The sequence below is a fragment of the Artemia sp. Qi Xiang Cuo genome, chromosome 6 (assembly GCF_049724085.1).
Source record: "Artemia sp. Qi Xiang Cuo chromosome 6, ASM4972408v1, whole genome shotgun sequence".
Taxonomy (NCBI): domain Eukaryota; kingdom Metazoa; phylum Arthropoda; class Branchiopoda; order Anostraca; family Artemiidae; genus Artemia; species Artemia sp. Qi Xiang Cuo.
The window spans coordinates 69,569,777-69,641,865 of record NC_142799.1 but is presented as its reverse complement, the minus strand read 5'-3'; the positions used below and the strand labels follow the sequence as shown (position 1 = coordinate 69,641,865).

The following is a 72,089-nucleotide window of genomic DNA, read 5'->3' as shown; positions in this document are numbered from 1 at the left end:
CGCCGTAAATATTCTTCATAGGTCATCAGGTTCCTGGGAGCGTTTCCAATGGATAATATACGAACTAGAGGGCTACCTTAGAAATCTAGATACGAACATATAAAATAAGACTGTAAAAATAGAAAAGTAATGGGTTTATTAAACTTACATGATTAAACATACGGCTTCAAACTTCAGTAAGCAAAGGCAAATACGATACAGTGTTTACATCAGGAATGCTCATAACATAAACTGAAGCAATGCAATGCCCATAACATAATCCTCGAAAAACACTTCCTCTCTACCATATAACACGAAGTTTGCTTCTGAGCAATAAACACTAATTTTCTGATTGGTTCATCTCCACACTGAGGGCCCGTCTCTTTACCCTTATGCTGACAAAATCAAACATTATGCGGCCAAAACTGCCCAATAGTTTTTTCCGCGATATTCTGATCATTAAACATACGCATTCCTGAGAGTACTTCTAAAACTACCAAACTAATGTTTTAAACAATGTCCCACTATGTTTTTCAAAATACTTCAACGAAATTCCAATCTGTCTCATTAATCTGGTACATGCAAAAACCCGCAGTTTTTCACCTTTGAAATTTGTGAATAGCGTCTGGAATGTTCAAGAGCCTTTTGTTTCGTTGAACAATAGTTTTACAAAGTTCCATGAAGTACTTCCGAATTAATCATCTCTGGTTTTAAAGGGATATTTGGCTGATAAATAAATGAGAATTTTAAGGCAGATTTCCAAGCTTAATCAAGGGGGTTTGATTTGCATCGGAAGCGTATTAGAATGAAGTAAACTTTTCATATTTTAAAGTAAAACATTGTACATAAGTAAAACATTGTACATGGTACAAAAGATTGCAGTATGAAAAGACATCAAAAATGTAGTTTTTAGTGGAAAATTTATTCTCTCCTAGAAATAATTTATTTTAGTTACAAAAAACTTTTAACCCAATTAATTTACCTTTAAAATGAACCATTGAACAACTCTACGATGTTCCAGTACCAAGCTATCTGTGGAAAAGAAAAAAAGAAAAAAGAAAAAAAGGAAAAAATATGCCGTTTAGGCAGAATGTTGTAATAGCTGGCACTTTTCTTGATTTTCAAGCCAATATGTTTATCCTGCTGTTCAAGTCAAGGGACAGAAAGTTTCCTTTACAGGGGTTTCGGACAAGGCGGTTCTAATGGTGTACTTTTTGTTTTGATCTGACTCTTTTTTAGGAGTTAGGGGTTTTTATATTTCTGAATATTTGACGTGATCGTCTCTTGCTAGGTGGCTAGCTATCGCTGCAACCCGGATTGCTAGCTACCGCTGCAACCCGGATACTTGAACAATGAGTGAGAGGTTAGTGACTCAAGGTACACTTCCTATGGGCATGATTTGAGTATTGCATAGGGCCGGAAAAAATACAGTTGCAACCCTGATAACAAATAGGAAAATATTACAAACAGGAAAAAGCCTACGGCTTTTTCTTCTTTGAAATAGTAAGAGACGAGCAACCTGGATTGACAACCCAGATTTAGGAGTTATGGGTTTTAATATTTCTTTAAATTAGACATGATCGTCATTTACTACGTTGCTAGCTACTGCTGCAACCCGGTTGCCTGTGCAAGTTAGTATAGGCAGGAATTCGTTCTTTATAGGGACAGAAAGTGTCCTATATAGGGTTCTCGGACAAGACAGATCTGGTGGTGTACTTTTTGTTTTGTTCTGAGTCTATTTTTAGGAATGGGTTATTATATTTTATGACGGTTATTATATTTTACGATTTTATTTCATGACGTCATGGCGTTATGATATTATTTCATGACGTCTTCAGAAACAACAAAATAATGTCGTGTTTTTCCATTCACATCATAGGTCTAATATAAAACTATGATGAAACTCATTATTTATCTAGTAGGGTTTCAGACAAGGTAGTTCTAATTATGTACTTTTGCTTTGATCTGACTCTATGTTTAGGAGTTTTGGGTTTTTATATTTCTTAGCAATGGACTGATCGTCTCTTACTAGGTTGCTAGCTACTGCTGCAACCCAAATTATGAGAGGCAGCCTGGCTGAGTGTTCCAAGGCACTGGTGTTAGCCACCAGTCTCTTCGGAGGCGTGGGTTCAAATCTTACCGCTGGTATACGATTATGTTTGAAAGACTGCAGTGTGAAAAGACATCAAAAATGCAGTTTTTGGTGGAAAAATTTATTCTCTTTTAAAAATAATTTACTTTAGTTACTATAGATTTTTAACCCAATTAATTTCCTTTAAAATGAGCTATTGAACAACTCTCTACGATGTTCCAGTGCTAAGCTATCTGTGGAAAAGAAAGAAAAAAAATATCCCGTTTAGGGAGAATAACGTGGTTAAAGTCAATTTTCTTGATTTTGAAGCCAATATATTTCCCTTGCTGTTCAAGCCAAGGGACAGAAAGTTTACTATAAAGGGGTTTCGGACAAGGCGGTTCTAATGGTGTACTTTTTGTTTTGATCTGACTCCTTTGTTAGGAACTATGGGTTTTTATATTTCTTAACATTGGACGTGATCGTCTCTTACTAGGTTGCTAGCTATCGCTGCAACCCGGATAAATTGTAATTAATGTTCAATTTTTAAATTATAACTAGAAAAATTCCTGAAAACTTCAAAATTAGTTTTGGTTTTGTTAGGTTCCAGCAATTCGACACGTGATTTTATAAGTAGCGTAGACCAAATACAACTGTTTTCATCGATATATACTAGCAAAACGTTTTTTAAGTCCAATGAAGGTTTAACTGATGTGTCAAAAGTAAGGTTGCAAGTCGACGATTTTGTTTTTACCTTATTATAATTGGTATGATGAAATAATAATATGCAAATGGTTCTTAAATCAGGCTGTTTTATAGTCCCATATGGTGTAGCGGATAAGATAGCTGGCTTTCATCTAGCCGAGCCGGGTTCGATTCCCGGTATTGGAACATTTTTAACTCTATAATCTTCGAACATTAGAAGCTCTAAACGTTTTCTAATTGACTTATTTATACTTATTATATTTGATTGCTTCAAAATTCAAATATCTTTGAAAAGACTGCAGTATGAAAATACATCAAAATGCAATTTTTTTGACAAAATTGATTCTACTTTAAAAAGTATTTTATTTTTAATTACAAAAGTGACTAGATATTGCAATTTCCTTTAAAATGAGCTATTATACAGCTCTCTATGATTTTCCAGTGCCCAGCTAGTTGGGGAGGAAAATCAAGCGGAAAGAAAAAATATCCCATTTGTGGAGAATAACGTGGTTAAAGTCAATTTTCTTGATTTTCAAGCCAATATATTTTCTTTGTTATTAAAGCCAAAGAGTGATAAGTTTCCTTAATTGGGGTTTTGGACAAGGTGGTTCTAATGGTCTAATTTTTGTTTTGATCTGACTCTTTTCTCAGGAGTTAGGGGTTTTTATATTTCTTAACATTGGACGTGATCGTCTCTTACTAGGTTGCTAGCTACCGCTGCAACCCGGATTGCTAGCTACCGCTGCAACCCGGATGTAAACGTCTCTTACAAGGTTGCCAGCTACCGCTGCAACCCTGATGGACTACAGTTCGTTCCTTAATGTAAATTACACCGAACTGTTTGATTGGACTCTGAATTAGGAAAATATAACTTTTGATCTACAGTTGAATAAGCCCCCTCCATAGTTTTTACGACCATCTTTTCCATGAAAACCTTATATCTTAACGATGGGCCACTAGCATAACTTACACCACACCCCGGGGGCTGGAGGAGTTTTCAACCCCGGAGGTATAGTTATTTTGCCCTGTTTACTATTTTTAACAAAATATCTATTTCAAAAGTTTCCTTTATAGGGGTTTCGGACAAGGCGGTTCTAATGGTGTACTTTTTGTTTTGATCTGACTCTTTTTTTAGGAGTTGGGGGGTTTTATATTTCTTAACATTGGAGGTGATCGTCTCTTACTAGGTTGCTAGCTACCGCTGCAACCCGGGTTGCTAGCTACCGCTGCAACCCGGATTAAAATGCCACTGAACAACTCTCTACGATGCTCCAGTGCCAAGCTATTTGTGGAATTACTAACCTATACCATAATTAAGTGGCGTATAAAATTTCGTATAGGCAAGAGGTCGTTCTTTATTATAAAACTTAAAACTATTTCTGCAATCAAGAAAAGGAGATGTTAAAAGAGTATATATAAAACGTAATGCCTGGTTTAAGTAGAAAGAGCAGTGAAAACGACCCATGGCTAAAAAAAACTCAACGCAAGATTCATTTGTCTTTTTTTTAACACACAAAGGTTTGTCACAATTGCAATTATTTTTGTTTAATTTGCCAAATATTTCATATTCCAGAATCTTTTATGATTCATTTTTTGTGCTGTATGCAAAATTGAAAATATAAAGATATTTACAGTCAAAACCTTTCAGAAAATTTAAGCTATAGTATTTAATCTGTAATTTTAATTGACGTGATAGCCAGGGGATTGTTGTGTGCATCAATTCTCGTACAAAGTCCAAAACCAATGCAATGACCAGCATTGGTACAAAGCATCATATTTATTGGTCACTACAAAAAAGGGAGACGGTAAGCAAGACGGTATGGCCAAAGAGGAACAAAAAAATGTACCCTGGGACAATATCTAGGCTCTTGATAACCAATGAGCATTTTTTGAAAAAAAAAATTCTCTGCAGTCGAACTAGGAGCAAGATAGGAAGCTTATTCATTAGTTATTTTTAGTTAGAGAGCAAAAAAATAGATAAAAACATAACCAGTTGGTCAATGCACTTTATTCTTGGATACATTGGTCTTCAAGGAGTGCTGCAACGCCAAAAAAGTTTATGCTGGCTGCATGTCATCTACAGCTTGATGAGCTATGTAGACAAATTTGTCAATTTTGAATCTGCTAGTTCTGGCCTGATTTGAATGTGAATTAATCCAGACTGATGATTCGTTTTTTCCGGAAAATAAAATTCAAATTATGGGTGTGTGTGTTTTTTTTTTTAAATTGCTGAGATAAGATACTTACTGTAGCCTACTATGTACTTGAGAACAAATTCTTCTTGGAAAGAGGTTCAGGGGAATAGGTGTAAGTTTAATTTTTTAGAGGTACAATTTTTTTTCAATTAACTTTCTGTATATTACAAGTGTGCTAAGAAAGAGCTCCCAGTCAAGACAATTCGGGTTTTATCACAATAAGATTATATTTGATATTGCATTCCTGTATATATCTATTAAACTATCAGCAAATCAATTATAACAATGTTATTAAGTTTTAGTGCAAAACTTTCTCTTCATGAGTAGCCTCATTTAAAATTTACAATATTCACAGACATATTAAGACAGGTTTTCTGGACCAAGATTAGAGAAAATATCCCCCCCTTACATAATCATGTGCAAGCCGTTGCAAACAAACACAATTGTTTGCCCTACATTGTGCACAAAATGCATCATGCACAAGCAGTTGCAAACAAACACAATTATTTGCTCTACATTGTACACAGCTATGCACGTTTCTCCTCCATCCCAATCTACTCAAAGCCTCCCTCTTTATAACCTCCAAAGAAGTTCCTGTTTTCCTTAAATCTTTCCTTACAACATTGCCAACCCATTCGGGGACCTGCTATTTGTTTGGCCCTAAAGGGTTGGCCAACCAGGACAATCTGTCATCCTTTATCTGCAGAATGTGTCCTAGCCATCTCATCCTTTCTTGCATTATAGCCCTAGAAAGTGAGTTCGAACCTCATTTTCCGTACAGTTTACTTTCCAGATACAGTCAGTCCGTTGGGTATCCAAAACAATCTGCAGACAATTTCTCTGGAAAACATCTAGCAAATCCTCTTCTTTTTTTGGAGCACCCATGCTTCAGAACCATACTTGACCACTGTCATCACTTTAGCTCTTGATATTCTAATCTTAGTTTGCATAATTATCTTTCTATTCTTCCAAACTTTTTTCAGCTGTAAAAAAAAAACTCTGGGCCTTTGCTACTCTACTTTTGATATCTTCACTGCACCCACCATCTTTACTAATAATACTATCTGGGTAAGTGAAGCTATCCGCTTGATCAATCTTCTTATTACCCAACATCATTTCTTCACCTTCACTTATTCCTAGTCTTAGCAACACAGTCTTTTTGACACTAATTTTCAAACCTATTCTTGCACCCTGAACTCCCAAAATCTCTAAAAGTTCATTCATTTTCTTAATGTTTTCATCTAGGATACTTAACTAATCACCATAATCTACGTCTAAGTGAGTTTGACTTCCTTATTTGATTCCATGTTCTCCCATTGCCTTTTCTGTGCTCCTTAGGACAAAGTACATCAAAATGATCCATATAAATAAATGACTATACTGCTTATTTCAAATTGGCATTATAAACTAACCATTGATGGTAAATAAGTAGAAAAAAGAATCAAATCAAAAATATAGATGTAACATTTAACCTACATTTATCCACACATTAGAGAATGGGGAGTGCTATTCAGTTGACACTGTTAACACCCTTTCCAAATATACTAGGTGCTACCATTGTAAATCCAGTTGGGCCCTTAAAGAAGTTGTTTCATTTCATTTTAGTTTTTTTTTAATATTATATTCAATTCTTTTGCAGCAAACAGATGCGTTAAGATCAAAATAAGATAAGGAAAAAAAGAAACAAAACTACCATTCTATTCATCACTCCTGTTGTAATTACATAGAAGCCCCCTAAATAAGGCCAGCTATATAGACAATATACAAGGTTTGCTGTTTTTATAGGTTTGCATTTTTTTGGGGTGCTTATTTCACATCAACAGTTGGTTCATAATGCCAAATAAAAAATAAATATGAAAAAACAATCAGCTAACTTCTGCATACAGCCTATGACTGCTTATTTATTTTCATCTGATACAGTAAGCAGTCAATACTTGTTGTAATACAAAGAAAATACAATAAACACAAAAAAATACATTAAAAGTATGCCTATACAATAAACATAAAGAAAACATTGCTAATGCTAAAGAAAAGAAAAAAAAGCACTAAAACAGAGATAAAACATGAAAAATACTTCTACTCAAATAAACAACCTCTAGAAAAATGTATTGGGTAAGTGGTACATACTGAGCATAGGTACATAGTGAGCCACTAAGCTTAACTGCCATCTACTGAGTTGAAAAAGGACCCCCAAGCCATGTGATATAGCTTACAAGATGGCCAACTTTCTTGTCTGCTTTTGAAGATATGTTTCTATCTTCGTTTTTCACCAGCTCTCTTTAACCTTTTTGTTATACCCAGGGAAAAATATTTCTTGTATGCACTTCTTCATCTTTCTCTGCTACAGTTTATCCTAAAAGGTTGTTTTTTACCTTGTTTGAATCCTTATTTATCAGAGAGCATAAGCAGTGCCATCTTTTACCTATTCTTACAACCAGCTTCATGTAGTTTCACTTTTAAAGAACAGATGGCCTGTGGTACATACTGAGCCACTCAGAAGCAGTACATACTGGATCAGTGGCTCACTAAGTACCATAGGATTTTTGCTCAAGTTTCTTCTAGAAACTGATTTGCTAATCAATGAACTTTTGTTCTAGGAACTGATCTACAACCAGAAAGAAGTCTCAAAATGCCAAGAGTCCCAAGGGGCCAGATAGAACAGTGCAGACAGGATGCAGCAGGCTGAATTGGAAGAGAATGCTAGACTAGCTTTGAATAAGGTCTGTGAAGGTCTCAGTTTCCGAAAGTCTGGAAGTATGTTTCGAATTCCCAGATCAACGCTTCTGCGGATGACCAGAAGGTCTCAGGCAGTCTTGCCAGAAAGCATGGATTTGTCACCATGTTTTCTCCCAATGAAAAAGCTGCTTTTAGTCACTTACTTAATCACTATTTCAAACATGTGTTTCAGCCTTACTGAAATAGAGGCCAGGAAACTGGCATATCAGTTTGCATTAGCAAATAACAAAAAAAATGTCTCAGGCATGGGTTAACCATGAAAAAGCAGGTAAAGAATGGATGTGTGGTTTCAAATTTCGGAATACTACTTTATCTCTGAGGAAACCAGAAGCAACCAGCCTCAATCAAGCAACCACCTCCAATCCTCACAATGTGATGCAGTTTTTCAACAACCTGTGCATTGTGCTTGAAAAAAAAATGGTTTGATACAGCTGATATTTACAACATGGACAAAACAGGTGTGACGACAGTTCACAAGCTCCCAAAGGTCCTTGCCAAGAAAAGAAGAAAAACAGTAGGTAAAGTCACAGCAGAAAGCAGAAAGTGGAACTCTAGTGACAGTGATTGGAACAGTTGCTGCAACTGGAAATTTCTTCCCCCTGTACTTGGTCTTTCCCAGAAAGAAATTTCAGCCATATATGCTGAATGGAAGCCCTGCTGGATTGGCAGGAGGAGCAAACCCATCTGGATGGGTATCCCAAGAACTGTTTTGCAATATTTTGCCAAACATTTGCATGCTTCAACTGAGCAGAAAAAGCTGCTCATACTAGACAATCACAAATCCAATATCTTGGTACATGCACTGAAATTCGCCAAGAAGAATGGCGTAGTCCTACTGACTATTCCCCCACAGTCTATTTCTCCTTCAAGGCCTAGTATAACAGGGCAATGGATAATTGGATGTTGAGCAATCCTGGGAAAACTGTCTCTATCCATAATATTGCTGGAATAGTTGGTTCAGCCTTTCCACTCACGTTTACCCCTTCCAACATCCAGAGTGGGTTTGCTAGATTAGGCATTTGGCCTTACAACCCAGAAGTATTTGCAGAACAAGATTTCCTGTGCCCATATGTCACAGACAGACCCGACAGTGAGGAGAGCAGATCAAGCAGTACCACAAATCATAACACAGAAGCTGTGGACTCTCGCCCAGAGGCTAACAGCACAGGTGTGAGTACCAGCCCTCAAATTGGAAGAGCAAGCATGACTGACAATGTAAAACAGGCGCACATACCCTTATCTTCCATCGCCTTCAGTCCAGAACAGGTGGGACCTTTTGCTAAATCTGCTGCTAGGAAGCAGTCTCTCAGAGGTAGGAAGCAAGCTTCATCCAAAATCTTGACTGATACGCCTGTAAAGCAACAAATCAAATCAGAGGAAGTAGCAAGAGCCAGCAGAGAGGGGAAAGCTGCAAAGCTAAGAGGACTGCAAAAGAAAGCAGCAAAGCATAATCCACATGGATGTGATTCTCTGTGTACAGTTTCCAGTATTTCTTTTTTTCTGTCCCTGGCCTTCTTAATTTCTTTTGTAATATATGAGAAGGTTTTAGGTTTCCTTTTATAATTTACAGAAGAGCGATTTTCAATAGGTCTTTTATAGTAATAGTAATATTCTTTTCATAGTTGACCATGACTCTTCTACATCCTTACATTCAATAAATAGCCAATCACATTGGGCAAATTCATAACGAAATAGACTGTAATTAGTATACACAATTTTTTGTAAACTCTAATCTATGTAGGTACAGTCTAAAACTGCAACCTATGGCAATGTGATCACTTGCTCTGTATGGTGGTAGGGGATATGCAGGCCATATGGTCCTATAAACACCAGAAGAGTGATTTGGCTTTTCTCAACCAAACCTATTTCTTAGTCTATATTGCATGATTCATTTTGTTTCTTCTAAATCAGCAAGTAATATTTAGCAATATAAATTATATACAATTAAGATATAATATATTTTGCCCAAATACACTGGTAAACAGTAAAAACAAAAAAAAATAAAAACAACACCTTCTTAGAATAATTGAATGTCATATTAAGTTAACTTCCAAGGACTCAAAACTGTTTAGCATAAATTTTATAGCTCTCAATACCCTTTAGAAAGTATTGTTCAGGCAGGCTAGTTTAATAATTTAAACCTTTGTTTAAATTTTGGGTAAAATTCTACTTTAGCAACTTTTGGCTATATTGGAAAGGGGTTAGGTTAGAAAAAGAAACTTTCAGGGATGGGTCTACAGGCTAAAGTATGCCCCTGGAAGGTATTTTGAAGTACCTGCTTCTACTCCTTCTCCCTCTAGAGGGTCCTGACCTTTGAAAGTCTGTGTGTTATAAAGTGAAACCTTGCAAAATAAATCTTCTGCTTAAAGGAAGTACAACAAAATTGTTTTCAGCTTCATAACTTTGCTCAATCCCAATTTATAAGGTTTTAAAGATATGCAAACACATTTCTAAAATTTTGAAAAAAAAAACTTTGATATGGCTTAAAATTCTACTCAAATAACAGGAATTACATTTTCAGACCTAAATCCAGAGAAAAATAAACTGATAACTGAAAATTAAGGTAAAATGTTGTTTTGTCAAAATTTCGATAGGTATAAATACATTCTAAGACCACACTGGCTATACAAGGCTTAAGAAAATAAGAGAGGAAAGGAAATAATAAATGAGAAATAAAATAAAAAAGGCGAGAAATGAGTGGCAAAGACAAAGAACAAGCAAATATTTCGACAGGGACCTCTGCCAAGTTGTCCTCAGTGCTAAACAAAAAGAAAAAATCTAACGTTTTGAAGTTTACCTGACAAAAAGCAAACAGACACTGAATAAAAAACCAGGCAGAAATCAATGAAAAAAGGATTTACCAAAGAGATTGAGCAAGAATGTTTTATCTTAACTATAGTGAAGTTGCGTATGCAAGTTAGTATAGGGAAGAGTTCGATCTTTATTATAATTATACATCACTGTGAATATATGGAGGCATAATTGTCCTTTACTTAGTTTCAGCTTAAATTCGATGATCGAGCCTTTATGTACTACATCCAACGACTATGACGTCATTGATCAATATTGTATATACAAAATTAAGTTTTTCGTAAAAAATAATTAATTAAAAAAATTCAGTGCATAAGGCGCTAGATCTAGAGATTTCCTTTAAAATGAGCCATTGAACAACTCTCTACGATGTTCAAGTGCCAAGCTATCTGTGGAAGAGAAGAAAGAAAGAAAAAAATATCCCGTTTGTGGAGAATAACGTGGTTAAAGTCAATTTTCTTAATTTTCAAGCCAATATATTTTCTTTGTTATTCAAGCCAAAGGGCGGTAAGTTTCCTTTATAGGGGTTTCGGACAAGGCGGTTCTAATGGTGTACTTTTTGTTTTGATCGGACTATTTTTCTAGGAGTTAGGGTTTTTTATTTTTCTTAACGTTGGACCTGATCGTCTCTTACTAGGTTGCTAGCTACCGCTGCAACCCGGATTAAATTGGATCCTGACTTTGAATCTTGTGATCGGATTTCAAATCTCGGTTGTTTTATTTTAATGTAAATTTGTGTAGTACTATTTTTTTAACTTGCATGTAGCTTGCTTTGATTTAACCATTATTTAATCATTAGCTGAATGTTGAAATCACGTATCAAGTACCAAGAACCTAACAAAAAATTCAACTAATTTTAAAATTTTCAAGTATTTTTCTAGTCTAAATTAAAAGATTAAAACTATTTCTCAGATACCATAAGTATTTTTGCAGTTTATAACTTTACCGATTCTGAACTGAAAACGAAAATAAAATAAAAAATGATTTTTTCACTTCTTACTTCAAGTCACTCATTACGTCATATATGGTTATTTAGTAATATTTTATACTACTATATTTTATATTTCATGATTACAAAATGTAATTAGAGTTCGTTCTTTATTGTAATTTTGAGTTTTTATATTTCTTAGCATTGGACTGATCGTCTATTACTAGGTTGCTAGCTACTGCTGCAACCCAAATTCACATATATATTTATTTATGAGAGGCAGCCTGGCCGAGTGGTCCAAGGCACTGGTGTTAGCCACCAGTCTCTTCAGAGGCGTGGGTTCAATTCTTACCGCTGGTATACGATTATGTTTGAAAGACTGCAGTGTGAAAAGACATCAAAAATGCAGTTTTTGGTGGAAAAATTTATTCTCTTTTAAAAATAATTTATTTTAGTTACTATAGATTTTTAACCCAATTAATTTCCTTTAAAATGCGCTATTGAACAACCCTTTACGATGTTCCAGTGCCAAGCTATCTGTGGAAAAAAAAAAAGAAAAAAAAAAAGAAAAAAAGAAAAAAATATCCCGTTTAGGCAGAATGTTGTAGTAGCTGCCACTTTTCTTGATTTTCAAGCCAATATATTTCCCTTGCTGTTCAAGCCAAGGGACAGAAATTTTACTATGCAGGGGTTTCGGACAAGGCGGTTCTAATGGTGTACTTTTTGTTTTGATCTGACTCTTTTTTTTAAGAACTATGGGTTTTTATATTTCTTAACATTGGAGGTGATCGTCTCTTACTAGGTTGCTAGCTACCGCTGCAACCCGGATAACATTATGTAATTATGAATGTGAACATTTACAGTTCTGACGCTTCTTATATAGTAGTTATGACGTCACGGCGTAATGATTTTATTGACGTCATAGCGCAATGATATTATTTCATGACGTCTTCAGAAATAACAATATAATTTCGTGTTTTTCTATTAACGTCATAGCTCTAATATAAAACTATGACGACATTCAATATTTATCTAGTAGGGTTACAGACAAGGTAATTCTAATGATGTACTTTTGTTTTGATCTGACTCTAGTTTTAGGAGTTTTGTTATATTTCTTAGCATTGGACTGATCGTCTCTTACTAGATTGCTAGCTACTGCTGCACCCCGGATTCACATATATATTATTTATGAGAGGCAACCTGGCCGAGTGGTCCAAGGCACTGGTGTTAGCCACCAGTCTCTTCGGAGGCGTGGGTTCAAATCTTACCGCAGGTATACGATTATGTTTGAAAGACTGCAGTGTGAAAAGACATCGAAAATGCAGTTTTTGGTGGAAAAATTTATTCTCTTTTAGAAATAATTTATTTTAGTTACAAAAGGTTTTTAACCCAATTAATTTCCTTTAAAATGAGCTATTGAACAACCCTCTACGATGTTCCAGTGCCAAGCTATCTCTGGAAACAAAGAAAAAAAAAGAAAAAAATATCCCGTTTAGGAAGAATGTTGCAGTCGCTGCCACTTTTCTTGATTTTCAAGCCAATATATGTCCCTTTCTGTTCAAGCCAAGGGACAGAAAGTTTCCTATATAAGGGTTTCGGACAAGGCGGTTCTAATGGTGTACTTTTTGTTTTGATCTGACTCCTTTTTTAGGAACTATGGGTTTTTATATTTCTTAACATTGGACGTGATCGTCTCTTACTAGGTTGCTAGCTACCGCTGCAACCCGGATGTGAACATTTACAGTTCTGACGCTTCTTATATAGTAATTATGACGTCACAGCGTAATGATTTTATTGACGTCATAGCGCAATGATATTATTTCATGACGTCTTCAGAAACAACAATATAATTTCGTGTTTTTCTATTCACGTCAAAGCTCTAATATAAAACTATGACGACATTCAATATTTATCTAGTAGGGTTTCAGACAAGGTAATTCTAATAATGTACTTTTGTTTTGATCTGACTCTATTTTTAGGAGTTTTGTTATATTTCTTAGCATTGGACTGATCGTCTCTTACTAGATTGCTAGCTACTGCTGCAACCCGGATTCACATATATATTATTTATGAGAGGCAACCTGGCCGAGTGTTCCAAGGCACTGGTGTTAGCCACCAGTCTCTTCGGAGGCGTGGGTTCAAATCTAACCGCTGGTATACGATTATGTTTGAAAGACTGCAGTGTGAAAAGACATCGAAAATGCAGTTTTTGGTGGAAAAATTTATTCTCTTTTAAAAAAAATTTATTTTAGTTACAAAAGGTTTTTAACCCAATTAATTTCCTTTAAAATGAGCTATTGAACAATCCTCTACGATGTTCCAGTGCAAAGCTATCTCTGGAAACAAAGAAAAAAAGAAAAAAATATCCCGTTTAGGAAGAATGTTGTAGTAGCTGCCACTTTTCTTGATTCTCAAGCCAATATATTTCCCTTGCTGTTCAAGCCAAGGGGCAGAAAGTTTCCTACACAGGGGTTTCGGACAAGGCGGTTCTAATGGTGTACTTTTTGTTTTGATCTGACTCCTTTTTTAGGAACTATGGGTTTTTATATTTCTTAACATTGGACGTGATCGTCTCTTACTAGGTTGCTAGCTACCGCTGCAACCCGGATTACTTTTCGATACGCCTGGTCGGTTGAATACCTTTGTTTTGCTCTCTCAATTATTACTTCTCGATACACCTGGTCGGTTGAATACCTTTGCTTTTATCTTTTCAAGTTACTATCTCTGTTGTTTGTGTATTACTGTTTTTTCAACTTGCGTATATCTTGCTTTGATCTAACCATTATCTAATCAAGAATGAGAGAATTTACAGTTTTGACTTTTCTTATATACTAATTATGACGTCACGGCGTAATGATTTTATTTCATGACCTCATGGCGCAATGGTATTATTTCATGACGTCTTCAGAAACAACAATATAATTTCGTGTTTTTCTATTCACGTCATAGCTCTAATATAAAACTATGATGACATTCATTATTTATCTAGTAGGGTTTCAGACAAGGTAATTCTAATGATGTACTTTTGTTTTGATCTGACTCTATTTTTAGGAGTTTTGGATTTTTATATTTCTTAGCATTGGACTGATCGTCTCTTACTAGGTTGCTAGCTACTGCTGCAACCCAGATTCACATACATATTTATTTATGAGAGGCAGCCTGGCCGAGTGGTCCAAGGCACTGGTGTTAGCCACCAGTCTCTTTGGAGGCGTGGGTTCAAATCTTACCGCTGGTATACGATTATGTTTGAAATACTGCAGTGTGAAAAGACATCATAAATGCAGTTTTTGGTGGAAAAATTTATTCTCTTTTAGAAATAATTTATTTTAGTTACTATTGATTTTTAACCCAATTAATTTCCTTTAAAATGAGCTATTGAACAACCCTCTACGATGTTCCAGTGCCAAGCTATCTCTGGATACAAAAAAAGAAAAAAAGAAAAAAAATATCCCGTTTGTGGAGAATAACGTGGTTAAAGTCAATTTTCTTGATTTTCAAGCCAATATATTTCCCTTGCTGTTCAAGCCAAGGGACAGAAAGTTTCCTATACAGGGGTTTCGGACAAGGCGGTTCTAATGGTGTACTTTTTGTTTTGATCTGACTCCTTTGTTAGGAACTATGGGTTTTTATATTTCTTAACATTGGACGTAATCGTCTCTTACTAGGTTGCTAGCTACCGCTGCAACCCGGATTACGTTATATATGATTATTATTAGACAATCGGTAGAATATTCTTTCCTAATTATAACCACCGCAACCCATATTCAGTTATTATATCGATCCTTTATGTAATGATACTCACTGTCCCTTGTTCCATGCCTTTTGTTTGAGCTTTTTGGAGTTGCGTATGATCTGCCATAAGATAAGGCTTATTACAACAATAAACAGGACGAAAATAAACCGTCTTATTACAAAGGGAATATTCTCAAGTGCGCCAATTATGGAGTCATTTAAGTAGGTCCCCTCATGCTCAACCTTCATATAGCTTTTATTAGTCTGAACAGCTTCCATAGTTCGCATCAAAAATGCCAGCAAAAACATAAAATGAAATTCTTATTACAGCAAAACATTTTTTGATTCATTTCCTAAAGAAAAATAAATTCTGCTATCGTATCAAGTTGCAAATTGGGATGGTTGAATACCTTTGCTTTTTTCTTTTCAAGTTACTATCTCTGTTGTTTGTGTAGTACTGTTTTTTCAACTTGCGTATAGTTTGCTTTGATCTAACCAGTATCTAATCCAGAATGAGAAAATTTACATCTTTGTCGTTCTTAAGTAGTAATTATGACGTCACGGCGTAATGATTTTATTGACGTCATGGCGCAATGATATTATTTCATGACGTCATCAGATGCAACAATATAATTTCGTGTTTTTCTATTCACGTCATAGCTCTAATATAAAACTATGATGACATTCATTATTTATCTAGTAGGGTTTCAGACAAGGTAATTCTAATGATGTACTTTTGTTTTGATCTGACTCTATTTTTAGGAGTTTTGTTATATTTCTTAGCATTGGACTGATCGTCTCTTACTAGGTTGCTAGCTTCTGCTGCAACCCAAATTTACATATATATTTATTTATGAGAGGCAGCCTGGCCGAATGGTCCAAGGCACTGGTGTTAGCCACCAGTCTCTTCGGAGGCGTGGGTTCAAATCTTACTGCTGGTATACGATTATGTTTGAAAGACTGCAGTGTGAAAAGACATCGAAAATGCAGTTTTTGGTGGAAAAATTTATTCTCTTTTAGAAATAATTTATTTTAGTTACTATAGATTTTTAACCCAATTAATTTCCTTTAAAATGAGATATTGAACAACCCTCTACGATGTTCCAGTGCCAAGCTATCTCTGGATACAAAAAAAAAAGAGAAAAAAATATCCCGTTTGGGGAGAATAACGTGGTTAAAGTCAATTTTCTTGATTTTCAAGCCAATATATTTCCCTTGCTGTTGAAGCCAAGGGACAGAAAGTTTCCTATACAGGGGTTTCGGACAAGGCGGTTCTAATGGTGTACTTTTTGTTTTTATCTGACTCCTTTGTTAGGAACTATGTGTTTTTATATTTCTTAACATTGGACGTGATCGTCTCTTACTAGGTTGCTAGCTACCGCTGCAACCCGGATACCACTGCAACCCGGAAAAACTAAGTCTAATATGTCCCATGGTTTGTAATCCCCATTTATTTTCAAGTTAACATTGGCTAGATGTCGTCCTTTATTATATGCAACCCGGATCTCATACAATCAAGTAGCTAGCTAATTCCAATGTATGCAATTGTTTGTTATTCCAATGATCGTCTTTTGATGTAATAAAAAGCTTCCAAGGTTTGAACCGGCAACTGTGGAACAGTTTACAGATGTAATGGGGAATCTTATACATCACTGTGAATATATGTAGGCATAATTGTCCTTTACTTAGTTTCAGCTTAAATTCGATGATCGAGACTTTATGCACTAACTTACATCCAAAGACTATGACGTCATTGATCAATATTGTAAATAGAAAATTCAGTTTTTCGTAAAAAGTAGTTAATTAAAAAAATAAGTACAAATAGCGCTAGATCTAGAGATTTCCTTTAAAATGAGCCATTGAACAACTCTCTACGATGTTCCAGTGCCAAGCTATCTGTGGAAAAGAAAGAAAGAAAAAAATATCCCGTTTGTGGAGAATAACGTGGTTAACGTCAATTTTCTTGATTTTCAAGCCAATATATTTTCTTTGTTATTCAAGCCAAAGGGCGGTAATTTTCCATTTTATGGGTTTCGGACAAGGCGGTTCTAATTTTGTACTTTCTGTTTTGATCTGACTCTTTTTTTAGGAGTTAAGGGTTTTTATATTTCTTAACATTGGACGTGATCGTCTCTTACTAGGTTGCTAGCTACCGCTGCAACCCGGATCACTGTGAATATATGGAGGCATAATTGTTCTTTACTTAGTTTCAGCTTTAATTCGATGATCCAGACTTTATGTACTAACTACATCCAAAGACTATGACGTCATTGATTAATATTGTATATAAAAAATTAAGTTTTTCATAAAAAAAATTAATAAAAAAAAATTAAGTACAAATAGCGCTAGATCTAGAGATTTCCTTTAAAATGAGCCATTGAACAACTCTCTACGATGTTCCAGTGCCAAGCTATCTGTGGAAAAGAAAGAAAGAAAAAATTATCCCGTTTGGGGAGAATAACGTGGTAAAAGTCAATTTTCTTGATTTTCAAGCCAATATATTTTCTTTGATATTCAAGCCAAAGGGCGGTGAGTTTTATTTATAGAGGATTCGGACAAGGCGTTTCTTATGGTGTACTTTTTGTTTTGATATGGATCTTTTTTTTAGGAGTTGGGGGGTTTTATATTTCTTAACATTGGAGGTGATCGTCTCTTACTAGGTTGCTAGCTACCGCTGCAACCCGGATTTACTGTACACGGTTTTCGGACAAGGCGGTTCTAATGGTGTACTGTTTGTTTTGATCTGACTCCTATTTTAGGAGCTATGGGTTTTTATATTTCTTAACATTGGACGTGATCGTCTCTTACTAGGTTGCTAGCTACCGCTGCAACCCGGATTAACATTGGACGTGATCGTCTCTTACTAGGTTGCTAGTTACCGCTGCAACCCGGATTATTATTAAACCCGGATTGAAAAATTATTATCATATCTTATATGTAACTTTTATTTTATAAGTCTTCGATAGTCTAATGGTAAGCATGCCCAATTGTTACCTGGGAGAAGAGGGCTCGTTTCCCCGTCGGGGAGAACTTTTAATACGTTGAATTAAAAGCACTATCTTTTCAATTTAAAATTTAAAAAAGAAGCTTGTTTATTTACATTCTAGCTAAAATAATGAAGATAATATGAATGAACCACAGGGTTCAGTTTCTTTGGACTTTGTTTGTTTTTTAACTATAAATACAAACAGGAAAAAGCCTACGGCTTTTTTTTCTTTTAAATAGTAAGAGACGAAACTCAAACAATCAAGTAGCTAACTAAGTCCAATGTATGGAATGGTTTGTTATTTCAGTGATTTACTAACCTATACTATAGTTAAGTGGCCTATATAATTTAGTATAGGCAAGAGGTCGTTCTTTATTATAAATGAAAAAAAAACACTAGTACACAAAAAACAGAGACAGCATCTTGAAAAGAAAAAAGCAAAGGTATTCAACCAGCCAGGCGTATCGAGAAGCAAAAATTGAGAGAGCCAAACAAAAGAGCAAGGTGTGTTATCTTAATGATTAAGATTATAGACATGCAAAAATTCATAGTGACAATTAGCGTTATTATAATGATGAAGTTTAAAGACATGCAAAAATTGAGACAGCCAAACAAAAGACCAAGGAACGGCATGATAATGATAAAGATTACCGAAACAAACATAATAAAACAGTTGGTACGAGAATAGTGGGTAGATACTGGGGCGACAAAAGCTATAATAAAAAAATTAAAACCTCTACGAGGCTTTACCAAAGAACGCATAAGGACAAAGTTAAAAATTACATTCAGAAGTCCAAGAAGATGGCAAAAATTCATGCTGATATTATTAAATTGAGAAAAATTTTACGAATGTTTTACCAGGATTACGAAAAGTATTCAAAATTACAGATTAAAATTCTCTTTGAAAGAGCGGATGCTGCTGAAAAGTTGGCTAGAAATGCTCTGGCGAAACTTCATAGTAATATCCAAAAGAAATGTTGTCAGTTTAATGAAAAGCTTCCTAGCTATGGACTGGCAACATTGGATCAGTTTATAGATGTAATGGAAAATTCTAGACAACACAGTGAATATACGGAGGCGTACTTCTTAGAAAATTCGTATATTGATTTTGGAAGGATTGCTCTGATACCTTAAACATTTTTGCAGTTTGTATCTTTAGCGATTCTGAACTGAAAGCGAAAATAAAATAAAAATTGATTTTTTCGATTTTTAGGTCACATCGCTAATTACGTCATATATGGTTATTAGTAGAAAATCGGTAGAATATTCGTTCTTTATTATAAAAACTTCAAAAACGCATAAAAAACTTGTTAATATTCATTTTTGTACTTTTTATTTATATCCAATTTTGTTATATTTCTTTTATATTCGTTGCTATGAGTCGGACAAACATTTTTGGGGAGGGGAGTTCAAACCCGCTACACCCTCTGGATATGTCCTTGAATGTTATTTATTTCCTTTAAAATGAGCCATTGAACAAGTCTCTACGATGCTCCAAGGCCAAGCTATCTATGGAATATAAAGTTTAAATACAACTTTACTACGAACTGTTTGATTGCTTCAAAAATCAAATATCTTTGAAAACAAAGCAGTATGAAAAGACATCAAAAATACAGTTTTTAGTGGACAAATTTATCCTGTTTTGAAAATAATTTGTTTTAGTTACAAAAGATTTTTAACCCAACTAATTTCCTTTAAAATGAGCCATTGAACAACTCTTTACGATGTTCCAGTGCCAAGTTATCTGTGGAAAAGAAGAAAGGAAAAAAGATGCCGTTTGTGGAGAATAACATGGTTAAAGTCAATTTTCTTTATTTTCAAGCCAATATATTTTCTTTGTTATTCAAGCCAAAGGACGGTAAGTTTGTTATATAGAAGTTTTGGACAAGGCGGTTCTAATAGTGTTCTTCTTGTTTTGATCTGAATCTTTTTTTAGGAGTTATAGGTTTTTATATTTCTTAATTTTGGACTTGATCGTCTCTTACTAGGCTGCAAGCTACCGCTACAACCCGAATATACTATGGCCGACAGATCGTTCTTTATAATAATGCTGTCCAAGCCAAATGACAGAAAGTTTCCTATACAGGGGTTTCGGACAAGGCGGTTCTAAAGGTGTACTTTTTGTTTTGATCTGACTCCTTTTTTAGGAGCTATGGGTTTTTATATTTCTTAACATTGGACTTGATCGTCTCTTAATAGGTTGCTAGCTACCGCTGCAACCCGGAAAAGCCTACGGCTTTTTCTTTTGTGGAGTAGTAAGAGAAGACTCTTAAAGAATCAGGCAGCTAACTAAGTCCAATGTATGCAATAGTTTGTTTTTCCAACGATTGTCTTCTAATGTGACTACCATAGCAACCCGGAATATATTAAAGATTTGAGTTGGTATAAGCGAGGGTTCGTTCTTTATTATAATTCTAATGGTTTACTTTTTGTTTTGATCTGACTCTTTTTTTAGGAGTTAGGGGTTTTTATATTTCTTAACATTGGACGTGATCGTCTCTTACAAGGTTGCTAGCTACCGCTGCAACTCGGATTTTACTATGGGGAGTGATCGTCTCTTACTAGGCTGCTAGCTACCGCTGCAACCCGGATCTAGTAAATTTATCATTTACTATAGGCAACAATTCTAATAACATTAGAAATTATGTACATTACTTTATCATTAACTATAATTAAGTTGAGTATCTAATCTAGTATAGGCAAGAGTTCATTCTTTATTCTAAAAGTTTTAGTTACTATGTGGCCTTGTTTGTTCTTTACTAGGTTTCAGCTATATCCGATGAAATTTATGCTATAATATATCATAAAGCAATTAATTAGCTTTCTTACACGTATCTCATATGGTCTAGTGGCTTAGGATAGTTGGCTTTCAACAAATTAGCTTGGGTTCGAATCCCGGTGTGGGAATTATTTTTAAAACAAAATCAGGTTAAATTATTTAGCTATTTTGACAAGACATAGGTAACTAAGGTCAAGAGTTCGTTCTTTATTATAAATCCTCTGTTAGGAACTATGGGTTTTTATATTTCTTAACATTGGACGTGATCGTCTCTTACTAGGTTGCTAGCTACCGCTGCAACCCGGATAATGTCCAATGTATGCAAAGGAGTGTTATTTTAATGATCGTCTTGTAATGTAACTTTAATATGAAATATGCAGTTTTTCGCAAAAAACTGATGCTATTTTAAAAATAAATTGTTTTAATTACAAAAGATTTTTAACCCCGTTAATTTTCTTTAAAATGAGCCATTGAACAACTCTCTACTATGTTCCAGTGCCAAGCTATCTGTGGAATTACTAACCTATACTATAATAAAGCGGCGTATAAAATTTAGTATAGGCAAGAGGTCGTTCCTTATTATAAATTTCACAAAAGTTCATAGGAATATCCAAAAGAAATGTTGCATGTTTAGTGAAAAGCTTCCAAGGTATGGACCGGCAACTGTGGAACAGTTTACAGACGTAATGGGAAATCTTATACATCACTGTGAATATATTTCGATGATCGAGCCTTTATGTAATACTAACTACATCCAAGGACTATTACATCAATGATCAATATTGAATATAAAAAATTAAGTTTTTCGTAAAAAATAAATAATAAAAAAAAATTAAGTACAAATAACACTAGATCTAGAGATTTCCTTTAAAATGAGCCATTGTACAACTCTTTAAGATGTTCCAGTGCCAAGCTATCTGTGGAAAAAAAGAAAGAAGGAAAAAAATATCCTGTTTGTGGAGAATAACGTGGTTAAGGTCAATTTTCTTGATTCTCAAGCCAATATATTTTCTTTGTTATTCAAGCCAAAAGGCGGTAAGTTTCCTTTATAGGGGTTTCGGATAAGGCGGTTCTAATGGTGTACTTTTTGTTTCTGACTCTATTTTTAGGAGTTAGGGGTTTTTATATTTCATAACATTGGACGTGATCGTCTCTTACTAGGCTGCTAGCTACCGCTGCAACCCGGATTTTAATTACTATTGAGACGGATCGCTCTTACTATACAATTCGTTATTAGTATAGGCTAGTGATCGTTCTTTATTATAACTTTATTGTAAAATTCTTTCCGAAACTTTGTTGGACTTGTTCAGGACTCTCATGAGCATAAATCCTCGATATCCTTAAAACATAAACTCCATTGCATGATTACCATTAAACTTTGTCATTTTCTGATGGCAGTGATTGCAAGTCTTCATTTATTTGAAGTACCATTCTCTCCACGAAAACCTTCAAGTCAGACTTCCTACTCTCACAAGCTGCGATAACTTCTGAATGATTAGGTGAATTTTCAGAATCAGTGTCCATCACACATTTATTTGAAATAAGGCTGAAAGCAAAAACAAACATACCACAATGGCGAGCTGCAACCACTTCTGGTACAGTGGACATTCCTACAGCATTAATATTTGATGTATTTAATAGCATTTGGCATTCAGAAGGTATCTCATATGCTGGACCACCATTCATGCAATAAACACCTTCGTGAATATTTTCCTTCAAGCCAATTTCGCTACCAATTTTTAGTGCATATTCACGATATTTTTTATTGTACGCACCTTGCATTGAGGGGAATCTAGTGCCAAATTTGTTATCATTTGGACCGACCAATGGAGATCTTCCAGCTAACCCCGGCATGCTTATATGGTCTTTTATTATCATTATGTCGCCAATTTTGTGATTGGACATTAAACCACCAGCAGCATTGCTAATGATCAAACTCTTAACTCCCATTACGTGCAAGACTCGAACCGGTAAAGCGCACTTCCAAGTCGGGTATCCTTCATACGGATGAAATCTACCTTGCATACACACAACTGGGACATTTTTAAGCAGCCCTATTACCATTTGGCCCTTATGCCCTACAACGGTTGAAACAGGGAAATGGGGTATATTTTTGTAATGAATGGTGGTTTTATTTTCTAATAAGTTTCCAAGTTCACTTAACCCAGAGCCACAAATAATTCCTATCTGGCACCTGTACTTCGTTTTAGATAACAAAAAATCAGCAATAGCTTTGATCTCATCATAATTAAGAGGGGATTCTTCAACAAGAGGAGTTTGCCGTAGATGATTCCAAATATTGGTTGTCAAGTTTTTCAGCTGAGAAGAAAAGCTCATAAAAATCTCATTTGCATTGTCTGAATATTTTTTCATTGTTTCAAATAACGTTACTATTGCTTTATATTGAAACCACGCATCAAGTATCAAAAACCTATCAAAAATAAAAACTAATTTTAAAATTTTCTTATATTTTTCTAGTTTTAGTTAAAAAATTAGAATCATTGCTCAGACACCATAAATATTTTTGCACTTTACATAATAACTTTAGTCATCCATAAAATAAAATTATTCCATTTGAAATTTTCAGGAATTAATCTAGTTTCAATTAAACAATCAGTTTTTTGTTAAAACTCTAAAGAACCTAATGTATATAATATAACTATATCTACATGCTTTAGATTAAGTTAATAACATTGATTTGATCTTTGTAAGTAAGATGATGTTAATATAATTTGCTATTACAGTGTTGTACAGTGTTGTATCCATAAAGTAATGTATTTTTTAGGATTGGATGTGATCGTCTGTTACTAGGTTGCAAGCTACCGCTGCATCCCAGATCAAGTTGCGTATATAAGTTAGTATAGGCAAGTGTTCATTATATATTATTATAAAATTTTGTTTCATGGATTGCTAAAGTTATTATGTAAAATGCAAAAGTATATATGGTGTCTGAGCAAGGATTTTTATTCTTTAATTAAAACTAGAAAAATGCCTGAAAATTTCAAAATTAATTAGTATTTTCGATAGGTTCTTACTACTCAAAACGTGATAATCTAAGGAGGTGTGAGCAAACATAGCTATAAATATATTATGGTCTCAAGAAAATAAAGTAATTTAAGATAAACTTCATTAATCAAATATCTTATTTTATTCTACATGGGCTAGTGATTAGGATAACTGGCTCTCACCCAGTTGGCTGGAGTTTGATTCCCGGTACGGAAAAATTTTACAAATGATTACTTAAGGAATATAATTAAAATAATCATCTATATAATAATTCCTGTTATTACTTCAGTTATTATCGGCTACAGTTCATTCCTTAATGTAACATATTTAAAATAAGTATAAAAATCCAATTCTTTTGATGTATCTATTGATATTAAATTTCCGTTTTTTAGAGTTTCGGTTACTATTGAGACGAGTCGTTCTTACTATACAGTTCGCTACCACGAACTGTTTGATATATGATTACAAACAGGATAAAGCCAACGGCTTTTTCTTCTTTGAAATATTAAGAAACAAACCTCAAACAATAAAGTAGCTGACTAAGTTCAATGTATGCAATGGTTTGTTATTCCAATGATCGTCTTTTAATGTAAAATAAAGAAAGGCAAATAAACACGAATCCGTGATCTTTCTTCTGACAAAAAAAAACAAAATTACACGTTTTTGCAGATAGGAGCTTGAAACTTCTACAGTAGGGTTCTGTAATACGCAGAATCTGATGGTTTGATTTTCATTAAGTTTCTATGATTTTAGTTTTTTTCCCTTTTTTCGAAAATATAGGTAAATATTCTCAGGCTCGTAACTTTTGATGGGTATAACTAAACTTGATGAAACCAAAATATTCAAAATCAGCATAAAAATTCAATTCTTATGGACCTTTTCATTTTTATTATGAGATGTTATCGTCTGTTACTAGGTTGCTAGCTACCGCTGCAACCCGGATTGAATTTTTTAAAAATAAATATGTTTTGCATTATCTTATATATAATGATTCTTTATGACACTTTGGTTACTATGGACTACAGATGGTTCCTTAATGTAATCTCAATTATTACTTCTCGATACGCCTGGTCGGTTGAATACCTTTGTTTTGCACTCTCAATTATTACTTCTCGATACCCCTGGTCGGTTGAATACCTTTCCTTTTTTCTTTTCAAGATACTATCTCTGTTGTTTGTGTAGTACTGTTTTTTAAACTTGCGTGCAGCTTGCTTGATTGAAACCATTATGTAATTATGAATGAGAACATTCACAGTTCAGACACTTCTTATATAGCAATTATGACGTCACGGCGCAATGATTTTATTGACGTCAGAGCGCAGTGATATTATTTCATGACGTCTTCAGATCTGGCTGGTCTGGCTCACAGGTCTGGCTTTTGTGTGCTTATTTCCACCATCGTCTTATCGGATTTGTAGTTGAGTATGTACTTTCTTTTAGGTTTTGTTTTATACTAATCCGTCTTAATGTTATTTTTGCATGTTTGGGTTCTAAAGATATGAACAAAGTCATATCCAGGGGGGTAAGGGGTTTGACCTTCCCCCCAAATATTTGTTTGACTTGTAAAAACGCAAAAAAATGGATATGAACATTTTTTGTATATATTTTTGAGGTTTTATTGTGTACCCCCCCTGAACAATTTTGGTGTAAACCCCCCTCCCTCACAAAAAAATAAACAAAAAATGGATACGCCCCTCGTTATGAGCATTAGAATATCTTATTAAAAATCAAAATTGCAATGCAAACGAAAAGTAGACTCGGCAAAACAACAAATCAATTTCCTTTTACAGCCATTCCAATGATCGTATTCCTGTTCTGGGTTCCAAATGACCTTTCATGGACAGTACTGCCATTTCCTTATTCCGTCCTGCCATGGCTCCACATTTCTGCAACCATTAGTTCCTGGGTTGGCTCATCTGTCTACCATTTATTTATGTGCCATAATTCAGGAATTGTGACATACCGTAAACTGTTGCAAGTTGATATGATAGGAATCTGGGTCACCCAAACTTTTGGTAAGTTTTAATTTTTTCATATGCTTAAATTAAATATCTGACCTAAAAGTTATTAATTGGTACAAAAAAATAGGTTATATAATTGGTAATTAATGAAAAATAAATTACATTCATGTTTCGATACGAATTCGCAGAAAAGAGTCAAAGAGAAAAACTTAAGATATAAAAGAAGGGGAATAAAATATATGACATAAAAGTTAAAAATTGTGGGAAAATTGGAATAAAAACCCATTACATACATTTGATTTAGTTACCTATTTGATTGCTTAAGGCTAGTCTCTTACTATTTCAATTACAGTAAAGAACGAACTTCAGTCCATAGTAACTAAAACAAGATTATAATTAGCTTTGGTATAAAATACTGTCAGCAGTGGGATTCGATCCCATGCCTCCGAATTGAAGAGTGGCTAATCCGGGTTGCAGCGGTAGCTAGCAACCTAGTAAGAGACGATCACGTCCAATGTTAAGAAATATAAAAACCCATAGCTCCTAAAGCAGGAGTCAGATCAAAACAAAAAGTACACCATTAGAACCGCCTTGTCCGAAACCCCTGTATAGGAAACTTTCTGTCCCTTGGCTTGAACAGCAAGGGAAATATATTGGCTTGAAAATCGAGAAAATTGACTTTAACCACGTTATTCTCCCCAAACGAGATATTTTTTCTTTTTTTTTTCTTTTTTGTATCCAGAGATAGCTTGGCACTGGAACATCGTAGAGGGTTGTTCAATAGCTCATTTTAAAGGAAATTAATTGGGTTAAAAATCTATAGTAACTAAAATAAATTATTTCTAAAATAGAATAAATTTTTCCAATAAAAACTGTATTTTTGATGCAGTGACGTCATAATTACTATATAAGAAACGTCAAAACTGTAAATGGTCTCATTCATGAATACATAATGGTTAGATCAAAGCAAGCTACACACAAGTTAAAAAATCAGTACTAATATAATAAAGAACGACCTCTTGCCTATGCTTAATTTTATACACCATGTAATAAAGATCGAACTCTTCCCTATACTAACTTGTATAGGCAACTTCACTAAAGTGAAGATTACAGTATTTATATTATACATCATTATAAATTATAAAAGGTTCGAATGTTCGAAGATTATAGAGTTAAAAATTTTCCCACACCGGGAATCGAACCCGGTCCTCCTAAGTGAAAGTTAACTATCCTAGCAACTAGACCAAATGGGACCATAAAGAAGTATGATTTAAGAACCATATGCATATTATTATTTCACCATACCAATTAAATTTATAATAAAGGTCGAACTCTTTCCTATATTACATTAAAGAACGAACTTTAGTCCATAGTTATAATAAAGATCCGGGTTGCAGCGGTAGCTAGCAATCCGGGTTGCAGCGGTAGCTAGCAACCTAGTAAGAGACGATCATGTCCAATGTTAAGAAATATAAAAACCCATAGTTCCTAAAAAAGGAGTCAGATCAAATTCAAAAGTACACCATTAGAACCGCCTTGTCCGAAACCCCTGTATATTAAACTTTCTGTCCCTTGGCTTAAACAGCAAGGGAAATTATAATAAAGAACGACCTTTTACCTATACTAAATTTTATACGTCACTTAATTATAGTCTAGGTTAGTAATTCAACAGATACCATGGCACTGAAACATTGTAGAGAGTTGTTCAATGGCTCATTTTGAAGGAAATTAATGGGGGCTTGAAAATCAAGAAAAGTGGCAGCTACTACAACATTCTGCCTAAAATTATATTAAAAGACGATCACTGAAATAACAAACCATTCCTTACATTGGACTTAGTTAGCTACTTGATTGTTTGAGTTTTCTGGGTTGCAGCGGTAGCTAGCAACCTAGTAAGAGACGATCACCTCCAATGTAAAGAAATATAAAACCCCCCAACTCCTAAAAAAATATAATAAAGGTCAAACTCTTCCCTATACTAACTTGCATACGCAACTTCACTATAGTTAAGATTACAGTATTTATATTTTTACATTAAAAGACGATCACTGAAATAACAAACGATTCCATACATTGGACTTAGTTAGCTACTTGATTGTTTGAATTTCGTCTCTTATTATTTAAAAGAAGAAAAAGCCGTAGGCTTTTTCCTGTTTGTATTTATAGTTAAAAAACGAACTCAAGTCCAAAGAAACTGAACACAGTGGTTCATTCATATTATCTTCATTATTTTAGCTAGAATGTAAATAAACAAGTTTCTTTTTAAAATTTTAAATTGAAAAGATAGTGCTTTTAATTCAACATATTAAAAGTTCTCCCCGACGGGGAATTGAACCCCCTTCTCCCAGGTAACAAGTGGGCATACTTACCATTTGACTATCGAAGACTTATAAAATAAAAGTTACATATAAGATATGATAATAATTTTTAAATCCGGGTTACATAAAGGCTCGATCATCGAATTTTTACATTAAAGAACAAACTTTAGTCCATATTCGGGTTGCAGCGGTAGCTAGCAACCTAGTAAGAGACGATCACGTCCAATGTTAAGAAATATAAAAACCCATTATAATAAAGGACGATCATTAGAAAAGCACACCATTGCATATATTGGACTGAGTTAGTTTTTTATAATAAAGAACGAATATTTTACCGATTATCTACTAATAACCATATATGACGTAATAAGTGACATGACGCAATATCTAAAACCTATTGTGTACTAATAACCATATATGACTTAATTAGCGACGTGACGTAAAAATTGAAAAAAATAATTTTTATTTTATTTTCGTTTTTAGTTCAGAATCGCTAAAGTTATAAACTGCAAAAATATTTATGGTGTCTGAATAATAGTTTTAATCTTTTAATTTAGACTAGATCCGGGTTGCAGCGGTAGCTAGCAACCTAGTAAGAGACGATCACGTCCAATGTTAAGAAATATAAAAACCCATAGTTCCTAACCAAGGAGTCAGATCAAAACAAAAAGTACACCATTAGAACCGCCTTGTCCGAAACCCCTGTATAGGAAACTTTCTGTCCCTTGGCTTGAACAGCAAGGGAAATATATTGGCTTGAAAATCAAGAAAATTGACTTTAACCACGTTATTCTCCCCAAACGGGATATTTTTTTTCTCTTTTCTTTTTTTTTGTATCCAGAGATAGCTTGGCACTGGAACATCGTAGAGGGTTGTTCATTTATATTAAAGAACGAGCTATAGCCTATAATAATTGAACTACAAAGCACACCATTAGAGTAATCAATCAATCAATCAATATTTATTACCCACCACTAACAAAAAGTAGTACAAGTGGAGTACATAATAAAAAAAAAAAAAAAAAAAAAAAAAAAACTCAACAAACACTAGCAATTAAATTAAACTACGAAAAGAACTGTAAAAGAAGAATGGATCTAGTTAATTATAGATCGGAATTATGCTAAATCGGTATCAAGGCAGTAGAGATGAGATGGCTGAATCCGGGTTGCAGCGGTAGCTAGCAACCTAGTAAGAGACGATCACGTCCAATGTTAAGAAATATAAAAACCCATAGTTCCTAAAAAACGAGTCAAATCAAAACAAAAAGTACTCCATTAGAACCGCCTTGTCCGAAACCCCTGTGTAGGAAACTTTCTGTCCCTTGGCTTGAACAGCAAGGGAAATATATTGGCTTGAAAATCAAGAAAATTGACTTTAACCACGTTATTCTCCCCAAACGGGATATTTTTTTCTCTTTTTTTTTGTATCCAGAGATAGCTTGGCATTGGAACATCATAGAGGGTTGTTCAATAGCTCATTTTAAAGGAAATTAATTGGGTTAAAAACCTTTTGTAACTAAAATAAATTATTTCTAAAAGAGAATAAATTTTTCCACTAAAAACTACATTTTCGATGTCTTTTCACACTGCAGTCTTTCAAACATAATCGTATACCAGCGGTAAGATTTGAACCCACGCCTCCGAAGAGACTGGTGGCTAACACCAGTGCCTTGGACCACTCGGCCAGGCTGCCTCTCATAAATATATATATATATGTGAATTTGGGTTGCAGCAGTAGCTCGCAACCTAGTAAGAGACGATCAGTCCAATGCTAAGAAATATAACAAAACTCCTAAAAATAGAGTCAGATCAAGACAAAAGTACATCATTAGAATTACCTTGTCTGAAACCCTACTAGATAAATAATGAATCTCATCATAGTTTTATATTAGAGCTATGACGTGAGTAGAAAAACACGAAATTATATTGTTGTTTCTGAAGACGTCATGAAATAATATCACTGCGCCATGACGTCAATAAAATCATTACGCCGTGACGTCATAATTACTATATAAGAAGCGTCAGAACTGTAAATGTTCTAATTCATAATTACATAATGGTTTCAATCAAGCAAGCTGCACGCAAGTTGAAAAAACAGTGCTACACAAACAACAGAGATAGTATCTTGAAAAGAAAAAAGGAAAGGTATTCAACCGACCAGGGGTATCGAGAAGTAATAATTGAGAGTGCAAAACAAAGGTATTCAACCGACCAGGCGTATCGAGAAGTAATAATTGAGATTACATTAAGGAACCATCTGTAGTCCATAGTAACCAAAGTGTCATAAAGAATCATTATATATAAGATAATGCAAAACATATTTATTTTTAAATAACTCAATCTGGGTTGCAGCTGTAGCTAGCACCCTAGTAAGAAACGATAACGTCTCATAATAAAAATGAAAATGTCCATAAGAATTGGATTTTTATGCTGATTTTGAATATGTTGGTTTCATCAAGTTTAGTTATACCCATCAAAAGTTACGAGCCTGAGAATATTTACCTATATTTTCGAAAAAAGGGAAAAAAAACTAAAATCATAGAAACTTAATGAAAATCAAACCATCAGATTCTGCGTATTACAGAACCCTACTGTAGAAGTTTCAAGCTCCTATCTGCAAAAACGTGTAATTTTGTTTTTTTTTGTCAGAAGAAAGATCACGGATTCGTGTTTATTTGCCTTTCTTTATTTTACATTAAAAGACGATCATTGGAATAACAAACCATTGCATACATAGAACTTAGTCAGCTACTTTATTGTTTGAGGTTTGTTTCTTAATATTTCAAAGAAGAAAAAGCCGTTGGCTTTATCCTGTTTGTAATCATATATCAAACAGTTCGTGGTAGCGAACTGTATAGTAAGAACGACTCGTCTCAATAGTAACCGAAACTCTAAAAAACGGAAATTTAATATCAATAGATACATTAAAAGAATTGGATTTTTATACTTATTTTAAATATGTTACATTAAAGAACGAACTGTAGCCCATAGCAACTGAAGGAATAAAAGGAATTATTATATAGATGATTATTTTAATCATATTCGTTAAGTAATCATTTGTAAAATTTTTCCGTACCGGGAATCAAACTCCAGCCAACTGGGTGAGAGCCAGTTATCCTAATCACTAGCCCATGTAGAATAAAATAAGATATTTGATTAATGAAGTTTATCTTAAATTACTTTATTCTCTTGAGACCATAATATATTTATAGCTATGTTTGCTCACACCTCCTTAGATTATCACGTTTTGAGTAGTAAGAACCTATCGAAAATACTAATTAATTTTGAAATTTTCAGGCATTTTTCTAGTTTTAATTAAAGAATAAAAATCCTTGCTCAGACACCATATATACTTTTGCATTTTACATAATAACTTTAGCAATCCATGAAACAAAATTTTATAATAATATATAATGAACACTTGCCTATACTAACTTATATACTTTGTCAGTTGAAAATTTTAATGCTATATTATTTTCAAGGATATCAAAAAGAATTTGACATAATTCAATATCCGTCGGATAGAGCTTGCAGATATCAGGGTGACATTGCCAAGTAACCTGCTGCCCAATTTTTGGTTTTGAATGTTTACTCAGATTGTTATAGGTGACTTCAGCCATCATAATTTCCTTGTCAGATCTAGTTTTAGAGCATTTTTCAATAGTTGTCTCGTACTTTTCAGGACAGTTTGTTCTACTACACAGAGAATTTTTTGCCAAATATTCAGTAGAACTAAAAGGACTGTTTAAAACACAGTTAGAAATGCTTTTTTCTTGAGTCGGTGTTCCAGGAATTTGTTCTAAATCATTAGTCTTACAAACACATTTACTAATAACCCTAACAGGCTCGTTTTCGCCATAATTGAAAAACATTGCTTTTCCTTCGCTGTTGATAGGTATGCTTGTATATATATTTTTATTGCTGCTACATAAACTGCAATTGCTCCTTCCAAAATTAATATACGAATTTTCTAAGAAGTACGCCTCCGTATATTCACTGTGTTGTCGAACATTTTCCATTGCATCTATAAACTGTTCCGCAGTTGCCAATCCATACCTTGGAAGCTTTTCGTTAAACTGACAACATTTCTTTTGGATATTACTATGAAGCTTTGCCAAAGCATTTCTAGCCGACTTTTCAACAGCATCCGCTCTTTCAAAGAGAATTTTAATCTGTAATTTTGAATACTTTTCGTGATCCCGATAAAACATGCGTAAAATGTTTCTCAATTTACAAAGATCAGCCTGCATTTTTGCCATCTTTTTGTATTTCTGAATGTAATTTTTCCCTTTGTCCTTATGCGTTCTTCGGTACAACCTCGCAGAGAATTTAAGTTTTCATTATAGCTTTTGTCACCCCAGTATCTACCCATTATTCTGGTAGCAACTTTTTTCTTATGTTTGTTTCGGTAATCTATATCGTTATCATACCGTTCCTTGCTTTTTTTTTGGCTGTCTCAATTTTCGCATGTCTATAAACTACATCATTATAATAACACTGTTTGTCACTATCAATTTTCGCATCTCGATACGCCTGGTCGGTTGAATACCTTTGCTTTTCTCTTTTCAAGATGCTATCTCTGTTTTTTTGGTAGTACTCTTTTTTTAACTTGCGTGTAGGTTGCTTGATTGAAACCATTATGTAACCATTAGTTGAATTTTTATGTCCCGTATCAAGTATCAAGAACCTAACAAAAAATTAAACTAGTTTTTAAATTTTCAGGTATTTTTCTAGTCTAAATTAAAAGATTAAAACTATTGTTCAGACACCATAAATATTTTTGCAGTTTATAACTTTAGCGATTCTGAACTAAAAACGAAAATAAAATAGAAATTAATTATTTCGATTTTTACGTCACGTAGCTCAATAAATCATATATGGTTATTAGTACACAATAGGTTTTAGATATTACGTCATGTCACTTATTACGTCATATATGGTTATTAGTAGATAATCGGTAAAATATTCGTTCTTTATTATAATTCCATCTCTCCATCACGGGAATGAAGCCTGTCTATAAATTGACGAGCATTTTGATTTGGTTTCACAGTCCGCAACATATAACCGACGCTATTACAAATGTAAGAGAATTCTTGCAATTGGAAGCTGTGAAAAAGAAACTGTTTGTCAAGACGAAACTTAGTATGTCTGCTAAGAAGCCTTGATTTAAAATATTCTGCATTCCTAATCCGAAATGGTCTTGCCTTGTCACGCAAGCCATATTTGCCTTTCGGGAAAAGATTTGGAAACACTTTTAGATCAAGTTCTTCCTGAAATAAGTCTTCGCTCACATCTTTTAGTTTCTTGATTTGAAATTGGTCAGTACCAAGATCTTTCATCTGCTTAAAATCTTCAATGAAGTCTTTTGGAACCACTGAATTGAGAGGCTGGACAGAAAAATGTTCAACCAATGTAGATTTTGCACTTTCTGTCAGTTTTTGAAGGATTGCAGCTTCCGGTATTTCAGGTAAATTATCAACACCAACCGCTTTTTCAGCAAGACGTGCTTCAAGTATTTTATTTAAATCTTCTAGGGTGTATGCAAGTATTGTTTTATAGAGACGGTTGTTCTCTCTTAACCACAACAGTGCTCCATGGACTTTTCTCAGATCTATTAGTGCAGTCCAAACATTCTTGTTGTAAGTAGGCTGACCATTGACAATGACTACAAAACTATCAATGGTAAGAAGTTTTTCAGGCTGAATATCTTAATTTGCTTGCACATCAACAGGTAGATATACTATTCTCCCCTTGAGAGCGTCAACAAGTACTGTTCTAGGTCTCTTCAATGCAGTTACCTGCCCTAATCTGACGATCGTAAGACAAGGCATTACAAATCGAATCATTGCCATTTCAAAATTATTTAAACACTTTATACATTCCGGTGTACATTCTATATGAAGGTTATTTAATACTGATCGGACATTCTCCTGACTTTTCAACATTTTCCCAGCACAATAATCACAGGCAGAGAATGAATCTATGACATCCTCTTTCCAACCTGTACAATGAATTAGCTGTACTCTGTCATCTTTTGGTATGTCTTGTTGTAGGTGTTCTAAAATCGTGGCCATCATTACATCAAAACCTTTCTTATTTGAAAGGGATCTTAGACTCTTCAATTGGTATTTTGTCTTTATCTGCTCGCAACTGTCACAATGCATTGTGGGGTATACATCCCTGATGTTAGCTACCTTATCAAGGCTCTCACCAAATAATTTTATTATTGTATTTTCACCCACAGAAACTCTAATATTGCTATCACCGTAGATGAAGTCTTGACTATTATTACGACAGAGTCTACTTGACACTTCTTCTATATAATGACTTAGTTCCTTGTACGAGCCCTCGACTTTTAGTAGATTAATATGTTGTATAATCTTACATTTTGATACTGCCTTATATACGCTATTAATGAAACAGTTCAAGACAGGAAGATGTGGAGCTAGTGCCCTTAGAGAACGCAAATAGCTCTGACATCCCTCATTTGGGCTACAGTATAATGAATGCCCATGCTTTCTTGTGTCCCTGTAATTGATTTCACAATAATCCAAGCCGCCAAGGTAGAAATTAACCACTTTGTCAGTTGAAAATTTCAATGCTATATTATTTTCAAGGATATCAAAAAGAATTTGACATAATTCAATATCCGTCGGATAGAGCTTGCAGATATCAGGGTGACATTGCCAAGTAACCTGCTGCCCAATTTTTGGTTTTGAATGTTTACTCAGATTGTTATAGGTGACTTCAGCCATCATAATTTCCTTGTCAGATCTAGTTTTAGAGCATTTTTTCAATAGTTGTCTCGTACTTTTCAGGACAGTTTGTTCTACTACACAGAGAATTTTTTGCCAAATATTCAGTAGAACTAAAAGGACTGTTTAAAACACAGTTAGAAATGCTTTTTTCTTGAGTCGGTGTTTCAGGAATTTGTTCTAAATCATTAGTCTTACAAACACATTTTCTAATAACCCTAACAGGCTCGTTTTCGCCATAATTGAAAAACATTGCTTTTCCTTCGCTGTTGATAGGTATGCTTGTATATATATTTTTATTGCTGCTACATAAACTGCAATTGCTCCTTCCAAAATTAATATACGAATTTTCTAAGAAGTACGCCTCCGTATATTCACTGTGTTATCGAACATTTTCCATTGCATCTATAAACTGTTCCGTAGTTGCCAATCCATACCTTGGAAGCTTTTCGTTAAAATGACAACATTTCTTTTGGATATTACTATGAAGCTTTGCCAAAGAATTTCTAGCCGACTTTTCAACAGCATCCGCTCTTTCAAAGAGAATTTTAATCTGTAATTTTGAATACTTTTCGTGATCCCGATAAAACATGCATAAAATGTTTCTCAATCTACAAAGATCAGCCTGCATTTTTGCCATCTTCTTGTATTTCTGAATGTAATTTTTCCCTTTGTCCTTATGCGTTCTTCGGTACAACCTCGTAGAGAATTTAATTTTTTCATTAAAGATTTTGTCACCCCAGTAACGCTCCTTGATTTTTTGTTTGGCTGTCTCAATTTTCACTTCTCGATACACCTGGACGGTTGAATACCTTTGCTTTTGGTTTTTCTTATATTTGATGCGGTAATCTTCATCATTGTGATAACTCTCCTTGAACTTTTGTTTGGCTGTCTCAATTTTTGCATGTCTATAATCTTCATCATTGTGATAACATATCTTGCTGTTTTGTTTGATTACTTCTCGATACGTCTGGTCGGTTGAATACCTTTAATTTTTTCTTTTCAAGATACTATCTCTGTTGTTTGTGTAGTACTGTTTTTTCAACTTGCGTGCAGCCTGCTTGATTGAAACCATTATGTAATTATGAATGAGAACATTTATAGTTCTGACGCTTCTTATATAGTAATTATGACGTCACGGCGTAATGATTTTATTTCATGATGACGTCATAGCGCAATGATATTATTTCATGACGTCTTCAGAAACAATAATATAATTTCTTGTTTTTCTATTCACGTCATAGCTCTAATATAAAACTATGACGACAATCAATATTTACCTAGTAGGGTTTCAGACAAGGTAATTTTAATGATGTACTTTTGTTTTGATTTGACTCTATTTTTAGGAGTTTTGTTATATTTCATAGCATTGGACTGATACTAGATTGCTAGCTACTGCTGCAACCCAGATTCACATATATAGTTATTTATGAGAGGCAACCTGGCCGAGTGTTCCAAGGCACTGGTGTTAGCCATCAGTCTCTTCGGAGGCGTGGGTTCAAATCTTACCGCTGGTATACGATTTTGTTTGAAAGACTGCAGTGTGAAAAGACATCAAAATGCAGTTTTTGGTGGAAAAAATTATTCTCTTTTAGAAATAATTTATTTTAGTTACAAAAGGTTTTTAACCGCATTAATTTCCTTTAAAATGAGCTATTGAACAACCCTCTACGATGTTCCAGTGCCAAGCTATCTCTGGAAACAAAGAAAAGAGAAAAAAATATCCCGTTTAGGCAGAATGTTGTAGTAGCTGCCACTTTTCTTGATTTTCAAGCCAATATATTTCCCTTTCTGTTCAAGTCAAGGGACAGAAATTTTACTATACAGGGGTTTCGGACAAGGCGGTTCTAATGGTGTACTTTTTGTTTTGATCTGACTCCTTTTTTAGGAGTTAGGGGTTTTTATATTTCTTAACATTGGACGTGATCGTCTCTTACTAGGTTGCTAGCTAACGCTGCAACCCGGATAATGCAACCCAGACTAGGTTGCTAGCTACCGCTGCAACTCGGATAATTGACAAACGCCATTTATGATGAGCTATTAGCTACTGCTGCAACCCGGAAAAATATTCCAAGGATCGTATTTTAATGTAATATTCTTAATTTTCAAGCCAATATATTTCCATTGTTGTTCAAGCCAAGGAACTGAACGTTTCCTCTACAGGGGTTTGGGACAAGGCGGTTTTAACGGTGTACTTTTTTTTGATCTGACTCATTTTTTAGGAACTATGAGTTTTTATATTTCGTAATATTGGACATGATCGTCTCTTACTAGGTTGCTAGCGACCGCTGCAACCCAGACTAGGTTGCTAGCTACCACTGCAACCCGGATAATTGACAAACGCCATTTATGATGAGCTATATTTGTCCTTTATGTAACTACACCTGGAACTACCATATATCAGTTAGTATTGGAGAGAGATCGTTCTTTACTGTAAAAAGAAAGGAAAAAGCCTACGGCTTTTTATTCTTTTAAATAGTAAGAGACGAACCTCAAACAATCAAGTAGCTAACTAATTCCAATGTATGCAATTGTTTGTTATTTCAATGATCGTCTTTTAATGTAAAATTACATAATCCATATTTGTGTTTCAGTTAACATGGGCTAGGTGTCCTTCTTTATTGCAAAATTGCTCAATCATTGACTTTACTTTATAGGAAAGAGATTGAAAATACTAATGAGATCCTCTGATTTTTGATTGAACGGAAAACAAAGTCGCTTCCATCTCTCCATCACGGGAATGATGCCTGTCTATAAATTGACGAGCATTTTGATTTGGTTTCACAGTCCGCAACATATGACCGACGCTATTACACATGTAAGAGAATTCTTGCAATTGCAAGCTGTGACAAAAAACTGTTTCTCAAGACGGAACTTAGTATGTCTGCTAAGAAGCCTTGATTTAAAATATTCTGCATTCCTAATCCGAAATGGTCTTGCCTTGTCACGCAAGCCATATTTGCCTTTCGGGAAAAGATTTGGAAACACTTTTAGATCAAGTTCTTCCTGAAATAAGACTTCGCTCTCACCTTTTAGTTTCTTGATTTGAAATTGGTCAGTACCAAGATCTTTCATCTGCTTAAAATCTTCAATGAAGTCTTTTGGAACCGCTGAATTGAGAGGCTGGACAGAAAAATGTTCAACCAATGTAGATTTTGCACTTTCTGTCAGTTTCTGAAGGATTGCAATTTCCGGTATTTCAGGTAAATTATCAAAACCAACCGCTTTTTCAGCAAGACGTGCTTCAAGTATTTTATTTAAATCTTCTAGGGTGTATGCACGTATTGTTTTATAGAGACGGTTGTTCTCTCTTAACCACAACAGTGCTTCATGGACTTTTCTCAAATCTATTAGTGCAGTCCAAACATTCTTGTTATAAGTAGGCTGACCATTGACAATGACTACAAAACTATCAATGTTAAGAAGTTTTTCAGGCTCAATATCTGCATTTGCTTGCACATCAACAGGTAGATATACTATTCTGCCGTTAAGAGCGTCAACAAGTTCTGTTCTAGGTCTCTTCAATGCAGTTACCTGCCCTAATCTGACGATCGTAAGACAAGGCATTACAAATCGAATCATTGCCATTTCAAAATTATTTAAACACTTTATACATTCCGGTGTACAGTCTATATGAAGGTTATTTAATACTGATCGGACATGCTCCTGACTTTTCAACATTTTCCCAGCACAGTAATCACAGACAGAGAATGAATCTATGACATCCTCTTTCCATCCTGTACATTGAATTAGCTGTTCTCTGTCATCTTTGGGTATGTCCTGTTGTAGGTGTTCTAAAATCGTGGCCATCATTACATCAAAACCTTTCTTATTTGAAAGGGATCTTAGACTCTTCAATTGGTATTTTATCTTTATCTGCTCGCAACTGTCACAATGCATTGTGGGGTATACATCCCTGATGTTAGCTACCCTATCAAGGCTCTCACCAAATAATTTTATTATTGTATTTTCACCCACAGAAACTCTAATATTGCTATCACCGTAGATGAAGTCTTGACTATTATTACGACAGAGTCTACTTGACACTTCTTCTATATAATGACTTAGTTCCTTGTACGAGCCCTCGACTTTTAGTAGATTAATATGTTGTATAATCTTACATTTTGATACTGCCTTATATACGCTATTAATGAAACAGTTCAAGACAGGAAAATGTGGAGCTAGTGCCCTTAGAGAACGCAAATAGCTCTGACATCCCTCATTTGGGCTACAGTATAACGAATGCCCATGCTTTCTTGTGTCCCTGTAATTGATTTCACAATAATCCAAGCCGCCAAGGTAGAAATTAACCACTTTGTCAGTTGAAAATTTTAATGCTATATTATTTTCAAGGATATCAAAAAGAATTTGACATAATTCAATATCCGTCGGATAGAGCTTGCAGATATCAGGGTGACATTGCCAAGTAACCTGCTGCCCAATTTTTGGTTTTGAATGTTTACTCAGATTGTTATAGGTGACTTCAGCCATCATAATTTCCTTGTCAGATCTAGTTTTAGAGCATTTTTCAATAGTTGTCTCGTACTTTTCAGGACAGTTTGTTCTACTACACAGAGAATTTTTTGCCAAATATTCAGTAGAACTAAGAGAACTGTTTAAAACACAGTTAGAAATGCTTTTTTCTTGAGTCGGTGTTTCAGGAATTTGTTCTAAATCATTAGTCTTACAAACACATTTACTAATAACCCTAACAGGCTCGTTTTCGCCATAATTGAAAAACATTGCTTTTCCTTCGCTGTTGATAGGTATGCTTGTATATATATTTTTATTGCTGCTACATAAACTGCAATTGCTCCTTCCAAAATTAATATACGAATTTTCTAAGAAGTACGCCTCCGTATATTCACTGTGTTGTCGAACATTTTCCATTGCATCTATAAACTGTTCCGTAGTTGCCAATCCATGCCTTGGAAGCTTTTCGTTAAACTGACAACATTTCTTTTGGATATTACTATGAAGCTTTGCCAAAGAATTTCTAGCCGAATTTTCAACAGCATCCGCTCTTTCAAAGAGAATTTTAATCTGTAATTTTGAATACTTTTCGTGATCCCGATAAAACATGCGTAAAATGTTTCTCAATTTACAAAGATCAGCCCGCATTTTTGCCATCTTCTTGTATTTCTGAATGTAATTTTTCCCTTTGTCCTTATGCGTTCTTCGGTACAACCTCGTAGAGAATTTAATTTTTTCATTAGAGATTTTGTAACCCCAGTAACGCTCCTTGATCTTTTGTTTGGCTGTCTCAATTTGTACTTCTCGATACACCTGGACGGTTGAATACCTGTGCTTTTGGTTTTTCTTATATTTGATGCGGTAATCTTCATCATTGTGATAACTCTCCTTGAACTTTTGTTTGGCTGTCTCAATTTTTGCTTGTCTATAATCTTCATCATTGTGATAACACATCTTGCTGTTTTGTTTGATTACTTCTCGATACGCCTGGTCGGTTGAATACCTTTGCTTTTCTCTTTTCAAGATACTATCTCTGTTGTTTGTGTAGTACTGTTTTTTCAACTTGCGTGCAGCTTGCTTGATTGAAACAATTATGTAATTATGAATGAGAACATTTAAAGTTCTGACGCTTCTTATATAGTAATTATGACGTCACGGCGTAATGATTTTATTTCATGATGACGTCATAGCGCAATGATATTATTTCATGACGTCTTCAGAAACAACAATATAATTTCGTGTTTTTCTATTCACGTCATAGCTCTAATATAAAACTATGACGACATTCAATATTTACCTAGTAGGGTTTCAGACAAGGTAATTCTAATGATGTACTTTTGTTTTGATTTGACTCTATTTTTAGGAGTTTTGTTATATTTCTTAGCATTGGACTGATCGTCTCTTACTAGATTTAGTCTTAAATTATAATCTTATTTTAGTTACTATGGGCTGAAGTTCGTTCTTTACTGTAAAAAAAAAGAAAAAAATATCCCGTTTGGGGAGAATAACGTGGTTAAAGTCAATTTTCTTGATTTTAAAGCCAATATATTTCCCTTGCTTTTCAAGCCAAGGGACAGAAAGTTTCCTATGCAGGGGTTTCGAACAAGGCGGTTCTAATGGCGTACTTTTTGTTTTCATCTGACTTCTTTCTTAGGAACGATGGGTTTTTATATTTCTTAACATTGGACGTGATCGTCTCTTACTAGGTTGCTAGCGACCGCTGCAACCCGGATAACTATAAATACAAACAGGAAAAAGCCTTCGGCTTTTTCTTCTTTTAAATAGTAATAGACGAAAATCAAACAATCAAGTAGCTAACTAAGTCCAATGTATGGACTGGTTTGTTATTTAAGTGATAGTATTTTAATGTAAAAATATAAATACTGTAATCTTAACTATAGTGAAGTTGCGTATGCAAGTTAGTATAGGGAAGAGTTTGATCTTTATTATATATTTCAGTTAACATGGGCTAGGTGTCGTTCTTTATTGTAATCCAATAACAAGTTAATTACAATTACAATTTCATTAACAACTCCTTAAAAATCAAACTATTCAAAAAAGGAGTTCCACCTAAACAATTTTGACAGCATTGTCGTATTATTTACTATCCATGACCTAAGTGAAGCTTTAAGCCAACAGGAACTTATGATTATCCCAATTAACATAAAATTTTAAAATAATACGATTAGTTACCCTTGTGGTAGTGTAGTGGAGTTAACCGTTCCTACTGATCTTGGGATTTCAGGTTCAGTCCCTCACGCCGCAAGGGAAATTGTATTATAAATTCTCGTGTCTTAATTTTTTATGTTACTATTTTTTTTTATTATTTTTAATGTATATATGGTTCATGTGCGATTTTGCCTGCATCATAGAAACTAAAATCCCCTACTGAGGCAAATATGACGTTGCTTTTTAATGTACTTTAGGATGAGCTATTGAACAACCCTCTACGATGTGCCAGTGCCAAGCTATCTGTGGATACAAAGAAAAGAGAAAAAAATATCCCGTTTGGGGAGAATAACGTGGTTAAAGTCAATTTTCTTGATTTTCAAGCCAATATATTTCTCTTGCTGTTCAAGCCAAGGGACAGAAAGTTTCCTATACAGGGGTTTCAGACAAGGCGGTTCTAACGGTGTACTTTTTGTTTTGATCTGACTCCTTTTTTTAGGAACTATGGGTTTTTATATTTCTTAACATTGGACGTGATCGTCTCTTATTAGGTTGCTAGCTACCGCTGCAACCCGGATTCATAAATATGACGTTACTCACATGAATATTTTTTTCCAAAATTAAGGTTCTTAACGAATTTTATGAAACTCCTGACCTATATAGATCGTTTCTTAGGCAATATCTTTTGTTAGCGTCGAAGATTGCGGTGGCGTTGTTCTTATATTGTACTATTTCTTTTGTTCTTCACTTTCATTTTGACTCGGTCTGATTTTTGCTGTCGCTTCTCTTCTAACAGCGCAAATTTCTGCTTTTCACTCCATTTTGACACGTTCTCGCGATAATCGCTTTAGTGAAGTTGCGTATGCAAGTTAGTATAGGGAAGAGTTTGATCTTTATTACATTACATTAAAGGTAGAACTCTTTCTAATTGATTACAAACAGGAAAAAGCCTACGGCTTTTTCTTCTTTGAAATAGTAAGAGACTAGCCTCAAACAATCAAGTAGCTAACTAAATCAAATGTATGTATTGGGTTTTTATTCCAATGACCGTCTTTTAGTGGAAATTTTTAATATATTGGCCTTAAATATAATAACTGTACTAGCCTCTGCTATAGTTAAGCGGCCTATAAAATTTAGTATAGGAAAAAGGTTGTTCTTTATTATAATAATGTAATGTTTGAAAGACTGCAGTGTGAAAAGACATCAAAAATGCAGTTTTTGGTGGAAAAATTTATTCTCTTTTAGAAATAATTTATTTTAGTTACAAAAGGTGTTTAACCCAATTAATTTCCTTTCAAATGAGCTATTGAACAACCCTCTACGATGTTCCAGTGCCAAGCTATCTCTGGAAACAAAGAAAAAAAGAAAAAAAGAAAAAAATATCCCGTTTAGGAAGAATGTTGTAGTAGCTGACACTTTTCTTGATTTTCAAGCCAATATATTTCCCTTGCTGTTCAAGCCAAGGGACAGAAAGTTTCCTATACAGGGGTTTCAGACAAGGCGGTTCTAACGGTGTACTTTTTGTTTTGATCTGACTCCTTTTTTTTAGGAACTATGGGTTTTTATATTTCTTAACATTGGACGTGATCGTCTCTTACTAGGTTGCTAGCTACCGCTGCACCCCGGATCATTTTTTAGGAACTATGGGTTTTTTACATTTCTTAACATTAGACTTGATCGTCTCTAACTAGGTTGCTACCTACTGCTGCAACCCGGATAATAATGCTTCATCATTACAAACAGGAAAAAGCCTACGGCTTTTTCTTCTTTGAAATAGTAAGAAACGAACCTCAAGTAACTACCCCTGGAACACCATATGGATGGTTACTATGGATGAGAGATCGTTCTTTACTGTAATGTGAACATTTACAGTTCTGACGCTTCTTATATAGTAATTATGACGTCACAGCGTAATGATTTTATTTACGTCATAGCGCAATGATATTATTTCATGACGTCTTCAGAAACAACAATATAATTTCGTGTTTTTCTATTCAAGTCATAGCTCTAATATAAAACTATGACGTAATTCAATATTTATCTAGTAGGGTTTCAGACAAGGTAATTCTAATGATGTACTTTTGTTTTGATCTGACTCTATTTTTAGGAGTTTTGTTATATTTCTTAGCATTGGACTGATCGTCTCTTACTAGATTGCTAGCTACTGCTGCAACCCGGATTCACATATATAATATTTATGAGAGGCAACCTGGCCGAGTGGTCCAAGGCACTGGTGTTAGCCACCAGTCTCTTCGGAGGCGTGGGTTCAAATCTTACCGCTGGTATACGATTATGTTTGAAAGACTGCAGTGTGAAAAGACATCGAAAATGCAGTTTTTGGTGGAAAAATTTATTCTCTTTTAGAAATAATTTATTTTAGTTACAAAAGATTTTTAACCCAATTAATTTCCTTTAAAATGAGCTATTGAACAACCCTCTACGATGTTCCAGTGCCAAGCTATCTCTGGAAACAAAGAAAAAAAGAAAAAAATATCCCGTTTAGGAAGAATGTTGTAGTAGCTGCCACTTTACTTGATTTTCAAGCCAATATATTTCCCTTTCTGTTCAAGCCAAGGGACAGAAAGTTTCCTATACAGGGGTTTCGGACAAGGCGGTTCTAATGGTGTACTTTTTGTTTTGATCTGACTCCTTTTTTAGGAACTATACGTTTTTATATTTCTTAACATTGGACGTGATCGTCTCTTACTAGGTTGCTAGCTACCGCTGCAACCCGGATTTCCCTTGCTGTTCAAGCCAAGGGACAGAAAGTTTACTATACAGGGGTTTCAGACAAGGCGGTTCTAGTGGTGTACTTTTGAATTTGATCTGACTCCTTTTTTAGGAACTATGGGTTTTTATATTTCTTAACATTGGACGTGATCGTCTCTTACTAGGTTGCTAGCTACCGCTGCAACCCGGATCATGTAAAACTAGCAAAACATTTTTTAAGTCTGATGAAGATTTAACTAATGTGTCAAAAGTAAGGTAGCAAGTCGACGATTTTGTTTTGGCCTTATTATAATTGGTATGGTGAAATCATAATATGCATATGGCTCTTAAATCATACTTCTTTATGGTCCCATATGGTCTATTGGCTAGGATAGTTAACTTTCACTTAACAGGGCTGGGTTCGATTCCGGTGTGGGAAAATTTTTAACTCTATAATCTTCAAACATTTGAACCTTTTATAATTTATAATGATGTATAATATAAATACTGTAATCTTAACTATAGTGAAGTTGCCTATACAAGTTAGTATAGCGAAGAGTTCGATCTTTATTATAAATTCTTGCTTCTCTGTAATATTCATCATTATCATACCGTTCCTTGCTCTTTTGTCTTGCCTGCTCAATTGTTGCTTCTCTGTAATCTTCATCATTCCCATACCGTTCCTTGATCTTTTGTTTGGCTGTCTCAATTTTTACATGTCTATAATCTTCATTATTGTGATAATACATCTTGCTGTTTTGTTTGATTACTTCTCGATACGCCTGGTCGGTTGAATACCTTTGCTTTTTTCTTTTCAAGATACTATCTTTGTTGTTTGTGTAGTACTGTTTTTTCAATTTGCGTGCAGCTTGCTTGATTGAAACCATTATGTAATTATGAATGTGAAAATTTACAGTTCTGACGCTTCTTATATAGTAATTATGACGTCACAGCGTAATGATTTTATTGACATCATAGCGCAATGATATTATTTCATGACGTCTTCAGAAACAACAATATAATTTCGTTTTTTTCTATTCACGTCATTGCTCTAATATAAAACTATGAAGACATTCAATATTTATCTAGCAGGGTTTCAGACAAGGTAATTCTAATGATGTACTTTTGTTTTGATCTGACTTTATTTTTAGGAGTTTTGTTATATTTCTTAGCACTGGACTGATCGTCTCTTACTAGATTGCTAGGTACTGCTGCAACCCAGATTCACATATATAGTTATTTATGAGAGGCAACCTGGCCGAGTGGTCCAAGGCACTGGTGTTAGCCACCAGTCTCTTCGGAGGCGTGGGTTCAAATCTTACCACTGGTATACGATTATGTTTGAAAGACTGCAGTGTGAAAAGACATCGAAAATGCAGTTTTTGGTGGAAAAATTTATTCTCTTTTAGAAATAATTTATTTTAGTTACAAAACGTTTTTAACCCAATTAATTTCCTTTAAAATGAGCTATTGAACAACCCTCTACGATGTTTCAGTGCCAAGCTATCTCTGGAAACAAAGAAAAAAAGAAAAAAATATCCCGTTTAGGAAGAATGTTGTAGTAGCTGCCACTTTTCTTGATTTTCAAGCCAATATATTTCCCTTGCTGTTCAAGCCAAGGGACAGAAAGTTTCCTATACAGGGGTTTCGGACAAGGCGGTTCTAATGGTGTACTTTTTGTTTTGATCTGACTCCTTTTTTAGGAACTATGGGTTTTTATATTTCTTAACATTGGACGTGATCGTCTCTTACTAGGTTGCTAGCTACCGCTGCAACCTGGATTTTATGTAAATATAAAAAAATGGTTTCGACAAGCACCATTTATGATGAACTATATCGGTCCTTTATGTAATTCTTAAGGAACATAATTAAAAATTCTTAATATAATAAAAATAATTTGTTTTAATTACAAAAGGTTTTTAACCCCATTAATTTACATTAAAATGAGCCATTGAACAACTCTCTACGATGTCCAGTGCCAAGCTATCTGTTGAATTACTAACCTATACTATAATTAAGTGGCGTATAAAATTTAGTATAGGCAAAAGGTCGTTCTTTATTATAATTAGCATTGGACGTGATCGTCTCTTACTAGGTTGCGAGCTACCGCTGCAACCCTGAAAACATACTTTATGATGAACTATATCGGTCCTTTATGTATTTCTTTGTTATTCAAGCCAAAGGGCGGTAAGTTTCCTTTGTAGAGTTTTCGGACAAGGCGGTTCTAATGGTGTCCTTTTTGCTTTGATCTGACTCTTTTTTTTAGGAGTTAGGGGTTTTTATATTTCTTAACATTGGACGTGGTCGTCTCTTACTAGGTTGCTAGCTACCGCTGCAACCCAGAGGTTGCTAGCTACCGCTGCAACCCGGAGGTTGCTAGCTACCGCTGCAACCCGGATTTGAAATAGTAAGAGATGAACCTCAAACAATCAAGTAGCTAACTAAGTCCAATGTATGCAATGGTTTGTTAATGTAATGATCTTCTTTTAATGTAATTTCTTAAGAAAACTGATTCTATTTGAAAAATAATTTGTTTTATAATTACTAAAGGTTTTTAACCCCATTCATTTCCTTTAAAATGAGCCATTAAACAGCTCTCTACGATGTTCAAGTGCCAAGCTATCTGTGGAATTACTAACCTATACTATAATTAAGTGGCGTATAAAATTTAGTATAGGCAAGAGGTCGTTCTTTATTATAAGTCTCTTACTAGGTTGCTTGCTACCGCTGCAACCCGGATCGATACGCCTGGTCGGTTGAATACCTTTGTTTTGCTCTCTCAATTATTGCTTCTCGATACGCCTGGTCGGTTGAATACCTTTGCTTTTATCTTTTCAAGTTACTATCTCTGTTGTTTGTGTATTACTGTTTTTTCAACTTGCGTATAGCTTGCTTTGATCTAACCATTATCTAATCAAGAATGAGAGAATTTACAGTTTTGACTTTTCTTATATACTAATTATGACGTCACGGCGTAATGATTTTATTTCATGACCTCATGGCGCAATGGTATTATTTCATGACGTCTTCAGAAACAACAATATAATTTCGTGTTTTTCTATTCACGTCATAGCTCTAATATAAAACTATCATGACATTCATTATTTATCTAGTAGGGTTTCAGACAAGGTAATTCTAATGATGTACTTTTGTTTTGATCTGACTCTATTTTTAGGAGTTTTGGATTTTTATATTTCTTAGTATTGGACTGATCGTCTCTTACTAGGTTGCTAGCTACTGCTGCAACCCAAATTCACATATATATTTATTTATGAGAGGCAGCCTGGCCGAGTGGTCCAAGGCACTAGTGTTAGCCACCAGTCTCTTCGGAGGCGTGGGTTCAAATCTTACCGCCGGTATACGATTATGTTTGAAAGACTGCAGTGTGAAAAGACATCAAAAATGAAGTTTTTGGTGGAAAAATTTATTCTCTTTTAGAAATAATTTATTTTAGTTACTATTGATTTTTAACCCAATTAATTTCCTTTAAAATGAGCTATTGAACAACCCTCTACGATGTTCCAGTGCCAAGCTATCTCTGGATACAAAAAAAGAAAAAAAGAAAAAAAATATCCCGTTTGTGGAGAATAACGTGGTTAACGTGGTTAAAGTCAATTTTCTTGATTTTCAAGCCAATATATTTCCCTTGCTGTTCAAGCCAAGGGACAGAAAGTTTCCTATACAGGGGTTTCGGACAAGGCGGTTCTAATGGTGTACTTTTTGTTTTGATCTGACTCCTTTGTTAGGAACTATGGGTTTTTATATTTCTTAACATTGGACGTAATCGTCTCTTACTAGGTTGCTAGCTACCGCTGCAACCCGGATTACGTTATATATGATTATTATTAGACAATCGGTAGAATATTCTTTCCTAATTATAACCACCGCAACCCATATTCAGTTATTATATCGATCCTTTATGTAATGATACTCACTGTCCCTTGTTCCATGCCTTTTGTTTGAGCTTTTTGGAGTTGCGTATGATCTGCCATAAGATTAGGCTTATTACAACAATAAACAGGACGAAAATAAACCGTCTTATTACAAAGGGAATATTCTCAAGTGCGCCAATTATGGAGTCATTTAAGTAGGTCCCCTCATGCTCAACCTTCATATAGCTTTTATTAGTCTGAACAGCTTCCATAGTTCGCATCAAAAATGCCAGCAAAAACATAAAATGAAATTCTTATTACAGCAAAACATTTTTTGATTCATTTCCTAAAGAAACATAAATTCTGCTATCGTATCAAGTTGCAAATTGGGACTGTTGATTTTACTAATCTACAAACTTTTGATTTTTCCTTTTGTTTTCTTTGAATTGTTTTAATTCCATATCATAACCTTTAAAATAGTTTTGCAATTACCAGTTTTTTGGTCAGTAAGCCTTTTGAAGTTAAATTCTCTATCCACTACTTGTGAAACCAAATTTAACATATATGACCTTGCTACTAAGTTCAATTTAAAAAGTAAAATTATTGCTTTGCAAAATATTTATATAGTAACTTTGAAATAGTAAGTCAAATACGGCGTAATGCCCTAGAAAAGTTTACCGATGATAATACTACAATTAAAGCTAAGGCTACACACTATTATTTAATATTTCAGTTACTATCAGCTAGCGTTCGGTCTATATTATATCAAGTAACAAAAACCTAACAAAAAGAGTATTGCTCAGATACCATAATTATTTTTGCAGTTTATAACTTTAGTGATTCTGAACTGAAAAATAAAATAAGATAAAAATGGATTTTTACAATTTTTATGTCACATCACTCATTACGTCACATATGGTTATTAGTACACAATCGGTGTTAAATATTACGTCATGTCACTTAATATGAATGTTTCTTTTTGTAATGGTTAGTACTTAGGACTTTGAATCTTACGATTTGAGCTCAAATTTCGGTGGAGACTTTTTATAACTTGTAGCTTACTAATAGAACCATTTAGGTTTCTGAATTAATTCTTTCTTTTCAAAATTAAATTTGTTACTATGGTCAAGAGTTCGTTCTTTACCTTATGATTTATTAAGGAATATAATTAAAATAACAATGTATATAAGGAATCCTTTTATTACTTCAGTTACTGGGGGCTACAGTTCGTTCCTTAATGAAATTTGTTATTCCAATGTTTGTCTTTTATTGTAATTTTATTACTTCATATACTATGGGCTACAGTTCGTTCCTTAATGTAACTTTTGATGGATATGAGTAAACTTGATAAGACTTTTATATTTAAAGTTCATTATATAAAGTTCGTTACCACGAACTATTTGATTATAATTAACCAGAACAATTCCTTATATAATTTTTTGTGTATTAACGAAATTATTATCATGTCTGATATGTAACTTATATGTGATATGTCTTCGGTAGTCCAATGGTAAGCATACACACTTGTCAGGTAGAAAAACGGGTTTCGATTCCCCGTCGGGGAGAATTTTTAATATGTTGAATTAAAAGTAATATCTTTTAAATTTAAAATTTTAAAAAGAAACTCGTTTTAGTTACATCCTAGCTAAAATAATGAAGATACTATAAATGAGCCACAAGGTTCAGTTTCTCTGGGCTTGAGTTCGTTCTTTGCTATGTTATTACTAGCTTTTAGTCTCCTTATGGGTTTTTCTATTCATTCTTTGCTTTAAACATATCGATCCTTTATGTAAAAAACTGTGGAACAGTTTACAGATGTAATGGGAAATCTTATACATCACTGTGAATATATGGAGGCATAATTGTCCTTTACTTAGTTTCAGCTTAAATTCGATGATCGAGCCTTTATGTAATTCAAATCTTACCGCTGGTATACGATTATGTTTGAACGACTGCAGTGTGAAAAGACATCAAAAATGCAGTTTTTGGTGGAAAAATTTATTCTCTTTTAGAAAAAATTTATTTTAGTTACTATAAATTTTTAACCCAATTTATTTCCTTTAAAATGAGCTATTGAACAACCCTCTACGATGTTCCAGTGCCAAGCTATCTGTGGAAAAGAAAAAAAAAGAAAAAAAGAAAAAAATATCCCGTTTGGGGAGAATAACGTTGTTAAAGTCAATTTTCTTGATTTTCAAGCCAATATATTTCCCTTGCTGTTCAAGCCAAGGGACAGAAAGTTTCCTATACAGGGGTTTCGGACAAGGCGGTTCTAATGGTGTACTTTTTGTTTTGATCTGACTCCTTAGTTAGGAACTATGGGTTTTTATATTTCTTAACATTGGACGTGATCGTCTCTTACTAGGTTGCTAGCTACCGCTGCAACCCGGATTATTTACGATTACCAGGAACTGTTTGATTACCTTGTCTTATATGTAATCTCATATATAACATATTTTTCATAAGTTTCCGATAGTACAAAGGTACGTTTACCCGCTTGTCACGTGGGTGACCGGGGTTCAAATCCCCGTTGTGGGAAATTTTTAATTTATTGACTTTAAATTAACTGTACTAGCCTATACTATAGTTAAGTGGCCTATAAAACTTAGCATAGGCAAGAGGTCGTTCTTTATTATACTTCATCGGATATTTGAATATATCCTATATGGTCTAGAGATTGGGATAGCTCTCACCCAGTTTGGCTTGAGTTCAATTTCCGTATGGGAAATTTTTACTTATGATGATTTCTTAACGAATATAATTAAAATTTCTTAATGTAATAAAAATAATCTGTTTTAATTACAAAATGTTTTTAACCCCATTAATTTCCTTTAAAATGAGCCATTGACAACTCTCTACAATGTTCCAGTGCCAAGCTATCTATTGAAAAACTAACCTATACTATAATGAAGTGGCGTATAAAATTTATTATAGGCAAGAGGTCGTTCTTCATTATACATTTCTATTCACGTCATAGCTCTAATATAAAGCTATGATGACATTCATTATTTATCTAGTAGGGTTTCAGACAAGGTAGTTCTAATGATGTACTTTTGTTTTGATTTGACTCTATTTTTAGGAGCTTTGGGTTTTTATAATTCTTAGCATAGGACTGATCGTCTCTTACTAGATTGCTAGCTACTGCTACAACCCAAATTCACATATATAGTTATTTATGAGAGGCAGCCTGGCCGAGTGGTCCAAGACACTGGTGTTAGCCACCATTCTCTTCGGAGGCGTGGGTTCAAATCTTACTGCTGGTATGCGATTATGTTTGAAAGACTGCAGTGTGAAAAGACATCAAAAATGCAGTTTTTGGTGGAAAAATTTATTCTCTTTTAGAAATTATTTATTTTAGTTACTATAGATTTTTAACCCAATTAATTTCCTTTAAAATGAGCTATTGAACAACCCTCTACGATGTTCCAGTGCCAAGCTATCTCTGGATACAAAGAAAAGAGAAAAAAAAGAAAAAAATATCCCGTTTGGGGAGAATAACGTGGTTAAAGTCAATTTTCTTGATTTTCAAGCCAATATATTTCCCTTGCTGTTCAAGCCAAGGGACAGAAAGTTTTCTACACAGGGGTTTCGGACAAGGCGGTTCTAATGGTGTACTTTTTATGGTGTATTTGTTTTGATCTGACTCCTTTGTTAGGAACTATGGGTTTTTATATTTCTTAACATTGGACGTGATCGTCTCTTACTAGGTTGCTAGCTACCGCTGCAACCCTGATTGCTAGCTACTGCTGCAACCCAGATTCACATATATAGTTATTTATGAGAGGCAACCTGGCCGAGTGTTCCAAGGCACTGGTGTTAGCCACCAGTCTCTTCGGAGGCGTGGGTTCAAATCTTACCGCTGGTATACGATTTTGTTTGAGAGACTGCAGTGTGAAAAGACATCAAAAATGCAGTTTTTGGTGGAAAAATTTATTCTCTTTTAGAAATAAGTTATTTTAGTTACAAAAGGTTTTTAACCCAATTAATTTCCTTTAAAATGAGCTATTGAACAACTCTCTACGATATTCCAGTGCCAAGCTATCTCTGGAAACAAAGAAAAGAGAAAAAAATATCCCGTTTAGGCAGAATGTTGTAGTAGCTGCCACTTTTCTTGATTTTCAAGCAAATATATTTTCCTTGCTGTTCAAGTCAAGGGACAGAAATTTTCCTATATAGGGGTTTCGGACAAGGCAGTTCTAACGGTGTACTTTTTGTTTTGGTCTGACTCAGAAGTTAGGGGTTATTATATTTCTTAACATTGGACGTGATCGTCTCTTACTAGGTTGCCAGCTACCGCTGCAACCCGGATAATGCAACCCAGACTAGGTTGCTAGCTACCGCTGCAACTCGGATAATTGACAAACGCCATTTATGATGAGCTATTAGCTACCGCTGCAACCCGGAAAAATATTCCAAGGATCGTATTTTAATGTAATATTCTTGATTTTCAAGCCAATATATTTCCCTTGTTGTTCAAGCCAAGGAACTGAACGTTTCCTATACAGGGGTTTGGGACAAGGCGGTTTTAACGGTGTACTTTTTTGGGGTCTGACTCATAGGTTAGTTACGATGAGTTTGTATATTTCTTAATATTGGACGTGATCTTCTCTTACTAGGTTGCGAGAGACCGCTGCAGCCCAGACTAGGTTGCTATCTACCACTGCAACCCGGATAATCGACAAACGCCATTTATGATGAGCTATATTCGTCCTTTATGTAACTACACCTGGAACCACCATATAGCAGTTAGTATTGGAGAGAGATCGTTCTTTACTGTAAAAAACAGGAAAAAGCCTACGGCTTTTTCTTCTTTTAAATAGTAAGAGACGAACCTCAAACAATCAAGTAGCTAACTAATTCCAATGTATGCAATTGTTTGTTATTTCAATGATCGTCTTTTAATGTAAAATTACATAATCCATATTTATGTTTCAGTTAACATGGGCTAGGTGTTCTTCTTTATTGTAAAATTGCTCAATCATTGACTTTACTTTATAGGAAAGAGATTGAAAATACTAATGAGATCCTCTGATTTTTGATTGAACGGAAAACAAAGTCGCTTCCATCTTTCCATCATGGGAATGAAGCCTGTCTATAAATTGACGAGCATTTTGATTTGGTTTCACAGTCTGCAACATATGACCGACGCTATTACACATGTAAGAGAATTCTTGCAATTGCAAGCTGTGAAAAAGAAACTGTTTCTCAAGACGGAACTTAGCATGTCTGCTAAGAAGCCTTGATATAAAATATTCTGCATTCCTAATCCGAAATGGTCTTGCCTTGTCACGCAAGCATTATTTGCCTTTTGGGAAAAGATTTGGAAGCACTTTTAGATCAAGTTCTTCCTGAAATAAGACTTCGCTCTCACCTTTTAGTTTCTTGATTTGAAATTGGTCAGTACCAAGATCTTTTATCTGCTTAAAATCTTCAATGAAGTCTTTTGGAACCGCTGAACTGAGAGGCTGGACAGAAAAATGTTCAACCAATGTAGATTTTGCACTTTCTGTCAGTTTCTGAAGGATTGCAGCTTCCGGTATTTCAGGTAAATTATCAACACCAACCGCTTTTTCAGCAAGACGTGCTTCAAGTATTTCATTTAAATCTTCTAGGGTGTATGCACGTATTGTTTTATAAAGACGGTTGTTCTCTCTTAACCACAACAGTGCTTCATGGACTTTTTTCAGATCTATTAGTGCAGTCCAAACATTCTTGTTGTAAGTAGGCTGACCATTGACAATGACTACAAAACTATCAATGTTAAGAAGTTTTTCAGGCTGAATATCTGCATTTGCTTGCACATCAATAGGTAGATATACTATTCTCCCCTTAAGAGCGTCAACAAGTTCTGTTCTAGGTCTCTTCAATGCAGTTACCTGCCCTAATCTGACGATCGTAAGACAAGGCATTACAAATCGAATCATTGCCATTTCAAAATTATTTAAACACTTTATACATTCCGGTGTACAGTCTATATGAAGGTTATTTAATACTGATCGGACATTCTCCTGACTTTTCAACATTTTCCCAGCACAGTAATGACAGACAGAGAATGAATCTATGACATCCTCTTTCCAACCTGTACAATGAATTAGCTGTTCTCTGTCATCTTTGGGTATGTCCAGTTGTAGGTGTTCTAAAATCGTGGCCATCATTACATCAAAACATTTCTTATTTGAAAGGGATCTTAGACTCTTCAATTGGTATTTTGTCTTTATCTGCTCGCAACTGTCACAATGCATTGTGGGGTATACATCCCTGATGTTAGCTACCTTATCAAGGCTCTCACCAAATAATTTTATTATTGTATTTTCACCCACAGAAACTCTAATATTGCTATCACCGTAGATGAAGTCTTGACTATTATTACGACAGAGTCTACTTGACACTTCTTCTATATAATGACTTAGTTCCTTGTACGAGCCCTCGACTTTTAGTAGATTAATATGTTGTATAATCTTACATTTTGATACTGTTTTATATACGCTATTAATGAAACAGTTCAAGACAGGAAAATATGGAGCTAGTGCCCTTAGAGAACGCAAATAGCTCTGACATCCCTCATTTGGGCTACTGTATAACGAATGCCCATGCTTTCTTGTGTCCCTGTAATTGATTTCACAATAATCCAAGCCGCCAAGGTAGAAATTAACCACTTTGTCAGTTGAAAATTTTAATGCTATATTATTTTCAAGGATATCAAAAAGAATTTGACATAATTCAATATCCGTCGGATAGAGCTTGCAGATATCAGGGTGACATTGCCAAGTAACCTGCTGCCCAATTTTTGGTTTTGAATGTTTACTCAGATTGTTATAGGTGACTTCAGCCATCATAATTTCCTTGTCATATCTAGATTCAGAGCATTTTTCAATAGTTGTCTCGTACTTTTCAGGACAGTTTGTTCTACTACACAGAGAATTTTTTGCCAAATATTCAGTAGAACTAAAAAAAACTGTTTAAAACACAGTTAGAAATGCTTTTTTCTTGAGTCGGTGTTCCAGGAATTTGTTCTAAATCATTAGTCTTACAAACACATATACTAATAACCCTAACAGGCTCGTTTTCGCCATAATTGAAAAACATTGCTTTTCCTTCGCTGTTGATAGGTATGCTTGTATATATATTTTTATTGCTGCTACATAAACTGCAATTGCTCCTTCCAAAATTAATATATGAATTTTCTAAGAAGTACGTCTCCGTATATTCACTGTGTTGTTGAACATTTTCCATTGCATCAATAAACTGTTCCGCAGGTGCCAATCCATACCTTGGAAGCTTTTCATTAAACTGACAACATTTCTTTTGGATATTACTATGAAGCTTTGCCAAAGCATTTCTAGCCGACTTTTCAACAGCATCCGCTCTTTCAAAGAGAATTTTAATCTGTAATTTTGAATACTTTTCGTGATCCTTGTAAAACATGCGTAAAATGTTTCTCAATTTACGAAGATCAGCCTGCAGTTTTGCCATCTTCTTGTATTTCTGAATGTAATTTTTCCCTTTGTCCTTATGCGTTCTTCGGTACAACCTCGCAGAGAATTTTAATTTTTTCATTATAGCTTTTGTCACCCCAGTATCTACCCATTATTCTGGTAGCAACTTTTTTCTTATGTTTGTTTCGGTAATCTTCATCATTATCATACCGTTCCTTGCTCTTTTGTCTAGCCTGCTCAATTGTTGCTTCTCTATAAAGCTTATCATTATGATAACGCTCCTTGATCTTTTGGCTAGCCTGCTCAATTCTTGCTTCTCTGTAATCCTCATCATTTTGATAACGCTCCTTGATCTTTTGTCTAGCCTGCTCAATTCTTGCTTCTCTGTAATCTTCATCATTACCATACCGTTCCTTGCTCTTTTGTCTAGCCTGCTCAATTGTTGCTTCTCTATAAAGTTTATCATTGTGATAACGCTCCTGGATCTTTTGTTTGGCTCTCTCAATTTTTACTTCTCGATACGCCTGGTCGGTTGAATAGCTTTGCTTTTCTTTTTTCAAGATACTATCTCTGTTGTCTGTGTAGTAGTGTTTTTTTTACTTGCGTGCAGCTTGCTTTGATCTAACCATTATGTAATTCACGAATGAGACCATTTTCATCTTTGTAGTTCTTAAGTAGTAATTATGACGTCACGGCGTAATGATTTTATTTCATGATGACGTCATGGTGCAATGATATTATTTCATGACGTCTTCAGAAACCACAACATAATTTCGTGTTTTTCTATTCACGTCATAGCTTCAGACAAGGTAGTTCTAATGATGTACTTTTGTTTTGATCTTACTCTATTTTTAGGAGTTTTGGGTTTTTATATTTCTTAGCATGGGACTGATCGTCTCTTACTAGGTTGCTAGCTACTGCTGCAATCCAAATTATAAGAGACAGCCTGGCCGAGTGGTCCAAGACACTGGTGTTAGCCACCAGTCTCTTCGGAGGCGTGGGTTCAAATCTTACCGCTGGTATACGATTATGTTTGAAAGACTGCAGTGTGAAAAGACATCAAAAATGCAGTTTTTGGTGGAAAAATTTATTCTCTTTTAGAACTAATTTATTTTAGTTACTATAGATTTTCAACGCAATTAATTTCCTTTAAAATGAGCTATTGAACAACCCTCTACGATGTTCCAGTGCCAAGATATCTGTGGAAAAGAAAAAAAGAAAAAAAAAGAGAAAAATATCCCGTTTAGGCAGAATGTTGTAGTAGCTGCCACTTTTCTTGATTTTCAAGCCAATATATTTCCCTTGCTGTTCAAGCCAAGGGACAGAAAGTTTCCTATACAGGGGTTTCGGACAAGGTGGTTCTAATGGTGTACTTTTTGTTTTGATCTGACTCCTCTTTTAGGAACTATGGGTTTTTATATTTCTTAACATTGGACGTGATCGTCTCTTACTAGGTTGCTAGCAGCCGCTGCAACCCGGATTGCTAGCTACCGCTGCAACCCAGATTATATTTCAAAAGTCTCCGATGGTACAATGATACGCATACCTACTTGTCACGCGGAAGGACGGGGTTCGATTTCCCGTCGGGGAGAACTTTTAATACATTGATATTAAAGTAACATCTTTAAAATTTGAAATTAAAAAGAAACTCGCTTTAGTTACCTCCTAGCTAAAATAATGAAGATTATATGAATGAACCAAAGGATTCAGTTCCTTTGGGCTTGAGTTCGTTCTTTATTTTTAAAAAAATCAAGAAAACTACAATAAAGAACGAACCACAACCCTTGGTAAAATTTCTAGTTACTATGCCATGGTTTGTTCTTTAATTGTTTCAGCTATCTCTACAACCATGATACCGACGAAACTTTAATCCCCAGTTTTAATGAAATAAATCAAGCTTTTATGTAATTATTTATTTTAATATTTTAGTTACTATATACTACTATAGGCAAGAGTTTGTTCCTTATTATAATTAAAATTAACTAGAGTTCAGTCTTTACTATACAGAATAAAAATCCAATTCTATTGATATATCTACTGATATTAAAATTCCCTTTTTTAGAGTTTCTGTTACAATTGAGAAGTTTTGCTCTTACTATACAGTTCGTTACCACGAACTGTTTGATAAAATTCCCATTAACAGTATCGATCCTTTGTGTAATTTCGCAAAGCTTCATTGTAATATCCAAAAGAAATGTTGCATGTTTAGTGAAAAATTTCCAAGGTATGGACCGGCAACTGTGGAACAGTTTACAGATGTAATGGTAAATCTTATACATCACTGTGAATATATGGAGGCATAATTGTCCTTTACTTAGTTTCAGCTTAAATTCGATGATCGAGCCTTTATGTAATACTAACTACATCCAGGGACTATGACGTCATTGATCAATATTGTTTATAAAAAATAAAGTTTTTCGTAAAAAAATAATTAATTAAAAAAAAATTAAGTGCAAAAGGCGCTAGATCTAGAGATTTCCTTTAAAATAAGCCATTGAACAACTCTCTACGATGTTCCAGTGCCAAGGTATCTGTGGAAAAGAAGAAAGAAAGAAAAAAATATCCCGTTTGTGGAGAATAACGTGGTTAAATTCAATTTTCTTGATTTTCAAGCCAATATATTTCCCTTGCTTTTCAAGCCAAGGGACAGAAAGTTTTCTATACAGGGGTTTCGGACAAGGCGGTTCTAATGGTGTACTTTTTGTTTTGATCTGACTCTTTTTTTATTAGTTAGGGGTTTTTATATTTCTTAACATTTGACGTGATCGTCTCTTAATAGACCTCTCTTACTAGATTGCTAGCTACCGCTGAAACCCGGATTGCTAGCTACCGCTGCAACCCGGATACACAGCTCTTTATTATGACCCCGAACTGTTTGATTTAATACTTAAGTTACTATGTGTTCAGCTCGTTCCTTATTGTAATACTAGGTTGCTAGCTACCGCTGCAACCCAGAAAACAAAAAGGAAAATATTACAAATAGGAAAAAGACTACGGCTTTTTCTTCTTTGAAATAGTAAGAGACGAACCTCAAACGATCAAGTAGCTAACTAAGTCTAATGTATGCAATAATTTTTCATTCCAATTATCCTCTTTTAATGTAATAATTGACAAACACCATTTATGATGAGATATGTCGGTTCTTTATGTAACTACCCCTGGAACCATCATATATCAGTTACTATGGGCGAGAGATCTTTCTTTACTGTAAACTTTTTTAGGAGCTATGGGTTTTTATATTTCTTAACATTGGACGTGATCGTCTCTTACTAGGTTGCTAGCTACTGCTGCAACCCGGATACCGCTGTAACCCTGATAACAAACAAGAAAATATTACAAACAGGAAAAAGCCTACGGCTTTTTCTTCTTTGAAATAGTAAGAGACGAACCTTAAACGATCAAGTAGCTAACTAAGTCCAATGCATGCAGTAACTTTTTATTCCAATGATCGTCTTTTAATGTAACACATCAGTTACTATGGGAGAGAGATCGTTCTTTAGTGTATTATTTAAATCTTCTAGGGTGTATGCACGTATTGTTTTATAGAGACGGTTGTTCTCTCTTAACCACAACAGTGCTTCATGGACTTTTCTCAGATCTATTAGTGCAGTCCAAACATTCTTGTTGTAAGTAGGCTGACCATTGACAATGACTACAAAACTATCAATGTTAAGAAGTTTTTCAGGCTGAATATCTGCATTTGCTTGCACATCAACAGGTAGATATACTATTCTCCCCTTAAGAGCGTCAACAAGTTCTGTTCTAGGTCTCTTCAATGCAGTTACCTGCCCTAATATGACGATCGTAAGACAAGGCATTACAAATCAAATCATTGCCATTTCAAAATTATTTAAACACCTTATACATTCCGGTGTACAGTCTATATGAAGGTTATTTAATACTGATCGGACATTCTCCTGACTTTTCAACATTTTCCCAGCACAGTAATCACAGACAGAGAATGAATCTATGACATCCTCTTTCCAACCTCTACAATGAATTAGCTGTTCTCTGTCATCTTTGGGTATGTCCTGTTGTAGGTATTCTAAAATCGTGGCCATCATTACATCAAAACCTTTCTTATTTGAAAGGGATCTTAGACTCTTCAATTGGTATTTTGTCTTTATCTGCTCGCAACTGTCACTATGCATTGTGGGGTATACATCCCTGATTTTAGCTACCTTATCAAGGCTCTCACCAAATAATTTTATTATTGTATTTTCATCCACAGAAACTCTAATATTGCTATCACCGTAGATGAAGTTTTGACTATTATTACGACAGAGTCTACTTGACACTTCTTCTATATAATGACTTAGTTCCTTGTACGAGCCCTCGACTTTTAGTAGATTAATATGTTGTATAATCATACATTTTGATACTGCCTTATATACGCTATTAATGAAACAGTTCAAGACAGGAAAATGTGGAGCTAGTGCCCTTAGAGAACGCAAATAGCTCTGACATCCCTCATTTGGGCTACAGTATAACGAATGCCCATGCTTTCTTGTGTCCCTGTAATTGATTTCACAATAATCCAAGCTGCCAAGGTAGAAATTAACCACTTTGTCAGTTGAAAATTTTAATACTATATTATTTTCAAGGATATCAAAAAGAATTTGACATAATTCAATATCCGTCGGATAGAGCTTGCAGATATCAGGGTGACATTGCCAAGTAACCTGCTGCCCAACTTTTGGTTTTGAATGTTTACTCAGATTGTTATAGGTGACTTCAGCCATCATAATTTCCTTGTCAGATCTAGACTCAGAGCATTTTTCAATAGTTGTCTCGTACTTTTCAGGACAGTTTGTTCTACTACACAGAGAATTTTTTGCCAAATATTCAGTAGAACTAAAAGAACTGTTTAAAACACAGTTAGAAATGCTTTTTTCTTGAGTCGGTGTTCCAGGAATTTGTTCTAAATCATTAGTCTTACAAACACATATACTAATAACCCTAACAGGCTCGTTTTCGCCATAATTGAAAAACATTGCTTTTCCTTCGCTGTTGATAGGTATGCTTGTATATATATTTTTATTGCTGCTGCATAAACTGCAATTGCTCTTTCCAAAATTAATATACAAATTTTCTAAGAAGTTCGCTTCCGTATATTCACTGTGTTGTCGAACATTTTCCATTGCATCTATAAACTGTTCCGCAGTTGCCAATCCATACCTTGGAAGCTTTTCATTAAACTGACAACATTTCTTTTGGATATTACTATGAAGCTTTGCCAAAGCATTTCTAGCCGACTTTTCAACAGGATCCGCTCTTTCAAAGAGAATTTTAATCTGTAATTTTGAATACTTTTCGTGATCCTGGTAAAACATGCGTAAAATGTTTCTCAATTTACGAAGATCAGCCTGCATTTTTGCCATCTTCTTGTATTTCAGAATGTAATTTTTCCCTTTGTCCTTATGTGTTCTTCGGTACAACCTCGCAGAGAATTTAATTTTTTCATTATAGCGTTTGTCACCCCAGTATCTACCCATTATTCTGGTAGCAACTGTTTTCTTATGTTTGTTTCGGTAATCTTCATCATTATCATATCGTTGCTTGCTCTTTTGTCTAACCTGCTCAATTTTTGCTTCTCTATAAAGTTTATCATTGTGATAACGCTCCTTGATCTTTTGTCTAGCCTGCTCAATTCTTGCTTCTCTGTAATCTTCATCATTTTGATAACGCTCCTTGATCTTTTGTTTGGCTGTCTCAATTTTTACTTGCCGATACACCTGGACGGTTGAATACCTTTGCTTTTCTTTTTTCTTATATTTGATTCGGTAATCTTCATCATTGTGATAAACTCCTTGATCTTTTGTTTGGCTGTCTCAATTTTCGCCTGTCTATAATCTTCATCAATGTGATAACACATCTTGCTGTTTTGTTTGATTACTTCTCGATACGCCTGGTCGGTTGAATACCTTTGCTTTTTTCTTTTCAAGTTACTATCTCTGTTTTTTATGTAATACTGTTTTTTTAACTTGCGTATAGCTTGCTTTGATCTAACCATTATCTAATTATAAACTAGAACATTTACAGTTCTGACGCTTCTTATATAGTAATTATGACGTCACGACGTAATGATTTTATTTCATGACATCATGGCGCAATGGTATTATTTCATGACCTCTTCAGAAACCACAATATAATGTCGTGTTTTTCTATTCACGTCATAGCTCTAATATAAAGCTATGACGACATTCATTATTCATTATTTATCTAGTAGGGTTTCAGACAAGGTAGTTCTAATGATGTACTTTTGTTTTGATCTTACTCTATTTTTAGGAGTTTTGGGTTTCTATATTTCTTAGCATGGGACTGATCGTCTCTTACTAGGTTGCTAGCTACTGCTGCAACCCAAATTATAAGAGGCAGCCTGGCCGAGTGGTCCAAGGCACTGGTGTTAGCCACCAGTCTCTTCGGAGGCGTGGGTTCAAATCTTACCGCTGGTATAATGTTTGAAATACTGCAGTGTGAAAAGACATCAAAAATGCAGTTTTTGGTGAAAAAATTTATTCTCTTTTAGAAATAATTTATTTTAGTTACAAAGGATTTTTAACCCAATTAATTTCCTTTAAAATGAGCCATTGAAAAACTCTCTACGATGTTCCAGTGCCAAGCTGTCTCTGAATACAAAGAAAAAAGAAAAAAAAGAAAAAAATATCCCGGTTAGGCAGAATGTTGTAGTAGCTGCCACTTTTCTTGATTTTCAAACCAATATATTTCCCTTGCTGTTTCAAGCCAAGGGACAGAAAGTGTTCTATACAGGGGTTTCGGACAAGGCGGTTCTAATGGTCTACATTTGAATTTGATCTGACTCCTCTGTTAGGAACTATGGGTTTTTATATTTCTTAACATTGGACGTGATCGTCTCTTACTAGGTTGCTAAGTACCGCTGCAACCCGGATACTAACTACATCCAGTGACTATGACGTCATTGATCAATATTGTATCTAAAAAATAAAGTTTTTCGTAAAAAATAATTAATTTAAAAAAAATAAGTACAAACTGCACTAGATCTAGAGATTTTCTTTATAATGAGCTATTGAACAACTCTCTACGATGCTCCAGTGCCAAGCTATCTCTGGAAACAAAAGAAAAAAAATATCCCGTTTGTGGAGAATAACGTGGTTAAAGTCAATTTTCTTGATTTTCAAGTCAATATATTTTCTTTGTTATTCAAGTCAAAGGGCGGTAAATTTCCTTTATACGGGTTTCAGATAAGGCGGTTCTAATGGTGTACTTTTTTTTTTATCTGACTCCTTTTTTACGAGCTATGGGTTTTTATATTTCTTAACATTGGACGTGATCGTCTCTTACTAGGTTGCTAGCTACCGCTGCAACCCGGATAATATATATTTCTTAACATTGGACGTGATCGTCTCTTACTAGGTTGCTAGCTACCGCTGCAACCCGGATCAAATCTTACCGCTGGTATACGATTATGATTTATGTACAAAAATCAAATATCTTTGAAAAGACTGCAGCATGAAAAGTCATCAAAAATGCAGGTTTTTGGTGGAAAAATTTATTCTATTTTAGAAATAATTTATTTTAGTTACTAAATATTTTTAACCCAATTAATTTCCTTTAAAATGAGCTATTGAACAACTCTCTACGATGTTCCTGCAGCTTGAAAAGCATGAAAAGACATCAAAAATGCAGTTTTTGGTGGAAAATTTATTCTCTTTTAGAAATAATTTATTTTAGTTACTAAAGATTTTTAACCCAATTAATTTCCTTTAAAATGAGCTATTGAACAACTCTCTACGATGTTCCAGTGCCAAGCTATCTGTGGAAAAGAAAGAAGAAAACAAATATCCCGTTTAGGCAGAATGTTGTAGTAGCTGCCACTTTTTTTTATTTTCAAGCCAATATATTTCCCTTGCTGTTCAAGCCAAGGAACAGAAAGTTTACTATACAGGGGTTTCGGACAAGGCGGTTCTACTGGTGTACTTTTTGTTTTGATCTGACTCCTTTGTTAGGAACTATGGGTTTTTATATTTCTTAACATTGGACGTGATCGTCTCTTACTAGGTTGCTAGCTACCGCTGCAACTCGGATACATCGAGATACTGTGAAATTACAAACAGAAAAAGCCTATGGTTTTTTCTTAATTGGAATAGTAAGAGACAATCTGGGTAATACCTATGATAATGACGTCATTGATCAATCTTGATCATGAAATTATATCTGATGAAACTTACATATTCTGCATTTACGATGAACCATATCGATCCTTTTATGTACTTGTAGCTACCCCTGGAGCCACCGTATATCAGTTACTATTGGCAAGAGATCGTTCTTTACTGTACATGAAATAAATCCGGGTTGCAGCGGTAGCTAGCAACCTAGTAAGAGACGATCACGTCCAATGTTAAGAAATATAAAAACCCATAGTTCCTAAAAAAAGGAGTCAGATCAAAACAAAAAGTACACCATTAGAACCGCCTTGTCCAAAACCCCTATACAGGAAACTTTCTGTTCCTTGGCTTGAACAGCAAGGGAAATATATTGGCTTGAAAATCAAGAAAAGTGGCAGCTATTACAACATTCTGCCTAAACGGGATATTTTTTTCTTTTTTTCTCTTTTATTTTGTATCCAGAGATAGCTTGGCACTGGAACATCGTAGAGGGTTGTTCAATAGCTCATTTTAAAGAAAATTAATTGGGTTAAAAATCTATAGTAACTAAAATAAATTATTTCTATAAGAGAATAAATTTTTCCACCAAAAACTGCATTTTCGATGTCTTTTCACACTGCAGTCTTTCAAACATAATCGCATACCAGCGGTAAGATTTGAACCCACGCCTCCGAAGAGACTGGTGGCTAACACCAGTGCCTTGGACCACTCGGCCAGGCTGTTTCTTATAATTTGGGTTGCAGCAGTAGCTAGCAACCTAGTAAGAGACGATCAGTCCCATGCTAAGAAATATAAAAACCCAAAACTCCTAAAAATAGAGTCAGATCAAAACAAAAGTATATCATTAGAACTACCTTGTCTGAAACCCTACTAGATAAATAATGAATGTCATCATAGTTTTATATTAGAGCTATGACGTGAATAGAAAAACACGAAAATATATTGTTGTTTCTGAAGACGTCATGAAATAATATCATTGCGCCATGACGACAATAAAATCATTACGCCGTGACGTCATAATTACTACTTAAGAACGACAAAGATGTAAATTCTCTCATTCTTGATTAGATAATGGTTAGATCGAAGCAGGCTATACGCAAGTTTAAAAAACAGAACTACACAAACAACAGAGATAATAACTTGAAAATAAAAAAGCGAAGGTATTCAACCGACCAGGCGTATCGAGAAGTAATAATTGAGAGAGCAAAACGAAACAGCAAGATGTGTTATCTCAATGATGAAGATTATAGACATGCAAATATTGAGACAGCCAAACAAAAGTTCAAGGAGAGTTATCACAATGATGAAGATTACCGCATCAAATATAAGAAAAACCAAAAGCAAAGGTATTCAACCGTCCAGGTGTATCGAGAAGTAAAAATTGAGACAGCCAAACAAAAGATCAAGGAGCATTATCAAAATGATAAACTTTATAGAGAAGCAACAATTGAGCAGGCTAGATAAAAGAGCAAGGAACGGTATGATAATGATGAAGATTACCGAAACAAACATAAGAAAAAAGTTGCTAACAGAATAATGGGTAGATACTGGGGTGACAAAAGCTATAATTAAAAAATTAAATTCTCTGCGAGGTTGTACCGAAGAACGCATAAGGACAAAGGGAAAAATTACATTCAGAAATACAATAAGATGGCAAAAATGCAGGCTGATCTTTGTAAATTGAGAAACATTTTACGCATGTTTTACCGGGATCACGAAAAGTATTCAAAATTACAAATTAAAATTCTCTTTGAAAGAGCGGATGCTGTTGAAAAGTCGGCTAGAAATTCTTTGGCAAAGCTTCATAGTAATATCCAAAAGAAATGTTGTCAGTTTAACGAAAAGCTTCCAAGGTATGGACTGGCAACTGCGGAACAGTTTATAGATTCAATGGAAAATGTTCGACAACACAGTGAATATACGGAGGCGTACTTCCTAGAAAACTCGTATATTAATTTTGGAAGGAGCAATTGCAGTTTATGTAGCAGCAATAAAAATATATATACAAGCATACCTATCAACAGCGAAGGAAAAGCAATGTTTTTCAATTATGGCGAAAACGAGCCTGTTAGGGTTATTAGTATGTGTGTTTGTAAGACTAATGATTTAGAACAAATTCCTGGAACACCTACTCAAGAAAAAAGCATTTCTAACTGTGTTTTAAACAGTTCTTTTAGTTCTTCTGAATATTTGGCAAAAAATTCTCTGTGTAGTAGAACAAACTGTCCTGAAAAGTACGAGACAACTATTGAAAAATGCTCTGAATCTAGATCTGACAAGGAAATTATGATGGCTGAAGTCACCAATAACAATCTGAGTAAACATTCAAAACCAAAAATTGGGCAGCAGGTTACTTGGCAATGTCACCCTGATATCTGCAAGCTCTATCCGACAGATATTGAATTATGTCAAATTCTTTTTGATATCCTTGAAAATAATATAGCATTAAAATTTTCAACTGACAAAGTGGTTAATTTCTACCTTGGCGGCTTGGATTATTGTGAAATCAATTACAGGGATACAAGAAAGCATGGGCATTCGTTATACTGTAGCCCAAATGAGGGATGTCAGAGCTATTTGCGTTCTCTAAGGGCACTAGCTCCACATTTTCCTGTCTTGAACTGTTTCATTAATAACGTATATAAGGCAGTATCAAAATCTAAGATTATACAACATATTAATCAACTATAAGTCAAGGGCTCGTACAAGGAACTAAGTCATTATATAGAAGAAGTGTCAAGTAAACTCTTTCGTAATAATAGTCAAGACTTCATCTAAGGTTACAGCAATTTTAGAGTTTCTGTGGATGAAAATACAATAATAAAATTATTTGGTGAGAGCCTTGATAAGGTAGCTAACATCAGGGATGTATACCCACAATGTATTGTGACAGTTGTGAGCAGATAATACAATAGAGAACGACACCTTGCCCATCTTAACTGAAACATAAATAGGGATTATGTAATTTCCAATAGTATCATGGCTGTAGAGATGGCTGAAACCTAGTTACAATAAAAAACGATCATTGGAATAGCAAAAAATTGCTTACCTTTGGAATTATCTAGCTACTTGATTATTTGAGACTCCTCTCTTACTATTTAAAAGAAGAAAAAGCCGTAGGCTTTTTCCTGTGTGTATTACAGTAAAGAACGAACTTCTAGCCCATAGTAATTGCAGCGGTAGTTGCATTAAAGAACGAACTTTAGTCCATAGTTACAGCAAGGATTACAATAAGGAACGAACTGTAACCCCTAGTAACTGAAATATTAAATTAAACAGCTCTTGGTCATAATAAAGAGCTGTCTAACGGCTCATTTTAAAGGAAACTGCTGTAGAAACCTTATATAGAAACATATAGAAACCTTTTGTAATTAACTAAAATAGTTATTATTATAAAATAAATTGTTACGATATGGTAAAGAACTAACTCTAGGCCATAGTAACAAATTTAATTTTGAAAAGGAAGAATTACGGCAGAAACCTAAATGGTAGTATAAGTAAGCTACATTTCATAAATACTGTCCACCGGGATTTGAACTCGGATTGCTTGTTTCAAAGTCCTAAGTGCTAACCACTACACCAAGAAACGTTCAAATAAAGAATTTTAACAGTTACATTAAAGAACGATCTCTGGCCCATAGTAACTGATATATGGTGGTTGCCGGGGTAGCTGCAAGCTTTCCGGATTGCAGCAATATCCGGGTTGCAGCAGTAGCTGCAACCTTAAAATAAAAAACGAACTCTTGCCTATATTAACTTGTACAGGCAACTTAATCCGGGTTGCAGCGGTATATATACTGCAGAAATAGTATACTGCAGAGAAACGCTAAGAAATATAAAAATAGAAAGGTATAAAAATACCTTTCTAAAATCCCATCAATATAATTACCATAATTTCTAAGTAAAATACTTTTTAAGTAAAGTAGTACTCCCGAAGTTGCAACCGTTGTTGCAACAATGGTAAACGCGTGAGTTACATCAAATCGCCCAAAATAATACATGAGTCCAATATTAACTAAAGTTAGAAAATTCAGCTCAGTTATAATTTCTAAAATCCAATCAATATCAAAAATCCTTTCTAAGTAAACACCCTGAAACAGAGCTTGTTACGAGGAATCCGAAAATACAATCAGGATTTTCTTATACACCAAAACTTTCAGAGAATGATCTTTGGGTCTTCACTTTTTGTTTAGAGCACCAAGAAATCCAAAAATACAGTGCTTCAGAAAGTGTTAGGTAGGAATAATGTCTGCTAGAAAAGAGCCGATCGGAAGCATGAATTAGGCATACAAAACTGAATTGTATAACATTTATAAACGACTTATATTTACTTTTAGAAAAATTCAAAACAACCAAATCTAGCAAAAAGCAGAATAAACCAACAAATTATACCAAACAACCTTATATTACAGAAAGTTTGATCACACATTTAATTTCAGCATAAAATGTTTTATCAGCTGCACGAAAAAATTTACTTGACCAATATTTTAGAAGCGTAGTTAAATTGAAATTGACTTGTTCTTGAGTTCCTCATAAAAAAATTGTTTTTTTTTTTGTCAGATGGAAGCAGGGGTTCCAGGTCTGTTGGTAAATGGAATGAGTTATTGATAGGATGGTTGTTGTTACCAGAAGCCGGGCAAGTTCCCGATTTTTTTTTCTTCCTTTTCTTCCCTTTCTTAATTTTTTTTCTTATTTTATGGAATTATGTAAATTTAAGGGGTTGGTATATTTCGAACAAGCACAAGCTCAAGGAGGATTAAGTTTTTTCTTCTTTTTTTTTAATAAACCTCTTATTTAAGATAAAAAGGGAGAAAAAAGTCTAAGCAGATTGTGTTCATGGTCTCATCTGAAAACTGGGATTATATTGATATATATATATATATATATTGTGTTAATCACGAAGTTTAAGCTCCTTAAGGTTTATGTTCGCTTTGAAAAAAGGAATTTTGCGACAAGTCAGCAGCTATAGCTTGTGCCAAAAGGACAAGATATTCACATCATTGGATTCGTTGATCTCAATGGTGTACTTTTTGTTTTGATCTGACTCCTGTTTTAGGAACTATGGGTTTTTATATTTCTTAACATTTTACGTGGTCGTCTCTTATTTGGTTACTAGCTACCGCTGCAATCCGGATCAAAATTAAAGATTAAAATTATCTCTGAAAGAATGGATTTTGTTGAAAAGTCAGCTAGAGGTGCTTTTGCAAAACTTCATAGTAATATCCAAAAGAAATGTTGCATGTTTAGTGAAAAGCTTCCAAGGCATGGACCGGCAACTGTGGAACAGTTTACAGATGTAATGGGGAATCTTATGCATCACTGTGAATATATGGAGGCATAATTGTCTTTTACTTAGTTTCAGCTTAAATTCGATAATCGAGCCTTTATGTACTACTACATCCAACGACTATGACGTCATTGATCAATATTGTATATAAAAATTTAAGTTTTTCGTAAAAAATAATTAATTAAAAAAAAAACAAAGTACAAATAGCACTAGATCTAGAGATTTCCTTTAAAATGAGCCATTGAACAACTCTCTACGATATTCCAGTGCCAAGCTATCTGTCGAAAAGAAGATGAAGAAAGAAAATAATATCCCGTTTGTGGAGAATAACGTGGTTAAAGTAAATTTTCTTGATTTTCAAGCCAATATATTTTCTTTATTTTCGAAGCCAAAGGGCGGTAAGTTTCCCTTATAGGGGTTTCGGACAAGGCGGTTCTAATGGTGTGCTTTTTGTTTTTTTTATATTTCTATAAAAAAAAAGGCAGAATGTTGTAGTAGCTGCCACTTTTCTTGATTTTCAAGCCAATATATTTTCCTTGGTGTTCAAGCCAAGGGACAGAAAGTTTCCTATTCAGGGGCATTGGACAAGGCGGTTCTAATGGTGTAGGCTACTTTTTGTTTTGATCTGACTTTTTTTTTAGGAGTTACGAGTTTTTATATTTATTAACATTGGACGTGAACGTCTCTTACTAGGTTGCTAGCTACCGCTGCAACCCCGATTTCCTAAACACTGTTTGAAAGCAACCCGGAAAAATCATAAACAGGAAAAAGCCTATGGCGTTTTCTTATTTGGAATAGTAAGAGACAAACCTTCCAAGAGTTAGGCATCAAACTAAGTCTAATATGTCCCATGGTTTGTTCTTTTTTAGGTTTATGATACCGATGAAAATTACATAATTCCCATTTACTTTCCAGTGAACATTCTCTAGATGTCGTTCTTTACTATAACTGTAAATAAAAACAGGAAAAAGCCTACGGCTTTTTCTTCTTTTAAATAGTAAGAGACGAAACTCAAACAATCAAGTAGTTAACTAAGTCCAATGTATGGAATGGTTTGTTATTTAAGTGATCGTCTTTTAATGTAACTTTATATAACCGTTTAATAAACCATAGGCATCTTATCATTCTTTACTATATGATTACAAACACGAAAAAGCCTACGGCATAATCTTTAATGTAAAAATTCGATGATCGAGCCTTTATGTAACCCGGATTAAAAAATTATTATCATATCTTTTATGTAACTTTTATTTTGTAAGTCTTCGATAGTCTAATGGTAAGTATGCGCACTTGTTACCTGGGAGATGGGGGTTACACTCCCCGTCGGGGTGAACTTTTAATATTTTGAATTAAAAGCACTATCTTTTCAATTTAAAATTTAAAAAGAAACTTGTTTATTTACATTCTAGCTAAAATAATGAAAATAATATGAATGAACCACAGTGTTCAGTTTCTTTGGACTTGAGTTCGTTTTTTAACTATAAATAAAAACAGGAAAAAGCCTACGGCTTTTTCTTCTTTTAAATAGTAAGAGACGAAACTCAAACAATCAAGTAGCTAACTAAGTCCAATGTATGGAATGGTTTGTTATTTCATTGACGTCTTTTAATGTAAATTTTGATCTGACTCTTTTTTTTAGGAGTTATGGGTTTTTATATTTCTTAAAATTGGACGTGGTCGTCTCTTACTAGGTTGCTAGCTATCGTTGCAACCCGGAGTTTACATATCGGTCCTTTATGTAAATCTCACCCAGTAGGCTTAAGTTCAATTTCTGTATGGGAAATTTTTACTTAGGATGATTTTTTAAGGAACATAATCAAAATTTCCTAATGTAATAAAAATAATTTGTTTTAATTACAAAAGGTTTTTAACCCCATTAATTTTCTTTAAAATGAGCCATTGAACAACTCTTTACGATGTTTTAGTATAGGAAAGAGGTCGTTCTTTATTATACTTCCAGCTAACCCCGGCATGCTTATATGGTCTTTTATTATCATTATGTCGCCAATTTTGTGATTGGACATTAAACCACCAGCAGCATTGCTAATGATCAAACTCTTAACTCCCATTACGTGCAAGACTCGAACCGGTAAAGCGCACTTCCAAGTCGGGTATCCTTCATACGGATGAAATCTACCTTGCATACACACGACTGGGACATTTTTAAGCAGCCCTATTACCATTTGGCCCTTATGCCCTACAACGGTTGAAACAGGGAAATGGGGTATATTTTTGTAATGAATGGTGGTTTTATTTTCTAATAAGTTTCCAAGTTCACTTAACCCAGAGCCACAAATAATTCCTATCTGGCACCTGTACTTCGTTTTAGATAACAAAAAATCAGCAATAGCTTTGATCTCATCATAATTAAGAGGGGATTCTTCAACAAGAGGAGTTTGCCGTAGATGATTCCAAATATTGGTTATCAAGTTTTTCAGCTGAGAAGAAAAGCTCATAAAAATCTCATTTGCATTGTCTGAATATTTTTTCATTGTTTCAAATAACGTTACTATTGCTTTATATTGAAACCACGCATCAAGTATCAAAAACCTATCAAAAATAAAAACTAATTTTAAAATTTTCTTATATTTTTCTAGTTTTAGTTAAAAAATTAGAATCATTGCTCAGACACCATAAATATTTTTGCAGTTTACATAATAACTTTAGTCATCCATAAAATAAAATTATTCCATTTGAAATTTTCAGGAATTAATCTAGTTTCAATTAAACAATCAGTTTTTTGTTAAAACTCTAAAGAACCTAATGTATATAATATAACTATATCTACATGCTTTAGATTAAGTTAATAACATTGATTTGATCTTTGTAAGTAAGATGATGTTAATATAATTTGCTATTACAGTGTTGTACAGTGTTGTATCCATAAAGTAATGTATTTTTTAGGATTGGATGTGATCGTCTGTTACTAGGTTGCAAGCTACCGCTGCATCCCAGATCAAGTTGCGTATATAAGTTAGTATAGGCAAGTGTTCATTATATATTATTATAAAATTTTGTTTCATGGATTGCTAAAG

The 72,089-nt window shown here is 34.4% G+C and overlaps 1 protein-coding gene across 1 annotated transcript; it reads right to left on the bottom strand.

Annotated features, from left to right (window-relative positions):
• Positions 1-22,293: 22,293 nt before the first annotated feature.
• On the bottom strand, positions 22,294-71,546 carry LOC148951554 (purine nucleoside phosphorylase-like). Its single transcript, XM_089091145.1, has 4 exons — positions 71,009-71,546; positions 67,629-67,815; positions 25,239-25,269; positions 22,294-23,205 (listed from the first exon to the last, which is right to left on the bottom strand). Exons 1-4 carry the CDS (start codon positions 71,544-71,546, stop codon positions 22,294-22,296), a joined length of 1,668 nt encoding a protein of 555 aa, XP_088947271.1.
• Positions 71,547-72,089: the final 543 nt, after the last annotated feature.

Bases quoted from the DNA above. Each gene is read 5' to 3' on its own strand.
- LOC148951554 (XM_089091145.1), bottom strand. From the start codon at position 71,546: ATGAAAAAATATTCAGACAATGCAAATGAGATTTTTATGAGCTTTTCT. The intron at 67,816-71,008 runs GTATAATAAAGA...ATTGGATTTTAG, and splicing joins CATGCCGGGGTTAGCTGGAA to AAATTATAACTGAGCTGAAT. The intron at 25,270-67,628 runs GTATTTTTATAC...CCAGATCTGAAG, and splicing joins ATTGATGGGATTTTAGAAAG to ACGTCATGAAATAATATCAC.